We start from the raw sequence: 72,089 nt of genomic DNA, 5'->3' as shown, positions 1-72,089 counted from the left end.
GGGGAAGTCAAGGGTTTTGAAGATGTTTAAATTCTTAGAAAAATTAAACTTTGTTTTCTCTCTTCTAAAGCAAGCAAAGATCGTTTCACGACGAATCTTAGTTAACCAATTTTCAATGTCTTGGTTTCTCGGTTTCTCTTCAATTAATCAACCGCCAATGTCTTGGTCAATCGATTAATTAAAGAGGTTATGTGCAAAAACCGATTCAGTTCCTCATAAGATTCAAAAATAGTCCTCAGGTGGATTATATGTCACGTATCCAAGCTAGTCCTGTTCGATTGAATCTTATGAGAAAACACAATTTTCAAGAATTATCCTAATCCGAATGATGTATCATGTATTCAAAACTAGGGTAATAAAAAATCATGTATTGTGTCGCACACTTTGAAAACCATTATGTCTAGTCGATTTAGAAAGCCATGTGAAAGAGTTTTTAAGCATAATTTAGATATCAATTTTGTCAAATCAGTAAACAAATTCAAAACGAGATTATCATACCTGTCAACATTACTAATCATTTAGGGATGAAGAATAAAATACTCAATCATAAAACATATCAATACAATACTTTAAAATAGAAGAAAAATTTGATTAATAATTCATAGAAACATAAACAAAGTTCCTAAGCCTTTGACAGAGAGATTAGTGACTCATGGTGAATTGAAAATAAAGCAAAAGAGAAGAAGAAGAAGAGAGATACATGAGGGATTCAAAGATCTTCCCCCAGATGTCCTTCTCTATGAACAATCTCACTTATTTAAATCCTAGATTTACCTAATAATTCAAATTTAAAACTAAATCTTATCTTTTATTAAGAATAAGATAACTAATAATTATAATTCAAATCCTAATCAATTAAAACTAATTCAAATCAAATCCTATCTTATAGAATCTTCCACAATCTTAACAAAAAATTACATCTTTTAGCAAAAAATGAGCTTCAATTGGTGTGTAGGATGGGTCTTGGGTGTGTATTGGGATGCTGGACGTGTAATTGGACTATCTGGGCATGCCACATTGCTATTTAGGCATGCCACGCTGCTGTCTTGGGTGTTTGGGCATGCCATTTTCTTGTCTGAGTGTGGCACACCATGCATCCCGGCACTATTTTCCGAGCTAAAAAGATGAAGATCGTTCATAGCCTAAACGGAACATCCACTATAGACATTTTTATATTGTTTGAATCCTTGGATATTATCTTTCCAACGCCACTAGAACTATCTCATTTGGACCTCTCTAAGTTAAGTTATGGTCACTTGAGTGTGAAGAGGTCATGATTGACAGTATTGTAATTTGCTTCCAGGGGTTGATTTTCTTCAAGCGTGGCACACCCTGTTTGGTGCATGGCACGGTGGCCATTCTCCAACTAGGGTGTGGCATGCCCTTCTTATTGGTTCTAGGGTGTGGTACGCTTGCTTCAAGGCACTCCAGGGCATGGCACGCCCTCTCCCAAGCGTTGCACGCCTCTACATCTTCACTGCAGGGCGTGGCACACCCCAGCCATGGGATGGCACACATGGCTTGCTTCCTTTGGGGCATGGCACACCCCTCCTTGTCCTATCCAGGAAGTGGCATGTCCATGCCCTTTCTCTCTTGCATGGCTTGATCCTTACATGGTTGGCTCTTGAATCTTCATGCAATGCTTTTCTTTTTGAACATGCTTCCTTTGCTGCTTGATTTCACTTTTTTTAATCATACTTTCTTGAAAACACTTAGTGAATACCTTACTAGCAAAAAATACTAAAAAGTGATTAGATTAGAGGAAGAAAGTGTGATTAATCCTAAGAAAATAAGAAAATAATGCAAGAAAAACTACTAAAGATGCGGACGAATTAGTGCCACGCCCTACTGGCTTAATGAAGGTGCCGTATAATGCCACTGCTTGGCAATACATGCCCAAGCCCAAAGAACCAAGCCCAGTGCACGTCAGTGAGTCCACGTGCAACGCTAACAATGGTTTCAACAATACCCAACCTCAGAAATGTGATTCCTAATTGAAGATTAAAGAAGATTCTGCTATAATTTAAATTCAATTTGATTCTGTTTTTAGGATTTGAATTATTAGGAGCTACCTTAATTTTTCTGATTAAGATAAGATTTAGTTTTTTTAATTTGAATTAGGAGAATCCCTAGGTATAAATAAGTGAATGATATTCACAGAGAGGATATCAAGCTTCCTCGGCATAGTTTTGTTTTGTTGTCGTTTTTTTCATTCTCCATGAGTAATAGGAGAATTAATCTAAGTTTTATTTTAAAGGGTTAGGAGCTCTGTTTATGTTTCTATGGATTATTAATCTAAGTTTTCTTTTATTTTAAAGCATCGCATTGATCTATTTCTTGATTGAGTTATTCGTTCTTCATCTTTAATAGATTAGTAGCATCAAAAGGTGTGCTAATCCTGTCTTGAGTTTGTTTATTGCTTTGACAGAACTAATATTTGAATTATGCTTGAAAACTCTTTCACATGACTTTTTGAATCGACTAGACATAGTGGTTTTTAAAGTGTGTGACACATACATGACATATAATTCGGATTAGAACAATGATGCATCTACGTCTTTAGTAGTTTTTCCCTTAGAATTTCATTCAATAAGCAAATGATTCTTCTTTTATAAGCAATGATTTCATGGTTTAGTGAATAGTACTTTGAGTTGCTTTGAATTCTATAATTACAGGAAATTTTGAAAGAAAGTAATCAAGAACAAGCATGTAGAGGGACAAGCAAGAGAAGTAATAGGAACAAGGATGGAAGAGACCAAGCAAACGAGCCTTGGACAAACAAAAAAAGCAATAGGAACAAGCATGCATTCAATGCATCATTCTTTGTGTCTAACACAAGCCAAAAAGGGACTCCTAGGGATGGCAAACCAATCTTGCATCCAACTTGCCATACCATGTGTTGAACGCAAGGCTCATTGCACCTCTAGTGGCTTGCCTCACTCCATGCGTTGTACTCGTCACTCCATGTGTTGTACTTGCTACACCATGTGTTCAACGCATGGTTCAACTACACCTCCAGGGCTGCCCAACAAGCCATGCGTCTAACTTGCTAGGCCATGAATCCAACTTGCCCTTCCATGTGTCTAACGCACCATGCACAAAGGCCTCCATGATCTTTGGATCAGGCTTGTGTCCAACGTAAGCTCTCATGCATTTAACGCACATTCATGGGCCACTCCCGGGGATCCTAAATCTTTCACTAATCTCTCTAATCTCAAGTACTTAATTGGATTATTAAAGCTTAAGCACAAGCCCATGATATCTAGCATTGATTGTCAATTATGAAGAGAATCATCAAGAGCTTAACTTGAGAGGAAAAACTCCATGAGAAGAATTAATTAGTTTAGATTTGATTCTATTTTATTTTGAATTAGTTTTAAATTCTGAATTTAGGTTTAGGGTTAACATATTTAAAGGGTGAGAGACACACACATGAGGCTCTCTCCCTCCAACCGTTTTGAATTCATAGTTTTTCTTTCCTTTGCATCATGAGCAACTTATCTTCTCTGTTAAGGTTAGAAGCTCTGTTTATTCTAATGGACTAATGTTATATCTTTTCTACTTTTGATTAATGCTTTGATATTTTCTTAAGAAACAAGTTTTTGTTATTCATCACAAGGGTTTGAATATATTGGAAAATAGTTCTAATCTAAATTAAATTCTATTATTAACTTGGAGGAGTTGGTTATTAGAATTAAGCTAGAAAACTTTTTCTCATAATTCTTTAAGGTTTGAAACTAGGTTTAGTTCTTAAGAATTGTGTGGCTTTGAATCAGTGATCATACCTCACCTCTTATCATAATTAATTGATTAAGGAATTGACGGTTTATTAGATTAAGAGAAATTAAATCACCAAGAGATTGGGGTTTGATCAACTATAATTTTCCATGGATACATCTTTGCATGATCAAAGTAGATAGTGAAAATCATTCTTCCTAAAGTTTAAACATCTCCGAAACCTTAACACTTTTATTCATATTATTTTCTCAACCGTTTTGATATTACTTTCTTAACACTTTCATTTAATTCTCTGTTTTTGATACTGAATACTTCAAAACCCTAATTTTCAATTGTCTGACTAGATTAGTCAGTTAACCATTGCTTGTTTAGTTCATTAATCCTCGTGGGAATGAAAACCATTCACTATGGTATTACTTGAAATGATTCGGTGCACTTGTTAAGTTGTGGTTTTGAAAAATTCCACATTAAGTTTTTGGTGGCATTGTTGGAGATTAATTGAGATTAACAACAAACCAATTAATTAATTACCTAGATTAGACCATTTTTCTTTTTCGTTTATCACCTCACTGAGAATTTCCTTCATTTTGACGTAGGAAATCTCAATTTTTCTTGTTGTCTGTGTGTTTATGCAGGACAATAAGGACACAGAACCTTTCCACTTTAATCCAGAGATTGAGAGAACATTATTTCGAATAAAGAAGAAATCTAGAAATCAAAGAGAAGATGTTGAAGTAGTGGAAGAAGTAGAAGAGTCTGAGGAGCTAGGCACAATGGTAGACAATACAAATAACAATGTCAATGCTAAGAGAACTCTTGGGTCTTTTACCAAATCCACCTCTGGAAGTTGTGGAAGCAGCATAGTAACACCTATTGTGGAGGCCAATAACTTTGAATTGAAGCCTCAACTCATCTCTTTAGTGCAACAAAGTCAATTTAGTGAGAGCCATCAAGAAGATCCAAATTTGTACATCTCTACCTTTTTTCAGATTTGTGACACAGTCAAGACTAATGGAGTTTCTGCTGAAGCTTATCGATTGAGGCTATTCCCATTTTCTGTGAGGGACCAAGCCAAACAGTAGCTCCAGACACAGCTGCTGGAGAGTATATCAACATGGAATAATTTGGTCAATAAATTCCTAACTAAATTCTTTCCACAACAGAAGTTGACAAAGCTGAGACATGATATCCAAACATTCATGTAAAAAGATGGAGAATCTCTTTATGAAGCCTGGGAGAGATACAAAGAGATGCTGAGAAAATGCCCCTAAGATATGTTCTTTGACTGACACTACAAAAAAAAGGTCTATGGCTACGGTGAAAAATCGTGACCAAAGCTAGTGAAAAGGCTGACCATAGGTCTATGGTCACGGTTTTTGACCTATGGTCACGGTTTTTTCACCGTGGCCTATTCTGGCGTGGCCATAGACATATGGCCACGATTTTTTTATCTGTGGTCATGGTTTCTATGGTTACGGTTGTAGTGATCAAATTCTGCCACTTTAGGCCACATTTTTTTATCGTGACCAAAGGCTACTCTATGGTCATGCATAAAAACTGTGACCATAGCTTACTCTATGGTCACCCCTTTATTAAAACTGTGGCCATAACCTAATTTATGGTCATGGTTTTAGCGTGACCGTAGTTTATCTATGGTCACTCTTTTGTAAAACCGCAACCATAGCTTACTCTATAGTCACCCCTGTTTTATACCGTGACCATAGCCTAATCTATGGTCACGATTTTAGCGAGACCATATGTATCTATGGTCACCCTACTTTAAAACCGTGACCATAGCTTAGTCTATGGTCACCCTTTTAGTGAAAATCGTGACCATAGTTTTATCTTTGGTCACGATTTTAGCTCATCTATGGTCACCCCCTTTAAAACCGTGACCATAGCTTGTCTATGGTCACGCCCCTTTAAAACCGTGACCATAGTCTTATCTATGGTCACCCTTCTTTAAAATCGTTACCATAGCCTTATCTATGGTCACGGTTTTTAGCCTACTCTATTTTATGAGATTTATATTTTTTAAAGCATAATCACATCCTAAATTTATGATTAATCACAAAATAAGTCTAAAAATCGGAAATTAAAGAAATCTAGATCGTAAAATTTACATTATAAGTTAGATATATTTTTAGTCCAAACAACACAAATCAAAATACAGTGTAATTTATCCATTACATGTTGAGACCCACTGACGAATAGATTCTTGCTAGTAAAGAATTTTATAAAAATAATCGCATTGTAAGTATAGTTTCTAAACCAGCTGAGAATCCTTTCGTACAAAAGTTTTGGTTGTCACAAGTAACAAACCCCTAATAAAATTGATAACCGAAGTATTGAAATCTCGGGTCGTCTCTCAAGGAATTGCAGGGAGGTGTGTTTATTATTGTTATGGAAAAAGGTATATTTTTGGGTTTTTGAAATAAGGAACAAGTAATTTAAATGGAAAAAAAATAAATTAATAATTAGAAAAACTCTTGGCAAGATATAAGAACTGGAAATTCCATCCTAGTTATCCTTATCAGGTGTGATGAGAATTGTTTATTGCTCCCACTTAGTTAATCCTTACTAAATAAAGGAAAGTCAAGTGGACTAATCAATTTGATTCTTCAAGTCCTAGTCAACTCCTATGGAAAGACTAGCCTTAGAGGGATCCAAACCAATCAGCAATTTCCAATTTTCAATCAACAGCTGAGTTTGACAACTCAAGTGTCACCAATTACTCAACCAAAGCCAAAAGGGGAAAAATCTACTCGAATAAAAATGCCATTTCATCAATTAAAGCTAAGAATATCATAGATCTGAAATACCTCGAATTGTACTGAATCAAATTAAACATAGGAATCCATAAGCCAATTTTGAAACATAAATAATTAACAAGTAAAAGCATTAGAATAAATAAAAGTAGGAAAGAAACATAAATTAAAGGAAAATTGAACCTGAAATTGGAGAAGCAATCCTAAAACTAAAAGAAATCCTAAATCCTAAAAACCTAAGAGAGAGGAGAGAGCCTCTCTCTCTAGAGAACTACATCTAAAACCTAAATTTATGAATATGAAAGTTGTATGTGGATCGGTTCTCCCACTTTATAGCCTCTAATCTGTGTTTTCTGGGCCGAAAACTGGGTTTGCGCAGATTGCATTTTTTCCAGGTCACGCATCGGCGTGATCCATGCGTGCGCGTTGCCTGTCTTCGGGGAAGTGGTGCGCGGCAGAAGTTGACCAATTAAGAGATTCCATATAAGAGAATAGCGTTGCATGTATAGCTCTTAACCAGCTAAGATCTGCCTCACCAATTTAGAAAGGGTTGTCACAAATTTTAGAAATAAAAATACTGGGAGTATGAGTCCCAGGTCATCTCCCAACGAGTTACAGGAAAGTGTGCTAATTTATTAATCAGAGAATTCTCAGAAAGTTTGAGTTTTGATAATGAGTAATTAAAATAATTGTGAATTAAAGCAATAAAAATAAACTAAGAATAATTATTGATATTCCAAATAAAAGGCCTTGACTGGGGGAATAATTAAGTGGAAGTCCTATCCTTGTTGGAATCTTCTCAAGTGTAGTATAAAGAGGTTGTTGTTCTCACTTGGTTAACCCTTACTGAATAAAGAAAAGTATAGTGATTGAACTAACTCTTACCCGCAAATCCTAGTCCTCTCCATCAGGAAGGTCCAGCGTTAGCAGATACAGAATTAGCCAACAATGTCCAATTTAACTAGGCACTTGAGTATTTCAACTCAAGTGTCTCCTCTTAATCAACCCCCATGTCAAGTAGAGGATCTATTCCATTGACATGAAATTAATAATCATAAATATATAAGAAGACATAATTAAATAGAGAATTAAAATTAATTAAAAATAAAAATAACTCTATATATTAATAAACTCAAAATGTAACATACTTATTTGAATAGAGTCAATAATCAACTGAAAAGAGTAAAGAATAAGGAAACAAACTAAAGTAGTATCTTCACGGAGGTAATGGCACTTCAATATCCACAATCCAAAGCAAAAGCATAAACTACCAATGTAACACTAATCTAGATTCAGATCTAAAACTAAAGTAATCCTAATGTGATGAATCTGAATGTGTGTGGATGCCTTCTTTGAGTCTCTGCATGTTCCCTAGCTTTAGTCTTTGTTTCTGGGCCGAAAACTGGGTCAAAACGCGGCCCGAAATCGCTCCCAGCGTATTCTATTATTTTTGCAGATCGCACAGGTCACGCGTGCGCGTCGTCCACGCGTTCGCGTCATTCAGTGATTTTCCTTGTCACGCGTTTGCGTTATTCGTGCAGACTTCAATCCACGCGTTTGCGTCAGGCACGCATTCGCGTCGTTGCGATTTCTTCTTTTTGCGCGCTCGCGTGGGCCATGCGCTCGCGTCATTGTTCGCTGGTTATCTCCTTGGTTTCTTGTGTTCCTTCCATTTTTGCAAGCTTCCTCTCTACTCTCTAAGCCATTCCTACCCTATGAAGCCTGAAACACTTAACACACAGATCACGGCATCGAATGGGATGAAGGAGAGTTAAAATGTATAGTTAAAAGATCTCTAGGAAGCAAGTTTTCAACCATGGAACAATTTTGGAAAGGAATTGTAATATCATGCTAATCATATGAATAAGTAAGTAAAGACTTGATAAAACCATTCAATTAAACATAATATAAATCATAAAATAGTGGTTTATCAACCTCCCCACACTTAAACATTAGCATGTCCTCATGCTAAACTTAAGGAGATAAAATAAATGAGTAGGGAAATGTAAGAACTCATGAAATGCAATGCAACCTATATATATGAATGCAACTATATGATTCTTGTCTACTTGGTTAAAATAAATAAGCTCTTCAAGACAAACATAAATTTAATTTCACTAACTCGATTTATATAGTAAAAATAGGTAACATTGTAAGAAGACAGCTCATGAAAGCAGGGAACATAGAATTAAGTACTGAACCCTCACTGATAGTGTATGTGCATGGTGCACGAAATTGTGATCTCTAGCAACGGCGCCAAAAACTTGGTACGCACGTTTATAATCTCAAATTCTTTTTCACAACTCCGATACAACTAACCAACAAGTGCACTGGGTCGTCCAAGTAATAAACCTTACGTGAGTAAGGGTTGATCCCACAGATATTGTCGTCTTGAAGCAAGCTATGGTCATCTTGCAAATCTCAGTCAGGCAGATTCAAATGGTTATGGGATTTTGATAATTAAAATATAAATAACAGAAAATAAGATAGAGATACTTATGTAATTCTTTGGTAAGAATTTCAGATAAGCGTATGGAGATACTTTGTTCCTTCTGAATCTCTGTTTTCCTACTGCCTTCATCCAATCATTCATACTCCTTTCCATGGCAAGCTGTATGTTAGGCATCACCGTTGTCAATGGCTACTTCCCGTCCTCTTAGTGAAAATGGTCCAAATGCGCTGTCACCGCACGGCTAATCATCTGTCGGTTCTCGATTCTGTTGGAATACGATCCAGTGATCCTTTTGCGTCTGTCACTACGCTCAACACTCGCGAGTTTGAAGCTCCTCACAGTCATCCCTTCCCAGATCCTACTCGGAATACCACAGACAAGGTTTAGACTTTCCGAATCTCAAGAATGGCCGCCAATAATTCTAGCTTATACCACGAAGACTCCGATCTTTCGGAATGGAGGCTAAGAGATAAACGCTCAATCTAAGGTAGAACGGAAGTGGTTGTCAGGCACGCGTTCATAGGTTGAGAATAGTAATGAGTGTCACGGATCATCATATTCATCATGGTTGAAGTGCAAGTGAATATCTTAGAATAGGAATAAGCTTGAATTGAATAAGAAAATAGTAGTACTTTGCATTAATTCATGAGGAACAGCAGAGCTCCACACCTTAATCTATGGTGTGTAGAAACTCTACCGTTGAAAATACATAAGTGATGAAGGTCCAGGCATGGCCGAATGGCCAGCCCCCTAAACGTGATCTCTGAACATAAAATTATCCAAAGACTAACCAGAGATATGAAATAAATCACTAAAAGTAGTTTTTATACTAAACTAGTTGCTATGGGTTACATAAGATAAGTAAATGATGTAGAAATCCACTTCCGAGCCCACTTGGTGTGTGCTTGGGCTGAGCATTGGGCTTTCATGTGTAGAAACTCTTTTTGGAGTTAAACACCAGGTTGTAGCCTGTTTTTGGCATTTAACTCTGGTTTGCAACCTGTTTCTGCCGTTTAACTCCAGAATAGGGCAGGAAGTTGGCATTTGAACGCCAGTTTACATCGTCAAAACTCGGGCAAAGTATAGACTATTATATATTAATGAAAAGCCCTGGATGTATACTTTCCAACGCAATTGAGACCGCACCAATTGGGTTTTTGTAGCTCCAGAAAATCTATTTCGAGTGCAAGGAGGTCAGAATCCAACAGCATCTGCAGTCCATTTTCAGCCTCTGAATCAGATTTTTGCTCAAGTCCCTCAATTTCAGTCAGAAAATACCTGAAATCATAGAAAAAGACACAAACTCATAGTAAAGTCCAGAAATTTGATTTTTATTCAAAAGCTAATAAAAATATACTAAAAACTAACTAAATCATACTAAAAACTATGTAAAAACAATGCCAAAAAGCGTATAAATTATCCGCTCATCACAACACCAAACTTAAATTGTTGCTTGTCCCCAAGCAACTGAAAATCAAATAGGATAAAAAGAAGAGAATATACTATAAATTTCAAAGTATCACTGAAACTTAGCTCCAATTAAATGAGCGGGACTAGTAGCTTTTTGCCTCTGAACAGTTTTGGCATCTCACTCTATCCTTTGAAGTTCAGAATGATTGGCATCTATAGGAACTCAGAATTCAGATAGTGTCATTGATTCTCTTAGTTCAGTATGTTGATTCTTGAACACAGCTACTTTATGAGTCTTGGCCATGGCCTTAAGCACTTTGTTTTCCAGTATTACCACCGGATATATAAATGCCAGAGACACATAAATCGGTGAACCTTTTCAGATTGTGACTCAGCTTTGCTAGAGTCCCAAATTAGAGGTGTCCAGGGTTCTTAAGTACACTCTTTTTACTTTGAACCACGACTTTAACCGCTCAGTCTCAAGCTTTTCACTTGACACCTTCACGCCACAAGCACATGGTTAGGGACAGCTTGGTTTAGCCGCTTAGGCCAGGATTTTATTCCCTTGGGCCCTTCTATCCATTAATGCTCAAAGCCTTGGATTCTTTTTATTTTACCCTTGCCTTTTGGTTTAAAGGGTTACTGGCTTTTTCTGCTTGCTTTTTCTTTTTTTTTTTTCTTTTATTTTCGCCATTTTTTTCGCAAGCCTTGTTATTCACTGCTTTTTCTTGCTTCAAGAATCAATTTTATGATTTTTCAGATTATCAATAACATTTCTCCTTTTTCATCATTCTTTCAAGAGCCAACAAATTTAACATTCATAAACAACAAATTCAAAAGACATATGCACTGTTCAAGCATTCATTCAGAAAACAAAAAGTATTGTCACCACATCAAAATAATTAAACCAATTTCAAGGATGAATTCGAAATTCATGTACTTCTTGTTCTTTTGTAATTAAAGCATTTTTCATTTAAGAAAGGTGATGTATTCATAGGACATTCATAGCTTTAAGACATAGACACTTAAACACTAATGATCATGTAATAAAGACACAAACATAAATAAACATAAAGCATAGTAAACAAAAAAAAAAAAAAAACAGAAAAATAAAGAACAAGGAAATTAAAGAACGGGTCCACCTTAGTGATGTCGGCTAGTTCTTCCTCTTGAAGATCTTATGGAGTGCTTTAGCTCCTCAATGTCTCTTCCTTGCCTTTGTTTCTCCTCCCTCATGGCTCTTTGATCTTCTCTAATTTCATGGAGAATGATGGAGTGCTCTTGGTGCTCCACCCTTAGTTGTCTCATGTTGGAACTTAATTCTCCTAGGGAGGTGTTGATTTTCTCCCAATAGTTTTGTGGAGAAAAGTGCATCCCTTGAGGCATCTCAGGGATTTCATGATGAGGAATTTCCTCATGTTCTTGTTGAGGTCCATGAGTGGGCTCTTTAGTTTGCTCCATTCTCTTTTTAGTGATGGGCTTGTCCTCTTCAATGTGGATGTCTTCATCTATGACAATCCTAGCCGAATTGCAGAGGTGACAAATGAGGTGAGGGAAGGCTAACCTTGCCAAAGTGGAGGACTTGTCAGCCACCTTGTAGAGTTCTTGAGGTATAATCTCATGAACTTTCACTTCCTCCCATATCATGATACTATGGATCATGATAGCCCGATCCACAGTTACTTCGAATCGGTTGCTAGTAGAAATGATAGAGCGTTGGATGAACTCTAACCATCCTCTAGCTACAGGCTTAAGGTCATGCCTTTTCAATTGAACCGGCTTGCCTCTTGAGTCAATTTTCCATTGAGCTCCTTCCTCACATATGTCCATGAGGACTTGGTCCAACCTTTGATCAAAGTTGACCCTTCTAGTGTAGGGGCGTGCGTTTTCTTCCATCATTGGTAAGTTAAACGCCAACCTTACATTTTTCGGACTGAAATCTAAGTATTTCCCCCGAACCATTGTAAGCCAATTCTTTGGATTCGTGTTCATACTTTGATCATGGTTCCTAGTGATCCATGTGTTTGCATAGAACTTTTGAACCATTAAGATTCTGACTTTTTGAATAGGATTGGAGAGTACTTCCCATCCTCTTCTTCTAATCTCTTGTCGAATCTCCGGATAGGGATTACCTTTTTCTTGGCTACAACTTCATAAAAGTGGTCTTGATGGACCTTTGAGATGAATCTCTCCATCTCCCGTGACTCAGAGGTGGAAGCAATTGCCTTCTCTTTCCTCTTTCTTGAGGTTTCTCTGGCCTTAGGTGCCATTAATGGTTATGGAAAAACAAAAAGCAACGCTTTTACCACACAAAACTTAAAATGTTTGCTCGTCCTCGAGCAAAAGAAGAAGAAAAATAGTAGAAGAAGAAGAAAATGGAGGAGATGGAGGGGAAAGTGTATTCGGCCAAGTGGGAGAAGAAATGTTTGTAATGTGTGAAAATGAAGTAGTGGTGAGGGTTTATATAGGGGTGGGGGGAGGGTTAGGTTTCGTGTATTAGGGTTGGGTTTAGGAGGGAAATGGATTTTGAATTTAGAGGTAGGTAGGGTTTTGGGGGAGAGATATGAAAGTGATTGGTGAAGGGTATTTGGAAAAGAGTGTTATGAAAGGGTGTGAAGAGGAGAGAAGAAGAAGTGGGGTAGGTGGGAATCCTGTGGGGTTCACAGATCCTGAGGGGTCAAAGACTTATCATCCTTACTCTATTTAGGTGTGTAAAATGCCCTTAGAGTGCACTTCTGGCGTTAAACGCCAGGTTGCTGCTTGTTTCTGGCGTTTAACGCCAGCTTTTCTCCCATTTCTGGCATTAAACGCCAAGTAGATGCTCTGTTCTGGTGTTAAATGCCAGTTTGGTGCTTGTTTCTGGCGTTTAACGCCAGCTTGATGCTTCTTTCTGGCGTTAAACGCCAGTCTGATGCTTCTTATTGGCGTTTAAATGCCAGTAAGCTCTTCCTCCAGGGTGAGCTATTTTTTATGCTGTTTTTCAACACCAACAAGCGCTTCTTTAATGTCAATAGCTTGACAGTGAGCTCTCATAGAGCCTCACAGATAATCAGAGCAAGGTTGGGGCCTCTCAACACCAAACTTAGAGTTTGGTTGTGGCCTCCCAACACCAAACTTAGAGTTTGAATGTGGGGGTTTTGTTTGACTCTGTATTGAGAGAAGTTTTTCATGCTTCCTCTCCATGGTTACAGAAGGAGAACCTTGAGTCTTGAATACAAGGTAGTCCTCATTCAACTGAAGGACTAACTCTCCTCTGTCAACATCAATCACTACTTTTGATGTGGCTAGGAAGGGTCTGCCAAGGATGATGGATTTATCCTCATCCTTCCTAGTGTCTAGGATTATGAAATCAGCAGGGATGTAAAGGCCTTCAACCTTTACTAGCACGCCCTTTACTAGTCCATAAGCCTGTTTCATTGATTTATCTGCCATCTCTAGTGAGATTCTTGCAGCTTGTACCTCAAAGATTCCCAGTTTCTCCATTACAGAGAGTGGCTGAGGTTTATCCCTAACTCCAGGTCACACAGAGCCTTTTCAAAGGTCATGGTGCCTATGGTACAAGGTATGAAGAATTTTTTGGGATCCGGTTTCTTCTGAGGTAATGTCTGCCTCAGTAATGCACTCAGTTCATTGGTGAACAAGGGGGGTTCATCCTCCCAAGTCTCATTACCAAATAACTTGGCATTCAGCTTCATGATTGCTCCTAGATACTTAGCAACTTGATCTTCAGTGATGTCTTCATCCTCTTCAGAGGAAGAATATTCATCAGAGCTCATGAATGGCAGAAGGAAGTTCAGTGGAATCTCTATGGTCTCAGTATGAGCCTCAGATTCCTTTGGTTCCTCAAAGGAAAACTCCTTTCTATCCAGAGGATGTCCCATGGGGCTTTCCTCATTGAGACTCACGTCCTCCTCACTCTCTCCAGGTTTGGCCATGTTGGTCATGGTTATGACCTTGCACTCTCTCTTGGGGTTTTCTTCTGTATTGCTTGGGAGAGTATTGGGAGGAGTTTCAGTAAACTTCTTACTCAGCTGACCCACCTGTGCCTCCAAATTTCTAATGGAGGACCTTGTTTCATTCATGAAACTTAGTGTGGTCTTGGATAGATCAGAGACTATAGTTGCCAAGCCAGAATGGCTCTGTTCAGAATTCTCTGTCTGTTGCTGAGAAGATGATGGAACAGGCTTGCTATTGCTAAACCTATTTCTTCCACCATTATTATTATTAAAGCCTTGATTAGGCTTCTGTTGATCCTTCCATGAGAAATTTGGGTGATTTCTCCATGAAGGATTATAGGTGTCTCCAAAGGGTTCTCCCATGTAATTCACTTCTGCTATTGCAGGGTTTTCAGGATCATAAGCATCTTCCTCAGAAGTTGCCTCTTTGGTGCTGTTGGATGCATCTTGCAATCCATTCAGACTCTGAGAAATCATATTGACTTGCTGAGTCAATATTTTGTTCTGAGCCAATATGGCATTCAGAGTATCAATTTCAAGAACTCCCTTTTTCTGAGGCGTCCCATTGTTCACAGGATTCCTCTCAGAGGTGTACATGAACTGGTTATTTGCAACCATTTCAATGAGTTCCTGAGCTTCTGCAGGGTTTTCAGATGAAGAGACCCTCCTGCAGAATGGTCCAATGACATTTTTGACAACTCAGACAGACCATCATAGAATATACTTATGATGCTCCATTCTGGAAGCATGTCAGTAGGACACCTTTTGATCAGTTGCTTATATCTTTCCCAAGCTTCATAGAGGGACTCACCTTCCTTCTGTCTGAAGGTTTGGATTTCCACTCTAAGCTTGCTCATCTTTTGAGGTGGAAAGAATTTGGCCAGGAAAGCACTGACCAACTTATCCCAAGAGTTTAGGCTTTTCTTAGGTTGTGAATCTAACCATGTTCTAGCTCTGTCTCTTACAGCAAAAGGGAAAAGCACAAGCCTGTAGACCTCGGGATCAACTCCATTGGTCTTGACAATGTCACAGATTTGCAAGAATTCAGCTAAAAACTGATGAGGATCTTCCATTGGAAGTCCATGAAACTTGCAATTCTGCTGCATTAGAGAAACTAATTGAGGCTTAAGCTCAAAGTTGTTTACTCCAATTGCAGGAATTGATATGCTTCTTCCATAGAAGTTGGAAGAGGGTGCAATAAAGTCACCAAGCATCTTCCTTGCATCTCCACCATTGTTATTAGGTTCGGCCATGTCTCCTTGTTCGAAAATTTCTATCAGGTTCTCTCCAGAGAGTCGTGCCTTAGCTTCCCTTAGCTTCCTCTTCAGAGTCCTTTCAGGTTCAGGGTCAGCTTCAACAAGAATGTTCTTATCCTTGTTCCTACTTATATAAAAAAGAAGAGAATAGAAAAGAAAATATGGAATCCTCTATGTCACAGTATAAAGATTCCTTATGTAAGTAGAAGAAGAGAAGAATAAAAGAAGGAGCAGATAAGAATTTGAACACAGAGGAGAAGAGTGGGTTCGAATTTTTTTGAGTGGAGGAGGGGTGTTAGTAGATAAATAAATAAATAGAAAGAGATGAAAGGGGGAAGAATTCGAAATTTAATTTAAAATAAAAGGAAAATATTTTTTTGTTTTTATTTTAATTATTAGTTAGTATTCGAAAATTAAGAAGGAAAATAAAATTAAGTTGAAATTTAAAACAATTAGTTAATGAAAAGAAATTTTGAAAAAAAAGTTAGTGATTTTCGAAAATTAGTGAGAGGAAAGTAGTTAGATAGTTTTGAAAAAGATAAGAAATAGTAAAACAAACAAAAAGTCAAGTAGTTAATTGAAAAAGATTTGAAAATCAATTTTGAAAAGATAAGAAGTTAGAAAAGCTTTTGAAATTGATTTTGAAAAAGATATGATTGAAATGATTGAAATTTAATTTGAAAAGGATTTGAAAAGTAAATTAAAAAGATTTGATTTTTGAAATTAAAGTTTATTACTTGACTAATAAGAAATTAAAAGATATGATTTTGAAATTCAATGATTGAACCTTTCTTAATAGGCAAGTAACAACTTGAAAATTTTTGAATTAAAACATTAAATGTTAGTGAGATTTTCGAAAATATGAAGGAAGAATAAGAAAAAGATTTTGAAAATCAATTTAAAAAAGATTTCAAAAATATGAAAGAAAAAAATGAAAAAGATTTGATTTTTGAAAAAGATTTGAAAAAGATAGAATTTTTAAACTGAAAATTTGACTTGAAATTTTTAAAACTTTACAACTAAATCAATTCAAACTTTTGAAATTTATGAGAAGAATAAGGGAAAGATATTTTTTTGATTTTTAAATTTTTGAGAAGAGAGAGAAAAACACAAAAATGATGCAAAACATGGAAATTCAAGATCAAAACACATGATGCATGCAAAAACACTTCGAATGTCAAGATGAACACCAAGAACTTATTTTTGAAAATTTTTAAGAAAAGACACACATGCAAGACACCAAACTTAGAAATTTTCAATGTTTAGACACTAACAAATTAAAAATACATATGAAAAACAAGAAAAGACATAAAACATGAAAATGCAAAGATCAAACAAAAAAGATCATCAAGAACAACTTAAAGATCATGAAGAACATTATGCATGAGTTTTCGAAAATTTTTAAGAAATAAAAAATATGCAATTGACACCAAACTTAAAAATTGACACTAGACTCAAACAAGAAACACAAAATTATTTTTGGTTTTATGATTTTACAAATTTTTTTGGTATTTTTCGAAAATTAATTGGAAAAAGAAAAATAAGGATTTCAAAATTTCCAATGAGAATTTCAGGAATCATACAATGTTAGCCTAAAACTCCGGTCCAGGAATTAGACATAGCTTACTAGCCAGCTAGCTTTCAGTGAAAGCTCCGGTCCAAAACACTAGACATGGCCAATGGCCAGCGAAGCTTTAGCAGATCATTACATACAATAGCTAAACTGCTGAGAAAGACAAAGAAGCTCTTCTAAGGATAGCTGAAACCTCGGTCCAAAAGATTAGACATGGCTTAACAGCCAGCCAGGATTCAACATATCACATGAAACTCTAGAATTCATTCTTAAAAATTCTGAAGTCATAGAATAATTTATTTTTTTGAAAATTTTTTTGAAAATAAAAATAATAAAAACAAAAAAGCTTAAAATTAAAATAAAATTACCTAATCTGAGCAACAAGATGAACCGTCAGTTGTCCAAACTCGAACAATCCCTGGCAACGGCGCCAAAAAACTTTGTGCACGAAATTGTGATCTCTAGCAACGGCGCCAAAAACTTGGTACGGACGTTTATAATCTCAAATTCTTTTTCACAACTCCGATACAACTAACCAGCAAGTGCATTGGGTCGTCCAAGTAATAAACCTTACGTGAGTAAGGGTCGATCCCACGGAGATTGTCGGCTTGAAGCAAGCTATGGTCATCTTGCAAATCTCAGTCAGGCAGATTCAAATGGTTATGGGATTTTGATAATTAAAATATAAATAACAGAAAATAAGATAGAGATACTTAAGTAATTCATTGGTGAGAATTTCAGATAAGCGTATCGAGATGCTTTGTTCCTTCTGAATCTCTGCTTTCCTACTGCCTTCATCTAATCATTCATACTCCTTTCCATGGCAAGCTGTATGTTGGGTATCACCATTGTCAATGGCTACTTCCCGTCCTCTCAGTGAAAATGGTCCAAATGCACTGTCACCGCACGACTAATCATCTGTCGGTTCTCGATCATGTTGGAATAGGATCCAGTGATCCTTTTGCACTTGTCACTATGCCCAACACTCGCGAGTTTGAAGCTCGTCACAGTCATCCCTTCCCAGATCCTACTCGGAATACCACAGACAAGGTTTAGACTTTTCGGATCTCAAGAATGGCCGCCAATAATTCTAGCTTATACCACGAAGACTCTGATCTTTCGGAATGGAGGCTAAGAGATAAACGCTCAATCCAAGGCTAAGAGAATAGTGATGAGTGTCATGGATCATAATATTCATCATGGTTGAAGTGCAAGCGAATATCTTAGAATAGGAATAAGCTTGAATTGAATAAGAAAATAGTAGTACTTTGCATTAATTCATGAGGAACAGCAGAGCTCCACACCTTAATCTATGGTGTGTAGAAACTCTACCGTTGAAAATACATAAGTGATGAAGGTCCAGGCATGGCCAAATGGCTAGCCCCCTAAACGTGATCTCTGAACATAAAATTATCCAAAGACTAACTAGAGATATGAAATAAATCACTAAAAGTAGTTTTTATACTAAACTAGTAGCTATGGTTACATAAGATAAGTAAATAATGTAGAAATCCACTTTTGGGCCCACTTGGTGTGTGCTTGGGCTGAGCATTGAGCTTTCATGTGTAGAAACTCTTTTTGGAGTTAAACGCCAGGTTGTAGCCTGTTTCTGGCGTTTAACTCCAGAATAGGACAGGAAGTTGGCGTTTGAACGCCAGTTTGTGTCGTCAAAACTCAGGCAAAGTATGAACTATTATATATTACTAGAAAGTCTTGGATGTCTACTTTCGAACGCAATTGAGAGTGCGCCAATTGGGTTTCTGTAGCTCCAGAAAATCAATTTCGAGTGCAGGGAGGTTAGAATCCAACAGCATCTGCAGTCCTTTTTCAGCCTCCGAATCAGATTTTTGCTCAAGTCCCTCAATTTCAGCCAGAAAATACCTGAAATCACAGAAAAATATACAAACTCATAGTAAAGTCCAGAAATGTGATTTTTATTTAAAAACTAATAAAAATATACTAAAAACTAACTAAATCATACTAAAAACTATGTAAAAATAATGCCAAAAAGTGTATAAATTATCTGCTCATCAGTGCACTCTAGTCTCTCAAGTGTATAGGGTAATCACTCTATCCTTCTCTAATCATGCTTTCTAAATTTTGTTTTTCACCTAACCAATCAACAATATTTAATGTACTAATACAAACATCATGAGGTCTTTTTCAAGGTTGTAATGGGGCTAAGGTAAGGGTGAGGGTATACATATGGCTAAGTGAGCTATAAATTGAATCTTTGACTAACCTAAGCTCTTACCTAGCATACTTACACTCCATATAATTCTAATTCATGCCTAGCTACCCATAATTTTCACTTTCACATTACATACTCATGCGTTAACTTTTTCTTTTAATTTTCTTATCACATATGCATTGGAGCTTTTGAACTTAATTTAGAATTGGGATAGTTTTGTCCCCTTATTTAATTAAATAATTTTTTAAAAAAAAAATTAAAAATAAACATAGCTTATCAATGCACATGAATTTTTAATAATTTTGTAGTTTCACATGAGTAGGTACCCAAATTCCCATTATTTTATCATGACACATTTTCTTATTCCCACAAATTTTCCATACTCAATTAACACACAATTTCTATCTTAAGCTAACCAAAGATTCAATTGGGATATTTAATTGCTTTTCCACTTAAGGCTAGTAATGTGGTAAAATATAGAACGAATGGGATAAAAAGGCTCAAAATGGCTAACAAAGGTAATTTAAAGGGTAGGCTTATTTGGGATAAGTGAGCTAAAATCAAATAATGGCCTCAATCATATGCATGCATATAGATACATTAAACATTGGACATATAGGATGAAATAAAATAAAGATCACAATCATAGAGAAGTGAACACACAAGAATAAAATATTTATGGTTAAATAATGTAACCATGTAATTATGCTCAAAATCTCACAGGTTATGTGTTCTTAGCTTTTTAACTATGTTCCAATTACAACTTCAAACAAATTTAACACAAAAGATTTATTTTAAATTAGTGAAATTTTTCAAAAATAGGGTCTTAAAAAGAAACTTATTATTTTTCAATCAAGTAGAATATGCATGCAATTAACCTATTACTATACAATTTATCATATTCTACAAAAGAAAAATTAACTAAATATCCTATTTATTGGTGTTTAAGGAAAAAGAAATTACCTCCGGAAGTCAGGTACTTACCGACCTCCCCACACTTAAAGCTTTGCACCATCCTCGGTGCCATCTGTTAGGAATAGAGGGGGGCTGGTAGCAGTATCTCCACCATCGGGACCGTCATGGCTCCCTGTGCTGGTAAATGAGGTAGAGTTCGGGGTGTCTGGGTCTTCTCTAGGTGGTTGGTTACCAACAAGTAGCTCCTTGAGGTATGCAAATCTACGCTTGTTACGGTGCTCTCTTAGCTTTCCTTTCCGTTCAATTCATTCTAGCTTCTCAAGTATCTGATTGAGCAGTTGGTTTGTAGAAGGTGTTTGTGGTGTGGAAGAAGAAGGAATATCTTCTGCTGGTTCCGTGCTCCTGTTGATAGTTGCTGCTGGAGGTCTGATATACTTCCCGTTAGGGACGTATTGATCATCTCGTGGAATCATGGCCTTGGTGTCCCCAGCTCTATAGGAGACTCCGGCTGCTGAGACGAGATCTGAAACTAAGGCGGGGAAAGGTAAGTTACCCGTAATCTATACGTGTCCCATCGCATGCCAAATGTGTCTTGGTAAATTGAGGTGCTGGTCTGTAAGGATACACCAGAGTAAAACAGCCATGTCTGCAGTGAAGGAGGACTCATGGGTGCTCGAAAAGACGTAATGAGACATAATCTATGCCCATACTCGAGCTTCCAAGGTAAATGCTAAAGCCAATATGCCCTTAGGTCGGGAATGATGGTATCCATAGATCCATCTGCTGCCAGGTTGTGCGATAACTCTGAGAATGGCGTCCCAGTCAAATTGGTATGTCTGGCGCTTGAACGAGGCTTCTTGAAATGCGTCTAATCCTTCTGGAGCAGGGGGAAGATCTAAGACTTGTTGAATGACTTCTTCAGTTATGGGAACTTGCTTCTGACGGACATAGACAGACTGCATGGTTGGCATGTGAAGGTTGGAGTAGAATTCTACTACCCATGAAAGATTAACCTGCCGTGGCTATCTCCGTAGGAATTCCCAGTGTCTTCGCTCAATGCGGGGCTCAACAAAGTCAGCAATGTGGGTTGGGAGGATGAGAAGGTGCTCATTGTTATAGTTCCTTGCTGCCAGGATGGGGAACATCTGCTCACAGTAGCGGTTAGGAAACTGCGCAGTGTCCTTTGCTGGAAAAGCTTTTTTTTTCATCGACCTTGATGATCCTCTTGATTCGTTTTGTTGAGGGTTTCACCGCTGTTGAAGATGGTTCTGCCATTAAAGCTCTTTTTGTACCTCTCCTTGCTGGTGGTTTGGGAGTAGCTTTTTCTTTTCCTTTCTTGGTGGCCATCCTGAAAAAGGAAAGAGAAAGTAATATGTAAAGCTAAGGGTTCGAGCAAGGGAGCGAATATTAAGGGTGATAATTAATGCACGGTAAAGAAGGATGTCGTTAACACATGGTCTAGACTACATGTAAAAAGTTCATCAAAGGTAATATAGCAAGTGCATGTTATGGCAATTAAATGCAAGAGGTTTATTGGCATGCTGGCAAAGGCATGAGTAGAATAGATCAAGCATTCAATGTCCAAGTTAGATTACCAAGCCTTTCAAACTAATAACCTGTTTGTATTGACAATTATATTTAATTAATAAAATATAAAAGGGGTTTTATGAAAAACAGGCATTAGAATAGTAGAATAGAAAATTTTAAAATAATGCACAATGCCATACAGGCTTTTTCACAAACACTTGGCATGCATGGTGAATATTGTTATTGAAAGTAGGGATTTGAACATGCAAGTAACCCTTATGAAAAGTAATATATAATTTTCAAACAATTCCACAATAACTCACAAGCCAAAAATTATAAAAGAAAATAAACACCTAGTTAAATATCTAGCACAAATTAAAGGAATAAAAAGAAAAGAAAAGAAAATATAAATAATGAAAGTGAAAGAAAAAGAAGACATAAATAAAAATAAAAATAATAAAAGAAAAGTAAAAAGTAAAGAAAGAAAGAAAAGAACCTTGATAATGTATGTGAAAAATAAGGAAGAAGAAAGTAAAAAGTGAGAAAGAATAGAAAAGGAAGAAGAGAGATGAAGGAAGTAAGAAGGGATAAGAAAAATTAGGATTTGGGGAAGAAAAGATAAGATATTTTGGCTAATGTGGAAATTCTGTGCGCCGCATATTACGCGGACGCGTGAGTGACGCGGTCGCGTGGTGTGTGATTTTTGTCATGTGATGCGGACGCGTGGGTCACGCGGTCGCGTGACTTGATTTGTGCGAATGGCGCGAGACCAGCCATGCGTTTGCGCGACTCTCTGTTTAAAACCCATTTTGCCAAATTTAAGGGTGACGCGATCGCGTGAATGGCCATGTTTTGAGGACGACGCAGCCGCATGGGGTACGCGGTCGCGTGATGGGACTGGTGCTTCCAGCATCATTCTAGCCCAGCTCCATCATAACTTGCTGCCATACACCTCTTTTACGTCGATTTTTAGGGGCACGCGTTCACGTGGGTGACGCGGACGCGTGGGAAGGCTATTTCGCAAACGACGCGGCCGCGTGGGCATGTTTATGCTTAAGGCATGCCTCCAGCCACGCTTTCGCGTGACTTTCTGTTCAATTTTCTTTTCTTCATAACGCACATGTGACGCGGACGCGTCAGCGACGCTTACGCGTCGCGTGCATGTTTTTTTTTTTTTTTATAGATATGCAGAATGCTAATGCAAACTATATGCAGGGGTGATGAAAAGAGTCATTAAAATCATAAAAATAAAATAAAGTAAAAATAAAGCTAAGACAGAAACGGAACGATCATACCATGGTGGGTTGTCTCCCACCTAGCACTTTGCTTTTACGTCCTTAAGTTGGACGCTCTTCAGGCTCATTCTGCTACTATTGGTGGGTCTTCCAAGAGGAAAATCTCTAGTTCTTTATTATCCTTCATCTTCTCACCATGGTAAAGCTTCAGGCGATGTCCATTGACCTTCAGAAATTTGGAGCTAGTAGGATGACGCAGATGGAAAACTCCATATGGCTCTGCCTTTTCTACTCTGTAGGGGCCTTCCCATCTTGATCTCAGTTTACCTGGCATAAGCCTCAGTCTGGAGTTATAAAGAAGAACTAACTCCCCTGGTCTGAATTTTCTCCTTTTTATATACTTGTCATGGACAGCCTTCATTTTCTCCTTGTAACGTCTGGAGTTGTCATATGCTTCTAGGCGAAGATTCTCCAGTTCTGCTAGTTGTAGTTTTCTTTCAGCACCAGCTTTTTCAAGATTCATGTTGCACTCCCTCACAGCCCAAAAAGCCTTGTGTTCCACCTCTACTGGGAGGTGGCAAGCCTTTTCGTATACTAAGCGGAAGGGGCTCATCCCAATGGGTGTCTTGTACGCTATTCTATATGCCCAGAGTGCATCTTGTAGCCTGGCACTCCAGTCCTTCCTATGAGGTTTTACTACCTTTTCCAGAATACGCTTAATTTCTCTGTTAGAGACTTCTGCTTGCCCATTGGTCTGGGGATGATAAGCTGTTGCTACTTTGTGAATTATCACATACTTCTTGAGTAATCCTGTTAGTCTCCTGTTACAAAAATGGGTGCCTTGATCGCTCATGATTGCTCGTGGTGATCCAAAGCGACAGATAATATGGTTTCTAACAAAGGAAACAACAGTGTTAGCATCATTATTACGGGTAGGAATTGCTTTCACCCATTTAGAAACATAATCTACAGCTAACAGTATATAAAAGTAACCATTGGAATTTGGAAATGGACCCATGAAGTCAATGCCCCAAACATCAAAAATTTCACAGAAAAGCATAATCTGTTGAGGCATCTCATCCCTCTTGGATATATTACCAAACCTTTGGCATGGGGAACAAGATTTACAAAATTCTGCAGCGTCTTTAAAAAGAGTAAGCCACCAGAATCCACAGTCTAGAATTTTTCTAGCTTTTCTCTGAGGGCCAAAATGTCCTCCACTCTCAGATGAGTAGCAAGCCTCTAAAATGGACTGGAATTCTGATTGAGGCACACACCGTCTAATTACCTGATCAGCACCACACCTCCATAAATATGGATCATCCTATATAAAATATTTTGACTCGCTTTTCAGCTTGTCTCTTTGATGCTTAGTAAAATTTGCAGGAAAAGTGTGGCTAACTAGATAATTAGCTACAGGTGCATACCAAGGAACTACTTCAGATACTTCATGTAAGCTATCAAATGGGAAATTATCATTTATAGGAGTGGAGTCATCCTTAATGTGCTCAAGGCGACTCAGGTGATCTGCCACTAAATTCTGGTTACCACTCCTATCTTTAATTTTTAAATCAAATTCTTGCAGCAGCAGTATCCAACGTATTAGCCTTGGTTTGGATTCCTTTTTAGCTAATAAATATTTTAGAGCTGCATGATCTGAGTACACTACTACCTTAGTACCAAGTAAATAGGCTCGGAATTTATCCAGAGCAAAAACAATAGCTAAAAGCTCTTTTTCAGTAGTAGTGTAATTAGATTGAGCAGCATCTAAAGTCATAGATGCATAAGCGATTACAAAAGGATCCTTACCTTCGCGTTGAGCTAGCGCCGCTCCTACTACATGGTTGGAAGCATCACACATAATTTCGAATGGCTGGCTCCAGTTTGGTCCTCTCACAATTGGAGCTTGAGTCAGGGCGATCTTCAGCTTATCAAATGCTTGCATACTGCTCTCACTGAACTCGAACTCAATATCTTTTTGCAGCAATCTGGATAAAGGCAATGCTACCTTACTGAAGTCCTTAATGAATCTCCTGTAAAAACCTGTGTGGCCAAGGAATGAACGAACTTCCCACACGGAGGAGGGGTAAGGTAAACTAGAAATAACATCCACCTTTGCTAGATCTACAGAAATGCCAGTATTAGACACAACATGTCCTAGTACAATTCTTTGTTTTACTATAAAGTGACATTTTTCAAAATTTAATACAAGGTTAGTACTAACACACCTGTCTAACACTCTAGATAAATTATCTATGCAAAGGCTAAATGAATCACCATATACGCTAAAATCATCCATAAAAACCTCCATACAGTTCTCAATAAGATCTAAAAAGATACTCATCATGCATCTTTGGAAAGTAGCAGGTGCATTACACAAGCCAAAAGGCATTCTTTTATAAGCGTACGTTCCAAAGGGACATGTAAAAGTGGTCTTCTCCTGATCTTTAGGAGCTATATGAATTTGAAAGTATCCTGTATAGCCATCTAAAAAGAAATAATGAGATTTACCTGACAGGCGATCAAGCATCTGATCAATGAATGGCAAGGGGTAATGATCCTTGTGAGTGGCCTGGTTGAGACGCCTATACTCAATGCAAACTCTCCATGTATTTTGCACTCTAGTTGTCAGGAGCTCTCCATGCTCATTTCTTATTGTTGTGACTCCAGACTTCTTGGGTACCACTTGTACTGGACTTACCCATTCACTATCTGAGATGGGGTAAATGATATCTGCCTCAAGTAGTTTGGTTACTTCTTTCCTGACAACTTCTAAGATGGTGGGATTCAATCTTCTTTGAGGTTGACGGACAGGCTTTGCTCCTTCTTCTAATAATATTCTGTGTTCACAAACTTGAGGACTGATGCCTACTATATCCGCCAAGCTCCATCCAATTGCTTTCTTATGTTTTCTCAGCACATTAAGCAGTTACTCTTCTTGTTGAGAGGTGAGTTCCCTTGCAATGATAACTGGGAACTTCTGCTTATCCTCAAGGTAAGCATACTTGAGGTGTGGAGGAAGGGGCTTTAATTCTAATTTTTTCTCATAGCTAGGCTCTAGATCATCTGGGGTTGGTGATAATGGTGAAGTGTTCTCATTGTTTTCAAAAAGTGTCCCCACACTTGGACCTTGTTCCATGTACTTCTCTTCTAATTCCTCCTGGTGAACTTCAGCTACAGTTTCATCAATAATGTTGCACTGGAAGATAGAATGATCTTCCGGAGGATGCTTCATAGCTTCATTTAAACTGAAACTCACTGTTCTGCCATCTATCTCAAAGGAGTAAGTTCCTGAGAATGCATCCAGCTTGAACTTTGAAGTCTTCAGGAATGGTCTTCCAAGTAGGATTGATGATGGTCTTCCTGAGTCATTAGGGGGCATTTCCAGGATGTAGAAGTCAATGGGAAATGTGAGCCCCTTAATGCTCACTAATACATCTTCAACAATTCCAACTACTATAATAATGCTTTTATCTGCTAACACAAAATGAGCTACCGACCTTTTTAAGGGAGGGAGCCTTAAAGTATCATATATAGACAAAGGCATTATACTAACACACGCTCCTTAATCACACATACAGTCATAAAATATCACACCTCCAATGGTACAGTTAACCATACATGGACCTGGATCACTACATTTTTCAGGTATACCTCCCATTAAAGCATATATAGAACTAACTAAAGGAATAGTTTCTAATTCATTAATATTATCCTTATGTATGCATAAATCCTTTAGAAACTTTGCGTATTTAGGTACCTGCTGAATAACATCAAAAAGGGGAATAGTTACCTCAACCTTTTTGAATATTTCTACCATTTTGGGATCAAGTTCCATCTGCTTTCTGGGCTTCCTTGCAAGTTTTGAAAAGGGGATAGTATGGGCACGAATTGCAGCTTCTGCATTCCTTGGTGCTTCATTCTGTGGTTGAGCTTCCTCTTCTTCAACTATGTCTTGTACGTCCTCTTCTTCTTCAACATCTTCCACTTCCACCACATCCTCTGTTGGCACGTGTTCTGGTGGGCTTGGCTCCTCATGGTTCCTCTCCTGTAATGTGGTTCCGGACCTCAAAGTGATGGCATTGATGCCACCTTTGGGATTAGGCAGTGGTTGAGAAGGAATTCCACTGGAGTTTGAAGGTTGATGTGTGGAATTAAGTGATGAATCCATCCGAGAGACGAGAGCTTGTAAAGTGGCAGTCAAGCCATTCAGGCTAGAGTTCAGCTGCGCCTGCATGTCTTGTTGTCCTTGCGCAAGAGAACGGAGCATCTCATCATTTGATGAAGAATTAGAATAAGTGATTTGAGGAACTTGTTGTTGGTTGTGCTGGGTTCCTTGTGATTGTCTTAGGTGAGGTGCTCTGTAAGGTTGTTCTGATTCATCTGTCTGTTGTTGTTATTGTTATTCCACCTCTGATTTTTATTGTCGTCTCTGCCTCCTCTGTTATCGTTGTCCCTCCAGCCAGGGTTAGAATTGTCTTTCCAGCCTTGATTGGAGTTGTCCTGCCATCCATGGTTATAGTTGCTACCTTGGTTGTAGTTGCCACCTTGTTAATTGTATCCTTGATTCGGGTGGTTATAGAAGTTGTGAGTGGCTGCCACAGTGTTGTCTTCCTGTTGGAGCTACGGACATTTATCAGTATAATGACTATAATCAGCACAGATCCCGCATACTCTTTGTGGAACTAACTGTTGGCTTTGTTGTGGTGGGAGAGGCTGAGCTTGTTGTGCTTGTTGTTGATTCAACTGCATTTGTTTAAGTAGGTTGGTCATTTCACATATACTCTGTGTGAGAGCAGTAATTTCAATGCTAGAAGAAACATCGGCAACAGCCTTGGGATGGTTGCGCCTCTGTCTGTGATTCCTAGTGGACTCAGCTAAGTCACTAATCAGCTGCCATGCTTCATCTGCGATTTTGCACTTTTTCAAAGAACCATTACTAGCAGCTTCCAGTGTAGTCTTATCCTGGGGGTTCATGCCTTGAGTGAAGTAGCTGATCAATACTAGTCTATCAATCATATGATGGGGACATGCGTCCAGGAGATTGTTGAAGCACTCCCAATATTCGTAGAGAGTCTCGGATTCGCCTTGAATAATCATTGAAATCTCCTTTCTCAATCTATCAGTAACTTCAGCCGGAAAGTATTTTTCCAAAAATTCTCTTCTAAGCGTATCCCAGTTAGTAACAATCGCTTCAGGTTGAGTGTAGTACCACTCCCTCGCCTTTCCCTCAAGAGAAAACGGGAAAGCGGTTAACAGAATAGAAGTTTTCATCTGCACCATGACGCCTAACAGTAGAACAGGCTGTCTGGAAATCCCTAAGGTGCTTGATAGGCTCTTGAGCAAGTAAGCCATGAAACTTGGACATCAAGTTGATTAGTGCAGTCTTTAGTTCAAAATCTGCAGCCAGATTTGGATGACGCACTTAATATAATTGCAGAGTGAAGTTTGGGGCTCCTGCCTCCTGGAGAGTAATTCTCCTAGGTTTTGCCATATCACCTGCACGTGAATCAACTGAATCAGTAGTAAATGAGCTTGTCTCACTCTCAGATGGCAGTTCAGATTCGCCCTCAGATGAGACTGGTGAATCGATAACAATCACTTCACCACCCTCAGAGGCTAACCGACGTCGAGTTCGTCTAATATGTGAAAGAGTTCTTTCAATTTCAGGGTCAAATGGGACTAAACTCGAATCAGGCAATGAACGCGTTATTCAATGAGAAAGACATGAAGCTCATGGTAACAAAACAAAAAAATAAAATATGCAATTAAAAATAAAATATGTACACTAATTAATAATTTAGCACACTATTGCAACTCCCCGGCAACGGCGCCAAAAATTGGTGCGCGGTAGAAGTTGACCAATTAAGAGATTCCAAATAAGAGAATAGCGTTGCACGTATAGCTCTTAACCAGCTAAGATCTGACTCACCAATTTAGAAAGGGTTGTCACAAACAGGTTGTCTCCCAACGAGTTGCAGGAAAGAGTGCTAATTTATTAATCAGAGAATTCCAAGAAAGTTTGAGTTTTGCTAATGAGTAATTAAAATAATTGTGAATTAAATCAATAAAAATAAACTAAGAATAATTATTGATATTCCAAATAAAAGGCCTTGACTGGGGGAATAATTAAATGGAAGTCCTATCCTTGTTGGAATCTTCTCAAGTATAGTATAAAGAGGTTGTTGTTCTCACTTGGTTAACCCTTACTGAATAAAGGAAAGTATAGTGATTGAACTAACTCTTACCCGCAAATCCTAGTCCTCTCCCTCGGGAAGGTCCAGCGTTAGCAGATACAAAATTAGCCAACAATGTCCAATTTAACTAGGCACTTGAGCATTCCAACTCAAGTGTCTCCTCTTAATCAACCCCCATATCAAGTAGAGGATCTACTCCATTGACATGAAATTAATAATCGTAAAAATATAAGAAGACATAATTAAATAAAATTAAATAGAGAATTAAAATTAATTAAAAATAAAAATAACTCTATATATTAATAAACTCAAAATGTAACATACTTATTTGAATAGAGTCAATAATCAACTGAAAAGAGTAAAGAATAAGGAAACAAACTAAAGTAGTATCTTCACGGAGGTAATGGCACTTCAATATCCACAATCCAAAGCAAAAGCATAAACTACCAATATAACACTAATCTAGATTCAGATCTAAAACTAAAGTAATCCTAATGTGATGAATCTGAATGTGTGTGGATGCCTTCTTTGAGTCTCTGCATGTTCCCTAGCTTTAGTCTTTGCTTCTGGGCCGAAAATTGGGTCAAAACGCGGCCCGAAATCACTCCCAGCGTATTCTGTTATTTTTGCAGATCGCACAGGTCACGCGTGTGCGTCGTCCACGCGTTCGCGTCATTCAGCGATTTTCCTTGTCACGCGTTTGTGTCATTCGTGCAGACTTCAATCCACGCATTTGCGTCAGGCACGCGTTCACGTCGTTGCGATTTCTTCTTTTCATGCGCTGGCGTGGACCATGCGCTCGCGTCATTGTTCGCTGGTTATCTCCTTGGTTTCTTGTGTTCCTTCCATTTTTGCAAGCTTCCTCTCCACTCTCTAAGCCATTCCTTCCCTATGAAGCCTGAAACACTTAACACACGGATCACGGCATCAAATGGGATGAAGGAGAGTTAAAATGTATAGTTAAAAGATCTCTAGGAAGCAAGTTTTCAACCATGGAACAATTTTGGGAAAGAATTGTAATATCATGCTAATCATATGAATAAGTGGGTAAAGACTTGATAAAACCATTCAATTAAGCATAATATAAATCATAAAATAGTGGTTTATCAGGAAGCTATGACAAATTATATATCGTTGCGAAGCCCCAGATGTTAGCTTTCCAACTCAACTAGAACCGCATCATTTGGACCTCTATAGCTCAAGTAATGGTCAATTTAGTACCAGGAGGTCAGGCTGGACAGCTTTAGCAGTTCCTTCAGTTTCTTGTATTCCTTCTACTTTTACATGCTTCCTTTCCATCCTCTAAGCCATTCCTACCTTATAAACCCTGAAATCACTTAACACACATATCACAGAATTGAATGGTTATAAGAGAGGATTAAACATAGGAAATTTAAGGCCAAAGAAACATGTTTTCAATCATAGCACAAAATCAGGAAGGAAATTGTAAAACATGCGAATTGTATGAATAAGTGTGAAAGTAATGGGTAAAATCCACTAGATTAAGCATAGGATAAACCCTAAAAATGGGGTTTATTACCCACCCCATCTCATATTGCTATGAAAAATATTTTCTTCATATCATATCCTCCTGCTAGCAAAATAAATAAACATGTTAGAATAGAGAAATCAAGTTCAAACACCAAACAGCAAGGAGCATTTGCTACGGGTTTTAAGCCACATAAAAAGGAAACCTTAGCCAAAACCTATACATATACATGTAATAGAACTTGTTCACTTGTTCAGAGCCTATACAAAGAGTATTCTTCTATGTCTATACTTTGGTTTAGCCTCTTACATAAAATGGACTTCTAATTATCACGCACATAAATTAACGAGGATACTTTATAATGCAGTATCAGCAATTAACTAACATTAATTAATTAATATATAACATGAATCATATAAAGAGGAGACAAATTAAAACACCTGGGTCTATATTAATGAGTTTCTTATTTAAAGAAGATATGCCACTACAACATTTTGGGCCTATGGTCACGATTTTTTTGGTCACGGTAAAAAATCGTGACCATAGACCCTCTATGGTCACGATTTTCAAAAAAGGGTGGCTTAAAAAGGTCTATGGTCATGGTTTTGGGGGTGGCCTAAAGAGGTCTATGGTAACAGTTTTTAGGGGTGACCAAAAAGGATTTATAGTCACGGTTTTTCAAAAAAGGGTGACAAAAAAGGTCTATGGTCACGATTTTTGGGGGTGACCTAAATATGTCTATGGTCACGGTTTTGGAGGGTGACCTAAAAGGGTCTATGGCCATGGTTTTAGGGGGTGGCCAAAGGGGTATATGGCCATGGTTTTTAGGGGTGATCAAAAAGGGTCTATGGTCAGATTTTTCAAAAAAGGGTGACCTAAAAGGGTCTATGGTCACGATTTTCAGGGGTGACCTAAACATGTTATGGTCACGGTTTTGGAAGGTGACCTAAAAGGGTCTATGGTCACGGTTTTGGGGGGTGACCTAAAGGTATCTATGGTCATGGTTTTGGGGGTAGCCTAAAAAGGTCTATGATTACGGTTTTTTAAAAGGGTGGCCTAAAAGGGTCTATGGTCACGGTTTTGGGGAATGACCTAAAGGGGTCTATGGTCACGGTTTTGGGAGGTGACCTAAAAGGGTCTATGGTCACGATTTTTCGGAAGGGTGACTTAAAAGAGTCTATGGTCGCGGTTTTGGTGGTGACTTAAAAGGGTCTATGGTCACGGTTTTGGAGGGTGATCTAAAAGGGTCTGTGGTCACAATTTTTGGGGGTGACCTAAAGGGGTCTATGGTCACGGTTTTGAAGAGTGACCTAAAAGGGTCTATGGTCATGGTTTTTGGGGTGACCTATAGGTATCTATGGTCATGGTTTTGGGGAGTGACTTAAAAAGGTCTATGGTCACGGTTTTACGAAAGGGTAATCTAAAAGGATCTATGATCACAGTTTTGGTGGGTGACTTAAAAGTGAATATCTCATCTATTTAAAATTCAAAAAATTTAATAATTACAAACTAATGAGAATTTTATTTGATTTACTTTAAATATGATTTACTTTAAATATCAAAATTCTAAATCTAATTTTATAAATAAAAAATTAAGTTGAATACTATTAATTTTATATTAAAAATTATTTAAAACATAAAACTAAGTAATAGTTGACAAAAAAATATTATATTTTTAAAATAATTTAAATAAATTATGATTGATTTTCAATTATTATTCTACTTTTTAATTTTACTAAAATTTTTACAGTACTATAGTTTTAACCGTAACCCTAAGCCTAATTACTATTCAAGAATATTTTTGTAACTAAATTAAGTTTTGATAATTTGAATTTAAATTAATTAAAATTTAAAAATTTTAATAATTGAAAACTAATTTGAAATTTATATAATTTAATTTAAATATTAAAATTTTAAATTTAATTTTATAAATAAAAACTTAAATAAAATACTTTTAATTTTAAAATAAAAAATTATTTAAAATTTAAAACTAATTAATAAGTTGATAAATAAATATTATATTTTAAAATAATTTAAATAAATTATTGTTAATTTTTAATTACTATTCTACTTTTTAATTTTATTTAAATTCTTATACTATCCTAATCCAAACCCTAATTCTAATTTTCAAACCCTAACCCTAATTTTATTTAAATTACACTACCTTAATTAACCTAAAAATTCCCAAATTAAAACCCCAACCTAAACTTAGGCCTCCTCCCCAAATACAACCAACAACAGCAGATAGCAGAAAGCAAGGGGAGAAGGGGGATAGCTCGGCAACGAAGAAGAGGAGACTGCGCCGCGTTCTGTTGCTGCGTCGCCGCTGCTATCTATGTCGCACGTGAGAGAGCCGTCGAGCTCGAGGGTGAAAGACGCGCGTGAGAGAGGGAGGAGCCGCCACTACCATCCCGCCTCGCCACCTCTTCTCTACTCTCCTCTCTGGTGTCGTTTCTTCCATTTTCAATTCCTTCCAACTCCCAAAATCGATCCCCAATTACCCCTAAATCCCATTGTCTCTTTAGAAAAGATACAAGTGAACCCTAGCTAACCTATCCCTCCCAAAGTTCCATCCACGAAGAACTCTGCCCCCACTACCATTAGAAACAATTGCCGTTACACTCTCCACTCTCAACGTCAAGTCCTTCGCCTCAAAGACCCAGATCCAACCGTCATCCCTCTTCCTCACCAGCACAACCAATCATCGGTAACACTGACATCATCACCAACAAACGGCCACCGCCACCACCGAAGGTCTCCATCTGACGAAGGTTTATTGGAGTTCGTGGTGTCGCCGTGTCTTCGACTCTCCTCTGTCTTCGTCTCCTCTTCGATCTCTCCTCTGGAATCGTCTTCTCTTCGTGATTAAGGTAGGCAATTATAAAATATTGAAATACCATGATATAGTTAATTTTCAATTATAAATTTATTGTCATTGATATGCATGTACAGACTCTATAATCTCATAAATTCTCGCATGTCATAAAAAAATATGTTTTCTCGTGTTTTTTTTTTATTATTATTATTATTATTATTATTATTATTATTATTATTATTATTATTATTATTATTATTATTAATCAATTTCCAATGAAATGTAATGATGCATTGACAATTGTGGTTCTTTGTCATAGTTGCTGATGTAGTTGTTGTCAAATGATGGATAAATGCATTCATTCTATGAAAAAAAGGGCAAACTTGTAACCCACTAATATTCTGGGGACATTATACAATATAAGCTACACACACCTTGTATATATTTCTCTTAAATCATCAAGACACAAACTAAAAGTAGCATAGTGGCCCTTTTTGGTGTAAAGCATATGACCTTTTTTATATAGGGCTTCTTTAATAGATGCTGAAGGAGTTTGAAGCTTTGTTACACTGATTTTCTTGCTTGTTCAAATTGTTTTTAATGTTTTCTACTTTTGTGTGTGTGGAGTCCTATCCTGCTCTATGTACTGCATTTTTTTCTTTTGACTATGTAGATTTCTTCTTTTATAAAAGGGTATTTAATTGTGGTTATTTGTTACTTGCAGTTGCATTTTTCTTCTACTATATCGAATAAGATTACAAAGATTGTTTCCATTCATGTAGAATGAAGTCACTTAGTGTTTGTTCTCTCGCTAAGTGTATAGTTTGCCTATTGATACATAGATAGTTACCATGTTATCCCCTTTTACTTGTTTTCTTTGTTATTTCTCCTTGCTTTGTGGTTGCCAGGAGGTCCATGTGTTCTCTTCAACAAGCTCTTTTATTTTGAAAAACTAATTGCATTGCATTCATGTTATGTTATTCTTATATTCTCTGGTGTCACTCAATTTTTTCCTTTTAAGGTTGGCAACCTGGTATCCAGGAAGGAGCTGTTGACTGGGATGAAGATTGGGATAAGCTTGAAGATAAAGGTATATTTATTTGTTAATATATATAAAATTTTGAGGTATCTTTACATAAGGTTATGGAAAGGTCATTGTTGATCATTATTCTTTCTGAGGGATAAATTTTGAGTTATATAGTTCAGGTGACTGCAAATAGATTATGGTTTAACTGCTATTACTTTATTTCTCCATTACAGGTTCACCTAAGAGTGATAATGAGTCAAAAAAAACCCCAGACCACAGATGAACAAGAAGTTGACAATGAATCCGTTCATAATGAGTCAAATAAAACATGTTGTTTATTTTAATTTTTTGGGGGTTCTGAAAAGATAATTCGCTCTTTGCTTGATTCAGTTATATCTCCTTCAATCAACAATTTGTTATAGTGCTAGTAGCTATGCTTCCTTAGATAAAAAATTCACTTATACTTTTTCTTTTCTATTTTTTTCGTTATTCCCTATGTTTATCTGTGAACTTCTTGTGTCATGAAAATTGATTTGAGATATTTTGTTTTGTGTGATATCTGATTTGTTCATATCTCATGAAAGGCTCAAGTTTTAACAAACACTATATTCTGTAATCTCATTGTTCATGCTGTCATATATAACTTTTTTTCCCTTTGTTAGGTCTCAGAGATAAGAAGTGTGTGCCATGCAATCTGAAGGAACTGCAACCAATGACCGAGGATGCAGCACACATTTTGATGCCACATGTTTATTTGTAATAATCATAATCATCATCGTCATAATAAAGCTTTTTCAACTTAAAGTGTTTTGGAAATTGACATTTTCTGGTTAGGTTTCTGAGTGGAATTTCGTAAAAGAAGATAGCATTTTTAAACTGAAGAGGACACGGAAAGTAAAGACTTTCACCAAAGGCTTGGAATTCTTCAAGATAGTAGCTGACCTTGCTGAAAGTGAAGGTATCATTCTCTGTTCTCTTTTTCTAACCCTTTTCCTTTAATTAATCAATAATCATATTTCCTTTCAAAAAAATGAAAAATTTGTAACATCTTGGGATTATTACATTGTTTGTTTTTCTATTTTGGGCAATTCAAGGCAATTACTTTGTGCCCCAATGTTCCTGTGTATTGGGCGAACTGTGCTCTTTGCTATCTTAAGCGCCAGTAAGTATAGTATGATAACATATCTTCCTGATTTTTAATTTAATTTTATTTTTGACTTCTGTTTGGGTATTTACTCTTTAGAGATTTCGAGGTCTTTAGCTTCAATGGTTGTGTTGTATTTGTTAAGTATATTCGATTTTCTTCTGAGTAGAAAATTGGTTAAATTGAATATATTTTATTATTTATTCTATTTGCAAGTTTTCTATATTTTTAGGTGTTAAAGAAAATAATCCGAGCGATGTATAGGGAAGTAAGCAATTATTCGTTGGGAGTTAGGTCTGCACCTTAGAAATTGCATGGCCTGGTTGAATAGGCTTACGTTAGGGAATATAATCGCCAAATTTTATATAGTTGTTGAGGTTTAAATCAATTTGAACTTGTACTTAGCTAATAGGTGATTAGTTATCTGAAAAATGTTAAAACTGTGGACTCGTGGACATGTTACTGCGACATTAACAGTTGTGTTTGAGTTTTCCCTTGAACATGTATTAAATTCTTGGTCTTTTATTGTAAGCATAACTGAGTATAATTTAACACTATCTCTATCTTGATATATATTTTATTAACAAATATAAACGTTCTTATATAGTCTTAATTAATTAGTTTACAAAAATCAAACGTGCATTGAATCTGTTGTCAGCTTCAAGCTCAAACAAAGCGATCAACTGTTTCAGATTTTTCAGATCTTGTGTGTCTAATACTCTAATGTGTTTGTGTGTTTTTTTAATGTAATTTATCATGTTGTAACTAATTTCTAATCAATTGTTCAATTGTTCAATTTTTTTTTTGGGTTTCAGGTGAAAAACATTACAAGATGAGCGAACAAATTAGAGAAGAATTTTTTTTTGGTTTTCAAAGGACGAGAAGAATATGTACTATATTAGAGAATATTTTTGTTTTCACAATATAATATTTTGATGTCTTTTGTAATTTTTTAAGAGCTTTTACCTGGTATTACATGTAATGGATAAATTATACCATATTTTGATTTGTGTTGTTTGGCTAAAAACATATCTAGTTTATAATATAAATTTTATGATTTAGATTTATTGAATTTCTTCTTTTTAGACTTATTTTGTGATTATCATAATTTTGGGATCTGAATATGCTTTAAAAAAATAAATCTCAAAAGATAGAGTAAATTATGGTCACGATTTTAAAATAGGGTGACCATAGATAAGGCTATGGTTAGGATAAAAACCGTGACCATAGATAAGGTTATGGTCACGGTTTTAAGGAGGAGTGACCATAGAGGCTATGATCACGGTGAAAAACCGTGACCATAGATAAGGCTATGGTCACGGTTTTAAGGAGGGGTGACCATAGAGGCTACACCGTGACCATAGATAAGGCTATGATCACGGTTTTAGGTGGGTTGACCATAGAGGCCATGGTTACAGTTTTAGGGTGACCATAGAGGCTATGGTCACCGTAAAAACCATGTAAAAACCGTGACCATAGATAAGGCTATGATCACGGTTTTTACGCGTGACCATAGATTAACCTATGGTCACGGTAAAAAAAACTTGGCCTAAAGTGCCAGAATTTTAACATTACAACCATGACTATAGAAACCGTGAACATAGATAAAAAAAATCATGACCATAGATCTATGGCCACGACAGAATAGGCCACGGTGGAGAAACCGTGACCATAGGTAAAAAACTGTGACAATAAACCTATGGTCACCCTTTTCACTAGCTATGGTCACGGTTTTTCACCGTGACCATGGACCTTTTTTTTTGTAGTGTGCCAACATCAAAATTCCATAATTAACTACTACAGTAGTCTAGTACATACTACTTACAACAAGAACAATCAACCTTCTTCTAACAAACTAAATTATAATGTAGATTTGTTTAAGGCCAATAAATCAATAGTAAAACTAACATGAACAGCAATCAGCCACTATTAATTTAACTACTAATTTGAACAGTACTTAATTTCAACTTATAAAACAAAATAAAAATACATATATACAATTTATGGACCTTTTTCTAAGAAAAGTTCTAGCATCTGAAAATGCTTTCTTGTTTGATCATCCCCACTATATTTTGTTATGGTTTATTGAAGCAATGTTAAAGTCCATGTGACATACAGTATATAGTATGAAAAATTCTTATCTACTCTACAGCAAATCCATTTTTACTCCAAGTTGTGAACTACTATATGTCTATATATATATCATGGTTCTCACACATGCACGCGCGTGCGCACACACACACATATATTAAACTGACTTTTTATAAATCAAATATGTATAATAATAGTAATGGTGTTAAGATGATATATAACATTTTTTATTTTTATGATTGCGGAAGAGTATTTTAGAAAATAAAGTTTTATTTAGATTTCTCCTATATTCTCTTTATGTATGGTAAATACATAGTATATAGTAGATTATATATAGTATATAGTATATAAAAGAGAGTGTAAATATTTTTCTACATGTATTTTGTACACCTACTTATGTAGCAATTTTGCTGAAGTATGTGCTGCTAGTGCTAGTAATGGTTTCTTGAGAGGATATGCATCACTGCTACATTCGAGGAATGAAGATTGTTATGATTCTCTAGGCACTTCATACATTTTTCCTCCATAAATCTATATCTTCGGATGCTCTTAGTTACATGTTGGACAATAAGACCAAAACCTTAGCAAATATATGTTATGTTGGGTCCATGTTATGTTATTCACAACATAATGTAACATATATGATGGATAAAGGACAAGCAAGAATTTCATCTGCAACACAACTAGATGAACAAAGTCTAAAAATACTTACAAGATCAGACCTTCCTTTTGCACTTGTGAGTCTTCAATTGCCTGATAATGTATTAGATAATTTCTTTCAGTGTGGCACTCCTTCCTTCCTTCCAGTTCCAAATTTCTGGCACAGTGTACCTTCCACTGCAAGTGTATTCTTCTATTTCGATCAATGCATCTATGGCAGCCTTGTATACCACTTCACCGTGCTTATCTTTTAGCAATTTTAGCTTTTCATCATTTTCATCTATTATCTTCTGAAATTACCAAAATTTCTCAAAACAATTACCTTGTCTTCGATAGCATTCTTAACAATAATATGACACATGATTGAAAATATTGTATACCTATAAAACGCCATTGACCTCGGTTATTTTGAAAGGATGCCAAGCTGAATTCTTCAGATTGTCCTCCCATGATGAACATAGCATGGCGGATATCTCTTATCATGGTTCATTTGAGTACTTTTGGGAGCACGAATCTCCAAGTTGAGATCAACTACAGAACATGTCTTGTAAACTCTACAAGAAAATATGATAAATAATATGCATATAAGATAGTTAATTGTGGCAGTGTTCAAATTACCAACACTTCCTTCATCACTTTCTACATCACTCTAATTGTGTAACTCCCTTCTTAACTGTATGCGACAATCAAAAGTATATATTCAAGAAAGAAAGTATCAACATAGATAGTAATTTATATACAAGTTAAAGTATTCAATTGTACATTCAGATTAAAGTTCCATCTTTGAGTCATATTTCACATGTAATTGCAAGTTTAAGATCCCTAAGATTCTCAAATTTTTTTTATCACATTCTCTTCTTGCCATTATTAATAGAAAACATAGATTTTAATTTTAACTTTGAAGATATGGACGGACATGAACTTTAGCTTCTAGGAACCATCTCAGCCAGAAAATGCTATTAAATACTAGTAACTTTGAAGATACTATTGAATGCAAAACAAAAGACAGACAAAATGCTGAGAATCTAAATTTTCAAGCAAATGACGAGAGGGGCTGGAGCACGAACAGAGGTGGCGCCGTGCGTGATGGGGAGGAGGGTGCGTGGCTGGGAGAGAGGGAATGGGAATTTCGGCACCAAGGGTTATCTTCACCCTTTTCGCCTAAGTGAAAAACGACGAGTAAGGGAATGGAGATTTTGTTGGGGGGGGATGGGGGGTGGGAGGGATTATGGAATTTGGTGGAGGAAATGACGCCATTTGGGGAGGGGTTTAAAAAAAATTGAAAAACCGTACTCTATGGTCACTCCCCAAAACCGTGACCATTGGTACTCTATGGTTACTTTTTTTTTTGAAAAATCATGATCATATACCACTTTAAGTCATCTCCTAAAACCGTGACCATAGATACATTTAAGTAGCTCTCCAAAATCATGACCATAGACCCTTTTAGGTCACCCTTTTGTAAAATCGTGACCACAGACCCTTTTAGGCCACACCTCAAAACCATGACCAAAGACCACTTTACCGTGACCATAGACCTATTTAGGTCATCCCTAAAACCATGACCATAGACCCTTTTAGGTCACCCTTTTTGGAAAAACCGTGACCATAGACCATTTAAGGTCACCCCCCAAAACTGTGACCATAAACTTCTTTAGGTCACTCCAAAAAACTGTAATCATAGACCCCTTTAGGTCACTTTTTTTAAAAAACTGTGACCATAGACCCTTTTTGGTCACCCCAAAAAACCGTGACCATAGACCCCTTTAGATCACCCTCGTAAACCGTGATCATAGACCCTTTTAGGCCACCCTTTTTTTAAAAACTGTAACCATAGGTCTCTTTTTTAAAAAATTATAACCATGGCTTTTTTTTTGTCACGGTAAAAAACCGTGACCATATAGGGTCTATGGTCACGGGTTTTTACCGTGACCAAAAAAACCGTGGCCATAGACCCAAAATGTTATAGTGGTATAACTCCAAATATTTTATGATGGAATCATTCATGCTTCAAGGAATTTACTGGACTCCTCAGCTAGAGGATCCATGCACATGAAGACATCTGAAGAAGCCTTAGAAGTAATTGAGATATTGGCCGACAATCAATACTTGTATTCTTCCGAAAAAACATTGAAGAGAAGAGTGATAGAATTGGACACACTAGACATTATTTTGGCACATAATAAGGCTATGTCCCAACATATATCAGTGCTCTCACTAAACAACTAAGACACATGTAATTTTCAGTAGTGGGAACACAAGGCATCACCTGTGACATAAGTGGAGGAAACCATCAAAATGAAGTCTTTCAAAGTGAAGGTTGTGAGCTACTTAACCATGACCAAGTCTCTGTTGAACAAGTGAACTACATGGAAAATTTCTCTAGGCCATTACACAATGACCCATTTTCCAAAACTTACAACCTTGGATGAAGGAACCACACTAACTTTGGGTGGAAAAACCAAGGCTAAAAAAACAACAGCTTCAACAACTTTAATACTCTTTACCAACAACAAACACCTACCACACAACCATCCCAAAATCCTAAAAAATCCTCCCCTCTTGAGAATGCCTTGAGAAACTCTCTCAACACACATCCACATTTATCCAACAAACCTCAAGTGTTGTGCAAGAAACTAGAGCTAATTTCAAGAATCAAGAAGTCTCTATCAGAAACTTAGAAGTACAAGTGGGCCAACTTGCCAAGCAATCTGCTGAGAGACCCATAAATACTTTTTCTAGTGATATCATTTCAAACTCAAAAGAAGAATGCATAGCCATTAATTTGAGAAGTGAAAAGGTGGTGGGTAAAGAAGTCATATGCAATGACAAGCAATCTGAAGAAGCCATGGAGGAAGCCAACCATAAAAAAGAACACGCCACTACGCCTCCAATTCAAGCTCTAAAAGAGAAAGCAACAGAGAAGGCAAAAGTGCAAGAATACAAGCCCAGAATTCCATTCCTTCAAAGGCTACAAAAGGAGACCAAGGATAAGCAATTCTCTAAGTTCTTGGAGGTATTTAGAAAATTACAAATCAATATTTCTTTTGCTGAAGCCTTGGAAAAAATGCATCTTTGTGCCAAGTTTATGAAGGAGTTAATGGCAAAGAAAAGGAATTGGAAAGAAGATGAAACAATGGTCCTTACCAAGGAATGTAGTGCAATTATTCAAAAGAACTTGCCCAAAAAATTGAAAGATCTTGGGAGTTTCTTAATTCCTTGAATAATTGATAAAATCACTATTAAAAGAGCTCTTTGTGACTTGGGGGTAGCATTAATCTAATGCTACTCTAATTGATGAAAAAGATGCAAATTAAAGAAGTGAAGCCCACAAGAATCTCTCTCTAATTAGCTGACCGTCCATCAAATTCCTACATGAAGTAGTTGAAAATTTGTTATTACCTATCCTATTATGATTTTTTTTTCCTTTTATAATCAAAGGGACTGAAACTTAGAAACTAGACATAAATTGTTATATATAAAAAAAGATATCCTCTAATATCAATAGAAAATATAAGAGAAATCACACTACACTACAAAAAAAAATAATATATTGCCACGCTTTTAAAGCGTGCAAAAAAGTGGAAAAAAGCATAGCAATAGCTCCTCATCGTGCTTTTTAAGCTATCGGCACATTTTTGAAAGGGTCACATCTGTGAGTGTACCGGTTACTCTATCTCCATACTTTTGTCGATCTATTGGCATGCTTAAAAGTGTGGCCATATGTATAACCTTGTAGCTATGCTTTTAAAGCGTGCCAAAAAGTGGACAAACAACTACGCTTTTAGAAATGTGCCCATTGGTTTGGTTTTGGTTACGCTTCAAAAGCATGCCGATAGGGACATACAACCATGCTTTCTTAAACGAACCTAGATATGAACCTATTGCCACGCTTTAATCAAATTAAAAATTATCCTGGTATGTGCTTTGACATGTACTCTAATGCGCTCCAAAAACAATAAAAAATATCGACAAAAATATGTGAATATTATTTAAAAAAATTAATCAATTAAAAAATTAGTATTACATTAGCAGAATTCAAGCCAAATTAGCCTTAGCAATCTCTTATAGCCAAAATAGTTATAAAATGCATCGGATAAAAATATCAATTAAGATACAGTTGATTAACAATAATATCGCTATATAAATACAATTCATAATAATTAGGAGTCCTTAAAGAAATTTTATCTTCCTGATGAAGCAAATATTGGCTATTCATATGCTATGATAGCAGATTTAATAAATATTGTAGAAAAGGAGACAATGTCTTTGATTTCTTAATCTTTCAGATTGTACTTCTTTTTCATCTGCCACACAAAAACATATGAAACATACATAGGCATTAGAATTAAAATTAAGAAAGCATGTGACACTAAATACATGAGAAATTAAAAGATTAAGCTTTTTCAATTGATTCAAGACTATGCTTTTGTGGTGTACAGAACTACGCTTCTAGGCTTGATTGATGATTCAATTACTATTTTAGCTCTTCTAAATATTCACGTTGTCCTTGGAATATGTCTTTGAATTTGACATTCTTGCCCACGCTACAACTAAGTTGCTCTAAAAAAATTACCTTTCTTCAAATCATGCTCTTTGTCAAATGCTTATCATCAAGTTAAAACCATAACTCTAAAGCAAAAGTGAACGCTCAAATGGTATAAAATTTATTTTGGCCCTCCTAGTAGATAGATAGTAAATGATTTTATTTCATTAAAATTTTGTCTACTGTATAAACTTGAAAGGACATGACCCTACCCTTCCTTTAGTGTCAATATTACCGTGTGCACCGTATCAAGTTCCATGTCTTCTGTATACCTGCAAGTGGACAATGAAATTCGTCTAGCCTTATTTAGAGAGGGCCCACAATTAGCAAAAGTCCAATTAAATGCTATGCAACATGATTACTACTTTTAGTTTGTTGTTTTTCTATTACTTCAAAAATAAATAATAAAAAAGAGACTATACTCTTACTTTATTTAGACTTCCCAGCTGAACAACACCAAGTGGGATTATAGTTACAATAATAGTTTGCAAAGAAAAGTAGGGAAAAGAGTTCTTAATGCCAAGATTTTTCAATTTTCATATTTACATGTTCATAGTTTTCCAAATATACTGTCAAAATTTCATTGTCAACAATCCTTCATGTTAATTATCTGAGACAATTTTAAAAGTTAAAAAGTAAAAAGATTATAAATAGCAATTAACTTACTCTAATTCTGGCAAAAAGTTGAGACTGCCACCCATCAGTAAACTAAAAATTGAACTAACAAAAGGAAAGGAATGAAATGAAATAATGTAATAGTACTTAACATTGAACAATTAGAGACCTTGAAATCTTCCAAGGTAGAGAAATTAGTGTTGGTGACAACATTGAGAACAAGAATACTCACCTTAAAAGATAAACCAAAACCTGTGATTTCATTATCAGCATAGATCTACCTATGCTTTCTAGTAACAGCAGCTACCTATCCAACAGTGTTGTAAAAAAAAGTTCTTAGGATGTAATATTCAATCTACTAAACTAAAACTCTAAATATGAATAACAAACAAGACTCCTTATATATACTACAACACTACAAGAACCTGAATAGATCACAATATACTCAGAGAATTAAACTTGAATAGATCAACAAAAAATAGAATAATAATGATAACACAAGAAAACAACAAAGCAACCATGGAAAGAACTACCTTTGACCTGGCTATAAACCTCTAAGCATACACTCATACCATACTCAAAAAATAGTATGAGATCAAAGAAACAATCAACATAACAATACTTGATACACACTCATACTGTACACATGCCTGCATTAAGAAACAATATGAGATCAAAGAAATAATCAACATAAAAATACTTGATATTCAACATAACAATACTTGATACACACTCATACCTAACAAAATAGAATATCAAATCTAATATAACCCAAAAATAGAATATCTCCCTTTTCACATTTGCATAAGAATGAACCATTAGACAAAATAAAACCTAAAAATTGGAAACTTTGAACATTTAAATCAAACCATCAATACGAGTCAACAAACATTAAACAGAATCAAAATTCTAACCGTGTAAGAATCCAATTTTTGGTAAACTAACTTTTTTTAGCTATTTTGTAACTTATTTCTAAAAATCTTGAACCGCGGCCCAAAAATTATTAGTGAGGCAGGCCCAATGGTAATAAAAAATAAAAATAAATTAGAAAATGGTAATTAATAGGTCAAAATTGACTTTATGAGGGTTTCTCTAAGTCAAATTTGACTTAAAAAAAGTAAACACTTACTTGCCACTAGTTTATTTTTCTCATTAGGGACTTTTTGAGTTGGAAATTCACTTTTAGTGATAGTTTTGCGTGTGCTGAAAAAAAATTAGCAACCAAAAAACTCAGAATCAGTGGTAAAAATAATTTCTACCTTGGTAATTATATTCCAAGATTAATATTAGCCATCTATTCATGATTTATCTCTTTAAGAATAAATCTTAGTCATTAATTATTTTACCACACGGTAAAAGTTACCCTAAATCGAATTTCTTACTAGTATTATGCAAACGACTCCTAAAGACCCTGAATCCACTTACTTGCCATCCAAGTAACTCGTCCCTCCCTCTCAGCCTCTGAGCCAAGATTATCTCAGCCTCTCACCCCTCTCTGTTATGTTTTTTAACCCCTTGTAACTAATTGCGGTTAATTGTGGATAAGCTTGACACGCAAATGCTGACCAAACTTCTTAGTTTTCAATCCCCTTCTTCATTAATAAGTATCCCTTGACAACACAAATTTTCAGCCCTTTTACTATCATAAATTCCTATAAGACTCTAAATTTTTATTTTAAGGAACCTTGCTCACAAATTTTACAAATACTTATGCATTTTTACCAGCTTTTTGACCAAATTCTTGAGAGAAAAAGAGAAAAATACTGCACCTTCCCCCACTACATTTTAGCCTTAATTCCAGTAGCTCTTCTATTTTTTTCATGTATTTTTCAAGAATCCAAGCCATACAAACACAATTCCTTGCCCATTTTAACTGATTCTCACGTTTTTACCAAAAATTCAACAATGTGAGTTGTTGTTCCTTCTCTATTCTTTTCTATTTTTTCAGCAATTATCATGATTAATTCTTGCCCTCTTATGTGTCTAGAAAATCTCTCTTGAAGGCCATATAGAGCACACCTAAGGATCTATACAAATTCAAGCTCAAAGTGATCAAATTCTAACACTTTTTGCGACGCTTTTGGCCAAACAAAAACTGCACCATAGCCAAACGTGTTCCAGCCTTTGTAAGAAAAGTTTTTGGTGTTTGAGAGGTCTAGTAACTAAATTAAATTAGAGGTAAGGGTTAGGATTAGTTAGAATATGTTTGTGCTTGTTTTCAGTATTCATGTGAGCCACTTGTGGTAAATTTGTTCTTGTTTTGCAAATCTGAAAATTCTGTGAGTTATCTCTATTTTGGCTTGCTAAATATGTGTGATATGAAATATATTTGCCTCTAGATTTTGTATGGTAACAGCAAAAAATATGGAAGCACTTGGGGTTTAAGTTTCAAGCCTTAAATGTCACTAAAAGCTGAGAAAAATGTAAAAACTACACCTCTAAAAATTTCAACCACTAAGAGCACAAAAGTAGGGTAAAAAAGAGTTAAAAAGGAGTTATAAAAATAGTTTTAATCCTATAGAACAAGTAGGTAAGAATAAAACGGGTGTAATGGTCATTTTCAGATAAAAAAAGGGTTAAAAATGTGATTTAAAGAAAAGAACAGTTAAATTCTAAAATTAGTGTCATTAGGGATAAAATAATAACTATATAAACTATTCGGGTCAAAATTATATTTAAAATAAATTTTTATGCCTAAATAAAAATTTTAGTAAAAGTTACAAGTAAAATGGTAAAAAGCGGTAATTAGAGCAAGTAAATAATTAACAAAGGGTAAATTGATCTTTTAGGTCCCTAGTAATAAAAATTGAAATTTAATAAAAATATTAGGATAAATTTAGTCATAGAAAACTATGAGGATTAATCCGCTAAAATTTTGACGCTAAACAATGTTAAATGGTAAAACTAGAGTGCTTAGGGAAAAAATAAAATTTTTAGGCATAAAGCACAAAATTAAAAATGATTAATTAACTTAATGAAAGGTAAAAAGATATGTTAGGAAGAATATAAGGGTAAAATGGTAGAGTAATAATATTAGTGGTGAAAGCGTCACTAAAAGTCTAACGAAAACGGTAAAAAGAGAAGTTATGTGCAAAAGGACAAACTTGAAATTATATAAAGACACTAGGGTCAAAATGATAAAATATGACAAGGCTGAAACATTTTAAGAACAGAGACCAGGCACAAGTTTTTATAAAAGAATGGCAAAGAAGTCCTTTAAAGAAAAAGTTTATTTAAAAAGTGCCACGAAAAAAGAAAATTGTAAACCCCAAGGTGCTAAGAGATTATTTGGGGAGGAGGAGCATCTACTTCGATGGAACAGAACCATCCTAAGAGATTATCTAGAGAGAAGGAGCATCTGCTCCGACGGAACCAGAATCATCTAAAGAAATTATCTAGGGAGGAGGAGTTTCTGCTCCGATAGAACCAGAACCATGTTAAGATGTAGGGATGCCTACTTTATGTTGAAACATGTTTCTCCAACTGTTAGCATACTATGGCGTCAAGATCTACAATGATTGCAAATTGCCATTAGGCACATATGCAGAATGTATGCAGTTGGAAAAACCATATTCGGGCTTAGTCCCAGGTAACGTGGGATTGTGGGTAGCCAACCAACACATGAGTTCATAGCTTGCATAGGATTAGGCATGCATCATACTTGGTTGCTGCATTTCTCTATGATTATGATTTATCTATATTTCTTGTATTTTGTGCTTGTTTACTATTCTACTACATACTTGTGCTTGTACTTGTTTGCATGACTTACCAACACAACTACGCGAATTCTTATACTTAGGCTGTGGAACCCTTTAGGTTTTTCGTGTAGTACCCTATTGGGAACCTTAGGTTCTCACCCCTTACTTTCCGTCGTTCTGCAGATGGGAACTAGCGTGATCTTCTTTGAGTTCTCCATTTTTGGACAAGCAAGCAGCAACATCATGGGTGTGTCTACTCTCTCCTTTCTTCAGCACAGTATTTCCTCAGCTACCAAGATATCCATGAGCAGCAGCAGTAATAGTAGTAGTAGTAGTAGTCTTTGCCCTTGCTCTATGTAGACTTTTAAAGGACTTGGTACTTTTGTAAATATCTATATAGATAAGTTAGAACGGGTTCCAAAATAGGGTAGCTCTTGTGAGTCGGGGCCTGTTAGTATAAATAATGGAATCTGTGGATATTTTTATGAATAAGCAACGACGTAACTTGACGCAAACTATGATGTACTAAATGAGCCTATGGGCATATATATATGATATTATTATATTTTATGTGTTTTCTATGCTTCATGTAGATATTATCTATTTAACTATTACCTATTTCGTTATATCTATTTAACACGCAATCTCGACTAACGCTACAAGCTCATATGTATATATTTAATATAAGGTCTAGAGTCTCTAAGGAAAGCCGTGAAGTAGCACCTAGTGGCTAGCATTGGTCATGACGTGCTAGAAGTTGGGTCGTTACACCATAAATGCTTAAAGTATGAAAAAAATTAACCAGCTAATAGTTGATGTTGAAAAACTAGCAGAACAGAACAAGCAAAGCAGTAGTAGTTCAACACCACATAGCAACAAATTAAGCACTACCATAGTTACAGCAGGATAGAACCAAATATCAAGAAGTTTAGGGGAAAAAAAGCCTTAAACCAAATATCAGAATAGAACAAACAATAGAAGTTTAAAAAATCAGAAAAAATGAAGAACCAAGAAAATCAAAACAAAAAAATCAAATTCAAAACCAAATAATCAGATCAACTGAACATGGCAATAGTTGGCGCTAATGGGTAGTAAGGAGGAGGGTTGAGAGAGGGAAACGGAGGTGCAATGAGTGAGGGAAATGGAGACGGCGGCGCAACGACTTCAGAGAGGGAGACGGCAACACGACGGGTGCTGAGCCATGAAGGAGGAGTGACGATTGAGGAGAGAGAGTGAGCGCCAAGGGAGGCCTTGCCAGAGAGAGTCACCCCTGAGGGAAGGATAGGGGTTTACAGGAGAGAATGTTATTGGGAGAGAGAGTGAGAGCGCCGCGAAGAACAACCACTACTCCTGTGTGAAAAGGATGGAGGAAAAGGAGAAGAGCGTTGTGGTTGGGACTCACAACGGCACCATGAGAGCGACGACGAACCCACCACCATTATTCTCGTCCTGCATGTCTGCATGAGAAGGATAGAGGAGGAGTGCTCGAATGAAGAAAATGAGGGAGAGCATACTGCTGCTACATGAATTAGGGTTAGGGGAATAAAGGTTTTGTTCTACTTTCAGTCACAAAATTGTTTTGGAGAAAAAGTGGTAGAAAATTTAATTCTTTTTACTAAGAACCTTGTAGCTACGCTTTTTAAGGGTTCCAAAAGAGTTAGAGAAAATGGGCACTCTTTAAACACATGATGGTAACAAAAACATTTCGCAATGCTTCAAAAGTGTGCATGTCTCTTTCTATGGCCACGCTTTTGAACTGTGGCAAGAAAAAGCGTGGCCAAATTACTAATCAATTGCCACCTTCATAAAAGTGTGGCCATTGATCCCTTTAAAGCGTGGCCAAATTACTAATCAATTGCCACCTTCATAAAAGTGTGTCTATTGACCCTTTTGGCCACGCTTCAAGAAAAAGCATGGCGACAAGGGTTTTTTCTTGTAGTGCTAAAAAGTGAATCATAAGCACTAAGTAAAGAATATAAATGCATCTAAGTTTAGCTAACACATCTTGCATAGCTATTTCCTTACCTAAACACGTGATAAAGTGTCACATTGCACTCTTTTGCTAGCAAAATTTATATCACTACTATAAGAGGGAAAGTTGCATGAGAGTCATGAAAACAGCTGTGGCAAAGCTCTAGAGCTATTCTAGAGTTTGTTTTCCTTGGATGTTGCTATATTCTCGTAAAAAAGCAATGAAAAACCCAAAGAATAACCGATGAAAATGCCATATGGTGATCTCAAAGGAAGCCACTGCAAGTTACCGATCCTAAGCCAATAATAAATCCATCTATATTGATCTTTATCCAAGGATCCAGTAGGCCAGGATATGCCATCTATGTGAATAATAGAGAATTCAATCATGTGAACCTTACTCTTATTCAAACATTCAATCAATAAGAACTGATATTCCTTTGCCAGGCTCAAGCTTCGACGGAGGCATGAATTTGGAATATAGTCCAAACTTTCAAAACTCCAGATGTTATGCTGGTACCAAATGTTGCAACAAGTTATAGCAAAGAATAGAGCTACGAAACTCCGTTGAAGTTACGAGTAGCTTCCTTCATATTGTAACTGATCCATTCTAGTAGTTGTAAATCCCAAAATAATTGAAGGAAGTTGCTAATGCTAGTGCTAATCTAATGTTATTTGCTACTAGACAATCTCGAAAGATATGGATTATAGAGCACTAATTTCTCTTTATCCACACATATCCCAGAGGATGAATTCATAGATATGTGTCTTCTCACCTGTTTCGATTAGTTAAAAAAGCATTATTGCTGGCTAGCCATAGAAAATACCTCATCTTTTTTAATATGTTCCTAGTTTAAAACTTTATAGATTCTCAATTGATCATAACTAAGACAAGCCACATGCGTAGATTTTCAACTAAATAATCTAAAGAGTTGTGGGAGCCAAGCAATGTAATCTGCAGATTCATATTCAAGAGTTCTCAAGGACCGAATAAGATTCAAGTTATATGAGGGAGAATTTGGCTTAGGAACTGCCAGTTTTCAATCTCCAGTGATAGTGAAAATATCATTTACTATTAAACTTAACAAATCGTTTGCAATATCAATGTCCACAAAATCTATTAGGTAGCATTTGATAACAGAGACTAGGACTGAGACTGGGGGATTAGGACTCAGTATTGTGTTTAGTGGCTAAAAACTAGAACTAAAATTTTAGTCGCGAGACATAAAATTTTAGTCCCTTCAGTACCTCCAAAAAATGGAGATATAAGGTAGCGTTTGGTAGAGAGACAGAGACTGAAAGACAGATACTGAGAGACAGAGACAGAGAGACAGAAATTAAAATAAGTCTCAATATTGTGTTTGGTGTAAAATATCGTTCAAAATATAATGCAGATACTAAAATAAATAAAATGACCAAATTATCCCTACTAATTAAAAGAAAAAAACAAAAATAAAACCCTCATCCAATCCTCTAGACAACCATTTCCCCTTCCTCCTTGAGCAATCCTCAATGTCTCCCGTCAGTTCACCCAATTTCACCGCGTCACTCTCCTGCTTGGCATCGAGTTTGCCGCTGATGGGGAAGCCTTGCCACCGTTTCTCCATTGCTTCGCATATGGTTCTCTCCATCTGTCTCTCTCTCACGTTCGATCTCTCTCTCTCTTGCTCTCTCTCACTTTCTTCTGTTGGTTGCAGGGGATACTAGATAAGAGCAAATTGGTTGCTATTGATGCTGGAAATAGGAGATATCCTCCGAATAAGGTATGTAAGCTGATGATTACGATGATTTTGACACCAAATTTCTGATGATTCGATGATGACACTGATATGAGATAGTTAGCATCGTTGTTAACTTTGAATAAAGTCATGATTTGAAAAGTTGTTTCCACAGTGAGTGATTTTGAGTTTGTGGTGTTTGAAATTTAAAAGGAGAAAATTGTTACATGGTGATTGAGTTTTAGAGCACATAACCTAGTCATGTGTTTGCTGTTTTTCATTGTATTTCAAGAACCAAAATTGCTTGCAGTTGATATGCTTATTGGTTGCAATTATTTTAGTCTGCCAAATGTTTGCAATTATGTCACTGAGAGCTAAAAAAGAAGATAATTTTGTTTCATTACAATTTTGTTAGCTGAAGTCGAATTTAATCAACTCAATTTTGAACCTGACAAAATGTTATACTCATGGTTTGCTCTTTAACGTAATACATGATTCGAGTAACCACTGCAGGTTGGGTTTGTGGTTAAGTTGTGATTTTTGTTCTCATTTCTTGGTTTGCTATTTTGATGCTTGCTCTTGCATTAGTGTATATGGTGTGCCAGGTTTCAGTTGCTTGCTGTTAAACCATGTTTCATGTGTTTTCATCTTTTTATGGCCCTTATTTTGTGAATGCACATTATAATTCTTTTTTCATATGTTAAACCAGGTTTCAATTACTTATTTTGCTATGTATTTTGCGCATTATAATTAAGTGTTAATTTTAACGTAACATACAAAGCACAATATGGCATTTGAATATTAAAACTAAAAAAATAAAGTAGCTTAGTTATGCATACACTACTTTAACCTTTCAATTGTTAATTATGCGGTCCTTCTTTGGTTTCTTTGTTATGATAGGGCTGAAGCTATAAAAAAGTCCATTGTGAGATCTCTATTTACTAAATATCTAAGCTCTTTATGCACACTATATTTCTTTTACTTGTGTTCTATTTAACCATTATGCTTTTGTATTCTCTTTTGCTAAAATCCTACAATCAAACTTCAAGCTGTTTTGGATTAGAATTGAAGTTAAATTTATTTCATCTACAGATCTGCTACATACGCTATCATCTATTTCGAGACATTCAAACTTCATTGAGCACACCAGTGAGAAATCCAAGCAAGCTAATGATATACAAGTGAGAAACCTAGTGGATACATAACTTATGCATCACAAAATCTTTTGAAGGCAAAAGGAACTACAGATTAAGTTATAGTGTTGGGTTTTAAATTGTAGTAGGAGTATTTGTGTGTAATTTGTTTGTATTTGTAAACATGTTGTAAAAGCATGTATATAAATGAATTAGATTGACTGGTTTGTTGACGTTGAATTCTTGAAATTAGATTGGCTGTTTTGGAAAATTCTTGTATTCTTTACCTAATTCCAAACAAAACAACTGCAAAATTTGATCCAACTAAAATGGTATATTACCATAATTTCATACAAAGCATTAATATAGTTGGGAATAACAACTTGCTAATAACATAGATGGTAGGAGACTATGAATTTAGCATATTGAACTTATCAATATAAATTCATGAAGCATTAGTTTGAAAATTCAGTATCTAATATTAACTTGAAAATTTATGAAGCAATAATTTGAAAAGTCAGAATCTAATAATAACTTGTGAATTAGGACATTTCACCTAATAAGTTATTGAATTCATAAAAATAAATCATCCTAAATTCATAAAAATAACTAAATCATCCTAACTAGTTATTGAATTCATAAAAATAACTAAATCATCCTAACTATGTTCAACAAGAATCGTTAACTACAACCACTTATTCTAATTGAGAATGGATCACACATAACAACTCTTCTGAGAATCCTTCAAACCCCCTGAAAACCTTCTCCATCTATGCATTATTAGAAAACTTTACCACAACTTGCACCACATCATCGTTATCGAATCCAAGCTGTTCAAGCTTCTCACCGACCATGAACTTCTCATTCACCCCAGATATAGCATCAGCAAGAACTTGGGCATTCCTTCCTTGTTCAGCAGTAAAAAATTGCACTTGTTCAACCATCCTCTCTAGAATATCATTTTGCTTCCGCTTCTTTCCTGAATGCCTTCCGCTAGCTGCGCCAGCATCAAAGTGTGAACCTACTCCTTGTCCTTCATGAAAACTTACATTTGCTGACTGATAAACCACTATTTTATGATTTATCTTGTGCTCAAATTGAGGGGTTTTATCAATTCTTTACTCACTTATTCATATAATTTGCATGGTTTTATATTTTTCTTCCTGATTTTGTGCTATGATTGAAAACATGTTTCTTTGACCTTAAATTTACTAATTTTAATTATCCTTTAATACCATTCGATGTCGTGATATGTGTGTTAAGTATCTTCAGGCTTCATAGGGCAGGAATGGCTTAGAGGACATAAAGGAAACACACAAAAATGGAAGGAACGCACAAAAATGGCGTTTTGAAGAAAATGGCAGCGACGCGCACGCATGGACGACGCGGACGCGTGCTTGGTGTAGAGCACAAATGTCGGTGGCAAGGAAAATCTCCAAACGATGCGCACGCGTGACACACGCGCACGTGTGATGGACACCACGTGTAGAAAATTGCAGAAAACCCCCTTAGCAATTTCTGGGCTGTTTCTGACCCAATTTTTGACCTAGAAAACACATATTAGAGGCTATATAGTGGGGGAATCCATTCATTCGAACACAACATTCATAATTCACAGTTTTAGGTTTTAGATATAGTTTCTAGAGAGAGGCTCTCTCCTCTCTCTTAGGATTTAGGATTTAGGATTTCTCTTAATTTTAGTATTACTTCTTCGTTCCAGGTTCAATGTTCCTTTAATTTATGTTTCTCTTCTACTTTTATTTACTTTAATGCTTTTACTTGTTAATTACTTATGTTGCCAATTTGGCTTATGAACCTTCCCATGTTAGATTTGAATTTATGTTTAAATGTAATTTGAGGTATTTCATATTTATGATTGTTTTCTTCTATTTATGATATAAATAATTTGGATTTTTTCCTTTTGACTTTGGTTGAGTAATTGGTGACACTTGAGTTGTCAAACTCAGCTGTTGATTGAAAATTAGAAATTGCTGATTGATTTGGATCCCTGATGATCGAGATTCCTGCGCGATCTAGAATTTTCTAAAAATAAATCCTCGTTGCAAGTATAGCTTCTAAACCGGTAAAGAATCCCTTTCGTACAAACGTTTGGTTGTCACAAGTAACAAACCCAATAAAATTTATAAACCGAAGTATTCAAACCTCGGGTCGTCTTCTCAAGGAATTGCAGGGAAGTATGATTTATTATTGGTTATGAAAAACAGTATTTTTGGGTTTTTGAAAAGGTTTGAGCAAGCAAAATAAATTGCAGGAATTAATAAATTAATAACTACTAAAACTTTTGGCAAGGTATGAAAATTTGGAAGTCCTATCCTAGTTATCCTTATCGATGGTGATGAGAATTGAGTTTTAATCCCACTTAGTTAACCTTTACTAAAGCAAAGGAAAGTCAAGTGGACTAATTAGTTTGATCCTCAAGTCCTAGTCAATTCCTAAGAAAGGACTAGAGTTATTGGAATCCAATTCAATTAGCAAAAATAATAATTATCAATCACGATGAGTTTGATAACTCAAGAGTCTCCAATTAATCAATTAAAGCCAAGAATATAAAAAGCTAAATAAGAATCATAAATATGAAATACCTCAGTTGCATTAATAAAAGAAAATCAATCTAAACATAAAGAGTTCATAAGCCAAATTGGTAACATAAGTCAGATACGAATAAAAGCATTAGAATAAATAAAAATATAAAAGGAATATTGAACCTGATAAAAAATTGAAATCCTAAATCCTTTAAGAGGAATTCTAATCCTAAAACCTAAGAGAGAGGAGAGAGCCTCTCTCTCTAGAAAACTACATCTAAAACCTAAAACTATGTATGAATGTATGTTGTATGATGAATGGATGCATTCCCCCACTTTATAGCCTCTAATCTGTGTTTTTCGAGTCAAAAACAGCCCAGAAATTGCCCCCAGCGATTTCTGGTACGTACAGGTCGCGGCAAAGTGACGCGGAGGTGTCGTCCACGCGTTTGCGCGGATTGCACTTTTACCAGGTCATGCGTCTGCGTGATCCACGCATTTGCGTTGCCTGGATTTGAGGTAGTTATGGCAAATTATATATCGTTGCGAAGCCCCGGACGTTATCTTTCCAACGCAACTAAAACCGCATTATTTAGACCTCTGTAGCTCAAGTTATGGTTATTTTAGTGTGAGAGGGTCTGGCTGGACAGCTTAGCAATTTCTTCAACTTCTTGTATTCCTTCCACTTTTGCATGCTTACTCTCTATCCTCCAAGCCATTCCTACCCTATAATCCCTGAAATCACTTAACACACATATCAAGGCATCGAATGGTAATAAGAGAAGATTAAACATATCAAAATTAAGACCAAAGAAGCATATTTTCAATCATAGCACAAAGTCAGGAAGGAAAACGTAAACTCATGCAAATCATATGAATAAGTGTATGAAAGATTGATAAAATCCACTCAATTGAGTACAAGATAAACCATAAAATAGTGGTTTATAAACCTCCCCCCACTTAAACATTAGCATGTCCTCATGCTAAGCTCAAGAGAAGCTATAAGGGAGTGAAGAGGAATGGTAGAATGTATGAAATGCAACCTATTTATATGAATGCAAATACATGCTAAGATGTTTCTATCTACTTGGTTAAAAGTAAATAAGTTCTTCAAGACAAACATAAATCAGATTTTACTAATTCAAATTATACAATAAAATAAAAGTAAACCTGTAAGAAGACAGCCCATGAAAGCAGGGAACATAGAATCAAGCATTGAACCCTTACTGGTAGTGTATATCACTCTAACTCTCAAGTGTCTAGGGTCAATCACTCTACTCTTCCCTAGTCATGCTTTCTCAACCTTGTTCTTCATCTAACCAATCAACACATATTTAGTATACCAATGCAAAAATCATGAGGTCTTTTCAGGGTTGTAATGGGGCTAAGGTAAAGGTAAGGATATATATATATATATATATATATATATATATATATATATAAGGCTAAGTGAGCTAACAAAGTGAATCCTTGATTAGTCTAAGATCTCACCTAACATATACATACTTTATATAATTTAAAATGCTTTACCTAGCTACCCAAACTTTTCCCACTTTTGTATTACATGCTCATGTATCAAACTTATTTTTGAATTTGTCCCATGTGCATTGATTTTTTTTTATTTTGCATTTGGGGTAATATTATTTTTTTTTGTATCCCCTTATTTAATTACTTAATATTTTTTTTTCAATGCACATGGTAATTTAATTATTTTGATTTCACATGAGCATGCTTCCCAAATTTTCAAATAACTTATTCAAATCTATCATCCCATGTTCCTATAAAATTCTCCATACTTAAATTATACACAATATCTATCTTAAGCTAACCAAGGATTCAACTTGGGATTTTTATTTTGTTTTTCTGCTTAAGGCTAGTAATGTGGTTATGGAATAGAGGGGGGTTAAAAAGCTCAAAGTGGCTAACAAGGGTGACATAAAAGGGTAGGCTTATTTGGGATAAGTGAGTGAAAACAAGTAATGGCCTCAATCATATGCAAGCATGTAAATACACTAAATAATGGACATATAGAGTGGAACAAAGTAAAGATTGCAATTATAGAGAAGAAAACACACAAGAATAAAATATTTATGGTTAACTAATGTAACCATGTAATTAATCTCAAAATCTCACAGGTTGTAGGTTCTTTGGCTCAAAAATCATGTTCCAAATACAACTTCAAATAAATTTAACACATAGAAAATTTTAAATTTTTTTATTTAAATTAGTGAAATTTTTATTCAAAAATAGGGTCCTAGAAAGAAACTTATTATTTTTCAACCAAGTAGTATTTAAATGCAAACAATCAACTACACATGCAATCTATTATGCAATGCAACAATGAACTAATGAAGAAAATAAGACATTAGTGTTGAGAAGAGAATAACTAACCCATGGAGATCGGTATCGACCTTCCCACACTTAAAGGTTGCACCGTCCTCGGTGCATGCTAAGATGTACAAGTGGACGGGCTGCTCCAACTGATGCCTTTCTCTATAGATTGTGCAGATTGACTTGCCTGTCTCCCCATATAGAAGTTCTTCCATTTCCCTTCCTCGGTGGCCATCCTGAAAGAAGAGGAAAAGGGAGAAAAGTAACCTAGAAATAAAGATAAGAAAAATAAATAAAATATGGGTTGGTAATGCCAAATAATAAAGGTCTCAATTACATGGTAGCTACAACATGCAGTGAGAAAATAGTAGAAGCATACGGCATATCAACAGTGCAAGAATTGCAACAATGGGGAAGAGGGTGTGGGTAATGCAAAATAGTGTAAGTGCATATCAATGCAAAAGGAATATCAGTATTATAAAAATTAGTATTGACTTATGAATAATAATACCCAATTAGAATAAAACAAGTCATGAAGCACCAGAATAATTCAAAAAGATGTAATAATTGAATGAGAAAATTTTAACACCAATGAAAAAATAATAATTTTAGAAAAGAAAATAAAAATATACCCAAAATTAAAATGCAATGGATGAAAGTATGCAAATAAATTAAATAAAATAGAATGAAAGTGAAGAGGGATGAGAAGTTAAAAAGATGAAGTAAGAAAGAAAGAAGAAAGAAGAAAAGATAGAAAAAAAATTAGGATTAGAAAAGAAAAGATAAGATAATTGGCGCTGATCAGGATAAGTTGTGCGACGCGGGCGACGCGGATGCGTGGGTGACGCGGTCGCGTGGTGTGCGATAAGTTCAGGTCACGCGGACGCGTGGGTCATGCGATCGTGTGGCCTGATTTGTGTGATTGGTGCGAGTGCAGCCTCACGTTCGCGCAACTCTCTGTTCGAAACTCTTTTCGCCAAATTTTTGGGTGACGCGGTCGCGTGGATGGCCATTTTGGAAAACGACGCGGCCGTGTGGGGAACGCATTCGCGTGGGAGGGCTTGGGCTTCCAGCACAAGTCCAGCCCCATTCCAGCCCAACATACTGCCATACATCCCTTCACGTCGATTTTACAGAGCCACGCATTTGTGTGGGTGACGCGGACGCGTGGGGAAGCTATTTTTCAAATGACGCGGCCGCGTCGGTGATGCGGTCGCGTGGGCATATTTGTGCCTAAGGCATGCCTCCAGCGACGCTCTCGCGTGACTCTCTGTTCACTTTTCTTTTCTTCCTAATGCACTTGTGACGCGGACGCGTCAGCAACGCTTACGCGTCGCGTGCAAAAAAAAATTTTTTTTATGCAAAATGCATAATGCAGTATGCAGATGTTATGAATTATTCCAGGTTCAATGAAATAAAATAAAACTCAAAAACAAACAAAACTAAATAAAATTATAATTGGAAAAGGAGCGATCATACCATGGTGGGTTGTCTCCTACCTAGCACTTTTAGTTAAAGTCCTTAAGTTGGACATTTGGTGAGCTCCTTGTAATGGCGGCTTGTGCTTGAACTCATCCTGAAACTTCCACCAATGCTTGGATTTCCATAAAGCTCTATCTATTCAAAGTAAAGTTTCCAAGCTTTGATGGGGTTTTTCAGAAGCTTTGAGCTCCCAAATTTGATCCTCATGTATTCCGGGATCCCAAATCTTGTTTCTACACCCGTCTTCAAATTGATCATCATGAATCCATCCGGGTGGTAAGCAATATGAATTCTCTACGGAGTACCAAACTCTTCTTTTAGATCTAACCAAATTATCACCAGTCGGGTCCTAATATCTAACTCTTGAAATATCAACCTTGATGAGCCTGGATTTGCAACTTCAACCACTAAACAGTCTCCTCTTACGCTTCATGCCACAAAGCTTCCTGAGTTGGCCGTCCGTTTCAAGAATACCGTACTCAAGTGGGATATAAAAACGAGCAGAGATAAGTTTTACCCACTCAAGTGAAGGAGTAGACGACAACATAGGTGGAGAAGTCTCCGTTTTTGACAAAGCATACTCAACTCCCGTCCATCCTTTTCGAAGGACTTCTACTTCCACATCAATTGCAGACTCAATCAGAGAAGAGTCTTCATACTTAAGGGGTTCGTTTGCGGATGTAGATTTATCACCAGGAGGACTTGATGCGTGATTCTCATCACCAAGGGATCTTACTTCTTGATCTATCCCATCCAAGTCTTCATAAGGAATACGCCATGAAGGTTGTGCACTGGCCTTCTTGACATCAATTTCAATCTTATTGGAAGGATACTCTACAATCCTAGATTCTCATGGAGGTTCAGCATCTCCTAAATTTTCAACCACTTCTTCCTCTGCAACTATTATGGCTTCCTCCACTTGTTTCAATACAAAGCCATGTTCCTCATTATCCACTGAAGTTTCTAGTGTCTCCTTCATGCTACGCTCTTCTTTTGATTCTCCGTATGTAGCCATGGGAGTACTTTGAGTGCTCAGATGTTGGAAAGCTAATTTATTTACTACCTCGGTTAAGGCAGTCGCGAGTTCCAGTACATCCCTTTGCATCTTTGCTTGCCCTTGAAGAAGAACATGAAGGGTGTCATCCATTGGAGATTGGGGTGGATATGAGGGTTCATTGGTTGGGAGAGAGGGCTCATAATACGGAGGTGGTTCTTTTTGATAAGGATATGGAGATGGTGAATATTGAGGTGGTGGTTCTGGGGAGTAATTGGGTTGGAATTGGGATGGATCTATGTATGGATCATATGGCTCATAGGGTGGTTGGTATGGTAGATAAGGGTTAGAATCATGTGATGGTGTTCGGTAGTAGGGGGCTTGTGAGTATGGTGGTCCAAAGGTATGTTAAGGAGGCGGTTCGTAATCATGTGGTGGGCCTTGTTGGTAACTACAAGGGGATCCACCATATCCATCATCTTGATACGCTCCTTGGAATGGCTCTCGACCATAGTAATTTGGTGGACGTTGGTTGTCACGAAAAGATCCACCATAACTATTGTCTTGGCATGCATTGTGGGACGGTCTTTGTTTGTGGTACTGTGGAAGGTGTTGTTACCGAAAGGGTTGATCAGATCCTCGTAGCTCCTTCCATCTCTGATCATTTTGACTTTGATGCACGTTCCTGTTATAATTTCCATTCCTTGCGACAACATTGGAACCAAACTCAAAGCGATAGGGGTGAGAACTCATAGTAGCTAATAAAAATTAAAAACAAAAATAAAAGCAAATAAACAAGCAAAAGAAAATATTTACAATAACCAATAATAAGGCACACGTTTGCAATTCCCCGGCAACGGTGCCATTTTGACGATCGGGATTCCTGCGCGATCTAGAATTTTCTAAAAATAAATCCTCGTTGCAAGTATAGCTTCTAAACCAGCAAAGAATCCATTTCGTACAAACGTTTGGTTGTCACAAGTAACAAACCCAATAAAATTTATAAACCGAAGTATTCAAACCTCGGGTCGTCTTCTCAAGGAATTGCAGGGAAGTATGATTTATTATTGGTTATAAAAAACAGTATTTTTGGGTTTTTGAAAAGGTTTGAGCAAGCAAAATAAATTGCAGGAATTAATAAATTAATAACTACTAAAACTTTTGGCAAGGTATGAAAATTTGGAAGTCCTATCCTAGTTATCCTTATCGATGGTGATGAGAATTGAGTTTTAATCCCACTTAGTTAACCTTTACTAAAGCAAAGGAAAGTCAATTGGACTAATTAGTTTGATCCTTAAGTCCTAGTCAATTCCTAAGAAAGGACTAGAGTTATTAGAATTCAATTCAATTAGCAAAAATAACAATTATCAATCACGATGAGTTTGATAACTCAAGAGTCTCCAATTAATCAATTAAAGCCAAGAATATAAAAGCTAAATAAGAATCATAAATCTGAAATACCTCAGTTGCATTAATAAAAGAAAATCAATCTAAACATAAAGAGTTCATAAGCCAAATTGGTAACATAAGTCATATACGAATAAAAGCATTGGAATAAATAAAAATATAAAAGGAATATTGAACCTGAGAAACATTTGAAATCCTAAATCCTTTAAGAGGAATCCTAATCCTAAAACCTAAGAGAGAGGAGAGAGCCTCTCTCTCTAGAAAACTACATCTAAAACCTAAAACTATGCATGAATATATGTTGTATGATGAATGGATGCATTCCCCACTTTATAGCCTCTAATATGTGTTTTCTGGGCCAAAAATTGGGTCAAAAATAGCCCAGAAATTGCTCCCAGTGATTTCTAGTACGTATAGGACGCAGCAAAGTGACGCGGAGGCGTCGTCCACGCGTTTGTGCGGATTGCACTTTGCCAGGTCACGCGTCCGCGTAATTCACGCGTTCGTGTCACCTGGCTTTGGGGCAGATATGAAAAATTATATATCGTTGCGAAGCCCCGGACGTTAGCTTTCCAACACAACTCGAACCGCATCATTTGGATCTCTGTAGCTCAAGTTATGGTCGTTTTAGTGCGAGAGGGTCAGGCTGGACAGCTTAGCAATTTCTTCAACTTCTTGTATTCCTTCCATTTTGCATGCTTCCTCTCTATCCTCCAAGCCATTCCTGCCCTATAATCCCTGAAATCACTTAACACACATATCAAGGCATCAAATGGTAATAAGAGAAGATTAAACATATCAAAATTAAGACCAAAGAAGCATGTTTTCAATCATAGCACAAAGTCAAGAAGGAAAACATAAACTCATGCAAATCATATGAATAAGTGTATGAAAGATTGATAAAATCCACTCAATTGAGCACAAGATAAACCATAAAATAGTAGTTTATCAATCCTCTAAAGCTAGTCTTTCCATAGGAGTTGACTAGGACTTGAGGAATCAAATTGATTAGTCCACTTGACTTTTCTTTATTTAGTAAGGGTTAACTAGCAAGAACCTGATTGTCAAAATGATGCCGTTGCCGGGAAATTGCAATTGTGTGCCTTATTATTGGTTATTGTAAATATTTTATTTTGCTTGTTTATTTGTTTTTATTTTTGTTTTTAATTTTTATTAGTTACTATGAGTTCTCACCCCCGTCGCTTTGAGTTTAGTTCTAATGTTGTTGAAAGGAATGGAAGCTATAACAGGAACATGCATCAAGGTCAAAACAATCGAAGATGGGAGGAGCCACAAGGATTTGATCAACCCTCTTGGCAACAACCCCCTCCAATGCGCTATAACCAACAACCATCCTACAATGCATGCCAAGACAATAGTTATGGTGGACCTTTTCGTGACAACCAACCTCCACCAAATTACTATGGTCAAGAGCCATTCCGAGGTACGTACCAAGATGATAGATATGGTGGACCCCCTTGTAGTTACCAACAAACCCCATCATATGCCAATGAACCACTTCCTCAACATAGCTTTGAACCACCATACTCACAAGCCAACCACAACCATTCACCTCCACATGACCCTAAACCTTATCCACCCCAATTCCAATCCAATTACTCCCAAGAACCACCACTGCCATATGCACCATGTCCATATCCATCGACCCAAGAATCACAGGCTCGCCTCAAGAAAATAGTTGATCAATTTCATGCAACCCTTCATCAACTGGAGCAAGGAATAAATCAATTAGCTTCTCGACGTTCAGACACTCAAGCAACCCCTATGGCTTCATGTGGAGAATCTAATGAAGAACGTAGCATGAAGGAGACACTAGAAACTCCGGTGGATAGTGAGCAGCATGACTTTGTATTGGAACAATTGGAGGAATCCGTAATCGTTAAAGAGGAAGAAGTGGTCGAAGACTTAGGAGATGCAGAATGTCCATGGGAAAGCCCATTCATAGAACCCCCTTCTAAGGAGTTTAAATTTGATGTTGAGGAGGGTGTACAACCTCCAAGGCATATCATGGTTGAAGACTTTGAAGGGGATGATCAAGAGATGGATTCAATCATTGATGAATTCTTATCTACATTTGAATCCTCTCCCATTGGACTTGACATGGAGATTAAAGAAGAAGAAGAACAACCTCCATTGCACTTGGTGAACAATGAAGAAGAGATCGAATTGGAAGAAAGCTACCAAGAGGAAGAGGTTAAAATTGAAGAAGCTTACAAGGAGGTGGAAGTTGTCAAGGAAGAGCTCAAGGGAATGGAGCTGGAAATCACTTTGCCATGGTTGTTGGAGACCTCTCCCCCAAAGCCATCACCATCCATTCCTTCAGTCAAGTGGGTAAATCTCTTATCTCTAAGCTTAATTAGCCCACTTGAATATGCTTTGCTTGAGACGGATGGGCAACTTAGAGCTCTTTGTTGCTATAAGAGTAAGAGGGAGATGGTTAGTAGTAAGAGTTATCATGCAAGGTTCAATATGGTTGCATGCTCCAAATTGAAGTACAAGGGTTGGTATAATTCTCAATTGAATGGGTCTAGGAAGTTGTTTGGATGCCTCAGTGAGAATTCGGACTGCTTACCACCCGGTTGGAAAAATGATGATCAACAAGAAGACGGGTGCAAAAGCAAGGTTTGGAACCCCGGAATTCATTCTGGCAATCAACACTCTTGGGGCCTTGTCACTTGCTTTAACTTGCTTGAAGGCTTTATGCAACTAGTGTGGGATCCCAGAGGCCATTGGAATTACAAACATTGGTGGGGATTCCTGGATGAGTTCAAGCACAAGTCACCATAACAGGGAGCTCACCAAACATCCAACTTAAGGACTTAAACCAAAAGTGCTAGGTGGGAGACAACCCACCATGGTATATTCTTTCCTTTTTGTTCTTAGTTTTATTTTCATTCGTGTTCATTCATAATTTCTGCATAGTCATATGCATTCTGCATTTTGCATTCTGCATATTGCATAAAAAGAATTCGCACGCGACGCGCAAATGTTGCTGACGCGTCCGCGTCATAGCTGCATTCGAAACAAGGAAGAAAAGAAGCAGAGAGTCACGCGGGAGCGTGGAGGCGTGCCTTAGGCACAAGCATGCCCACATGAACGCGTGCCCTACATGTCTGCGTCATTTGAAAAATCAGCACCCATGCGCACGCGTGACCCTGCAAAATCGACGTAAAGAGGTATATGGCAGAGAGTTATGATGGAGTGGGGCTGGAATGGTGCTAGAAGCACAAGCCCTATCACGCGAACGCGTACCCCACGCGTCCGCGTCATTTTTCAAAAAGAGGCCATCCACGCGTGCGCGTCACCCACACGCACACGTCACCCGAATTTTTGGCATTATGCAAACAAAACAGAATGTTGCACGTGCGCGAGGCTGCACCCACGCCAATAGCATAAATCACTTCACGCGAATGTATGACCCACACGTCCGCGTCATCTGAAAATAACGCGAATCACGCGAACACGCGTCCGCGTCGCATGCGCCGCATAGCCTATCCAAATCAGTGCCAGATATCTTATCTTTTCTTCCCCAAATCCTAATTTTTCTTCTCCCTTCTTATTTCTTTCGTCTTCCTTTATCCTTCTTTACTTTTTCTCACTTTCTACTTTCTTCCTTCTTCCTTTATCATCATCATCAAGGTTCTTTTCTTTCCTTCTTCCCTTCTTACCTTTCCATCATTATTTTTATTTATGTTTTCTTCTTCTTTTTCTTTTTCCTTTCATTATATATGTTTTCTTTTTCTTTTTTTTCTTTTTACATTATTTTAATTGGTGTTAAAAATTTAATTGGGTGATTATTTTCTTCTATAATTTCTTGTGGATTGTTTAGAAGTTGTTTGACAATTATTAATTATTTTAGGGTTATTTGCATGTTCAAATTCAATACTTTCCATAACATATTTACCATGCATGCTAAGTGTTTGCGAAAAAAGCCCGTATGGCATTGTGCATATTTAATTATTTTATTCTTCTACTCTAATACCTGTTTTTCACAAAACCCCTTTTTATATATAATTCATTAAAAATAATTGTCAATACAAACAGGTTGTTAGTTTGAAAGAGTTGGTAATCAAATTAGGCATTTAATGCTTGATCTATGCTACTCATGCCTTTGCCAGCATGCCAATAAACATCTTGCATCTACTTACCATCACATGCAGTTGCTATATTTACATTGATGAACTTCTCACATGTAGTCGCGACCATGTGTTAATGACATCCTTCTTTACCGTGCATTGATTATCACTTGTACCATCCCCTTCCTTGCTCTAAACCTTAGCTTTAAAAGTTACTTTCTTTTTCCCTTTTCAGGATGGCCACCAAGAAGGGTAAAGAGAAAGCTACTCCCAAACCACTAGCAAGGAAAGGAACAAAAAGAGCACTAGCTGTGAAGCAACCCGTCCACTTGCACATCTTAGCATGCACCGAGGATAGTGCAATCTTTAAGTGTGGGGAGGTCGATACCGATCTCCATGGGTTAGTTATTTTCTTCCCAACACCAATGTCTTATTTTCTTTATTAGTTCATTGTTGCATTTACATGTTTGATTGCATATTTTCTTGATTTTGTGCATATTTCACCACTGCTTGGTTAAAATAATGAGTTTCTTTTCAAGACTTTATAGTATTTCACTAATTTAAATTAAAATTTTTTGTGTTAAAATTGTTTGAAGATTGTAAATTGGAACATAGTTTAAAGCTAGAACACACAACCTGTGAGATTTGAGCTTAATTACATGGTTACACTATTTAACCATAATATTTTAATTCTTGTGTGTTTACTTCTCTATAATTGTGATCTTTATTTTGTTCCATTCTATATGTCCACTATTTAGTGTATTTACATGCTTGCATATGATTGAGGCCATTACTTGTTTTTGCTCACTTATCCCAAACAGCCTACCCTTTTATGTCACCCTTGTTAGCCACCTTGAGCCTTTTTATCCCCCTTGTTCTATATTTTATCACATCACTAGCCTTAAGCAGAAAAACAAATTAAATACCCCAATTGAATCTTTGGTTAGCTTAAGATAGTGTGTTAACTAAGTGTGGGGAAACTGTGGGTACTTGGGTTAATGAAAGTGTACAGTATTTAAATGATAAAATATTGGGAATTTGGGCACCTACTCATGTGAAACCAGAAAAAATCAAATATCCGTGTGCATTGATATGTTATGGTTTGCTTTTATATAAAAAAAGAAAAAAAAGAAAAAAATAAAAATATATATTTCCAGCATAAATAAGTAATTAAATAAGGGGACAAAATTACCCCAATGTTAAGTTAATAAAAAATCAATGCATATGTGATAAAATTAAAGAAAAGTTGATACATGAGTATGTAATGCAAAAGTGGAAATTTTGGGTAGCTAGGCATGATTTTAGAAGTACATAGAGTGTGTGCATAGGTGAAGAGCTTAGGTTAATTAAAGATTCATATTATAGCTCACTTGGCCATACATATATCCTCACCCTTACCTTAGCCCCATTACAACCCTAAAAAGACCCCATCATGTTTGCATTGGTACATTAAATTTTTGTTGATTGGTTAGATGAAGAACAAAGTTTAGAAAGCATGATTAGAGAAGAATAGAGTGATTAACCCCATACATTTGAGTGATTAGAGTGCATATACACCATCAGTGAGGGTTCAATGCTTGATTCTATGTTCCTTGCTTTCATGAGCTGTCTTCTTACAAGTTTACTTGTCTTTATTCTGTGATTTAAATTAGTGGAGTCTGATTTATTTTTGTCTTGAAGAACTTGTTTATTTTTAACCAAGTAGGTAGAAGTATTTTTGCATTTAGTTGCATTCATATAGATAGGTTGCATTTCATAAGTTTTACCATTCCCCTTCACTCTCTTATAGCTTCTCTTGAGCTTAGCATGATGACATGCTAATGTTTAAGTGTGGGGAGGTTGATAAACCACTATTTTATGATTTATCTTGTGCTCAAATTGAGTGGTTTTTATCAATTCTTTACTCACTTATTCATATAATTTGCATGGTTTTACATTTTCCCTCCTGATTTTGTACTATGATTGAAAACATGTTTCTTTGACCTTAAATTTACTAATTTTAATTATCCTTTATTACCATTCGATGCCGTGATCTGTGTGTTAAGTATTTTCAGGCTTCCTAGGGCAGGAATGGCTTAGAGGACAGAAAGGAAACACACAAAAATGGAAGGAACGCACAAAAAATGGTGTTTTGAAGAAAATGGCAGCGACGCGCACGCATGGACGACGCGGACGAGTACCTGGCGTAGAGCACAAACGACGCGTACGCGTGACTAACGCGTACGCGTGGCAAGAAAAATCTCCAAACGACGCGCACGCGTGACGGATGCCACGTACAGAAAATTGCAGAAAACGCTCTCAGCAATTTCTGGGCTGTTTCTGACCCAATTTTCAGCCCAGAAAACACAGATTAGAGGCTATAAAGTGGGAGAATCCATTAATTCAAACACAACATTCATAATTCACACTTTTAGGTTTTAGATGTAGTTTCTACAGAGAGAGGCTCTCTCCTCTCTCTTAGGATTTAGGATTTAGGATTTCTCTTAATTTTAGGATTGCTTCTTCATTCTAGGTTCAATGTTCCTTTAATTTATGTTTCTCTTCTACTTTTATTTACTCTAATGCTTTTACTTGTTAATTACTTATGTTGCCAACTTGGCTTATGAACCTTCCCATATTAGATTTGAATTTATGTTTAAATGCAATTTGAGGTATTTCAGATTTATGATTGTTTTCTTCTATTTATGATATAAATAATTTGGATTTTTCCCTTTTGACTTTGGTTGAGTAATTGGTGACACTTGAGTTGTCAAACACAGTTGTTGATTGAAAATTGGAAATTACTGATTGATTTGGATCCCTCTAAAGCTAGTCTTTCCATAGGAGTTGACTAGGACTTGAGGAATCAAATTGATTAGTCCACTTGACTTTCCTTTATTTAGTAAGGGTTAACTAAGTGGGAGCAATAACAATTCTCATCACACCTGATAAGGATAACTAGGATGGGATTTCCAGTTCTCATACCTTGCCAAGAGTTTTTCTAGTTATTAATTTATTTTCCTGCTATTTAATTTCCCTGTTCAATCTTTCAAAAACCCATAAATATACTTTTTCCATAACCAATAATAAATCATACTTCCCTGCAATTCCTTGAGAGACGACCCGAGGTTTCAATACTTCGGTTATCAATTTTATTGGGTTTGCTTAAGTGACAAACAAGTTTTTGTATGAAAGGATTATTGCTTGGTTTAGAAACTATACTTGCAACGAGAATTTATTGTGAATTCTAAACCATCAATCTTTCGTTCATCACTGACATTCCAAAATCGTCCAAACTTGGACAATGATCGTCCTCCTCCTCTTGAACTTGCTCCTGTGCGTCAAAACTACTGACTGCACCTGCACTCGTGGCTCGATCCTTTCCGAATATACCCTATAATCGGTGGAACAAAGGGAATGGCTTACCAGGAGTATAAAATTTGGTTGGGTGTGCCTGTGATGAAACTTACAGAAGTTAGTATACATATTCTAAAGTCACAACTAAAATAATTTCAAGTAAGTTTGTTAACGACCTTCATCCACGCATCAAGAACATCTCTACTGTCAACATCTACGCACTGTTTATCAGAATTCAACCCAAATCCACTACAATCCAGCATCTCAGAGGCATATTGATACTTCTCCTTCAGTCGCTTATGCTTATTCTTGCAATGCCTGGCGGTTACCGTACAAGTTGGGAATGCTTCTGATAAACTCATATTTTATGATATATTTTGTGCTCAATTTAGGTGATTTATTCAATCCTTCACTCACTAATTCATGTAAATTGCATGGTTTTACTTTTCCTTCCTTATTATGTGATATATGTGAAAAACATGTTTCCTATGCTTAAAAAATTATCAATTTTAATAACCCTTTATTACCATTCGATACCGTGATTTGTGTGTTAAGTAGTTTTAGATCTCTTAAGGTAGGAATGACTTAAAGGATGGAAAGGAAACATACAAAAATGGAAGGAAAGCACAAAATGGAGTTTTTGAAGAAACTGGCAGCGGCGCGAACGCATGGACGATGCGGCCGCATGCCCAGTGCGAAAAGGCAGCGATGCGAACGCGTGACTGACGCGGACGCGCGCCTTGAGCAGAATGTAGATGACGCGTACGCGTGACCGAAGCGAACGCGTGATAAGTAAAATTCTAAATGACGCGACCGCGTGACCCACGCGGACGCGTGACAGACACCACGCACCAGAAACTGCAGAAAACGCTTCCAGCAATTTCTGAAACCCTTTTTGGCCCAGATCCAAGTCCAGAAAGCACAGATTAGAGGTTATAAAGTGGGGGAATGCATCCATTCATGGAGAGGGCCTTCAATAATTCACTTTTCATAGTTTAGATGTAGTTTTTAGAGAGAGAGGTTCTCTCCTCTCTCTTAGGTTTTAGGATTAGGATTCCTCTTAAAGGATTTAAGATTTCAACTCTTCATCAGGTTTAATATTTCGTTTTACTTTATATTTCTCTTTTACTTTTAGATACTTTAATGCTCTCATTTAATTACTTATGTTGCCAAATTGGCTTATGAACTCTTTATATTTTTGGATTAATTTCCTTTTATTAAATGCAATTGAGGTATTCCAGATTTATGATTCTTATTTAGCTTTTTTTATATTCTTGGATCTAATTGATTAACTGGAGGCTCTTTAGTTATTAAACTTATCGTGATTGTTGATTAATTCCTCTAATTGACTGGAATTCCACTAACTCTAGTCTTTCCTTAGGAGTTGGCTAGGATTTGGGAATCTAACTAATTAGTTGACTTTCCTTTGCTTTAGGTTAACTAAGTGGGGTTAAACTCAATTCTCATAAGAATAACTAGGATAGGACTTCCGAATTTTCATACTTTGCCAAGAGTTTATTTTATAGTCATTTATCTATTTTACTTGTCATTTAAATTACTGGCTCCTTACCTTCAAAACCCCCAATTTACAAGACTCATAACCATTAATAAGAACACCTCCCTGCAGTTCCTTGAGAAGACGACCCGAGGTTTAAATACTTCGATTATCAATTTTAAAAAAAGGGGTTTGTTACTTGTGACAACCAAAACATTTGTATGAAAGGATTTTCTGTTGGTTTAGAAGCTATACTTACAACGCAATCATATTCTTATATTTCTTTACCGATAGAAAAATGCTTCGTCAAAATGGCGCCGTTGCCGGAGAATTGCAAATGTGTGCCTTATTATTGGTTATTGTAAATATTTTTTTTTCTTTTAATTGTTTATTTGTTTTTGTTTTCTTTTATTTCTATTAGCTACTATGAATTCTCACCCCTCTCGCTTTGAGTTTGGTTCTAAATTTGTTGAAAGGAGTGGAAGCTATAACAGGAATATGCATCAAGGTCTAGGCAGTCAAAGATGGATGGAGCCAAGAGGATCTGATCAACCCTTTAGGCAACAACACCCTCCAAGATATCATGGGCAAGGACCACTCTACAATGCATACCAAGCTGATAGATATGGTGGACCCCCTTGTAATTACCAACAAGCTCTACCCTGTGCTTATAGACCATCCTCTCAACGTAGCTTTGAACCACCACACTCACAAGTTCCTTTTCACCATTCACCACCGTATGACCCTTATCCACCACAATTCCAATCCAATTACTCCCAAGAACCACTACATTCTTATTTTGAACCCTCTTCCCCAACCAATGAGCCCTCATACCCACCCCAACCTCCAATGAATGACAAACTTTGTGTTCTCCTTCAAGGGCAAGCGAATATGCAAAGGGGCGTATTGGAACTCACTACTGCCTTAACCGAGGTAGTAAATTTAATAGCTTCCCGACATCTGAGCACTCAAAGTACTCCCATGGCTACATGTAGCGAATCTAAAGAAGAGCGTAGCATGGAGGAGACACTAGAAACTTCAGTGGACAATAAGGAGCATGGCTTTGTATTGGAACAATTGGAAGAAGCCATGATAGTTGTAGAGGAAGAAGTGGTTGAAGATTTAGGAGATGCTGAACCTCCATGGGAATCGAGAACTGTAAAGGATTCCGCTGAGAAGTTCGAAATTGATGCCAAGGAGGATAGTGCACAACCTCCAAAGTATATACCTTTTGAAAAATTGGACGGAACAGACCAAGAAATTGATTCCACAAGCAGTGATGATCATGAATCAAGCTCTCCTAGTTATGAACTTGCATCCGCAACTGAACTCCTTGAGCCTGAAGAACCTTATCCAAGTGAATATGAAGATGACGTCGAGGTAGATTTCTCTCAACCTCCAACGTATGACTTGAGTGACGATGAAGACATAGAAGACTTTGATCAGGACGCAGTTGCAGTTGAAGAATTTTGCAAAGAAGTGGAGGAATTCACAGAAGAATACCAGGGAGTAGAGCTTATAGAACCACTGGAAACACCTATCCCAAGGCCATTACCACCTAATACAAGCTTCAAGTGGGTACAATCCTTAACCTTTATCTTTACTTTTCCACTTGAATATGGCTTGCTTGAAACAGATGGCCAGCTTAAAGCTCTCTCCGGCTCTAAAAATAAGAGAGAAATGGCTCGTACTTAGAATTGGTGTGCAAGATTCAGTAAGGTTCCGCGCTTCAATTCGAAGTGCAAGGATTGGTACCAAGTTCAATTGAATGGGTCTCAGAAGACGTTTGGTCATCTTGGTGAGAATACAATTTCTAAACCGTCCAGATGGAAAAATATAGGTCAAGACAAAAGCGAATTTAAAAGTAAAGTTTGGGATCCTGGAATCTATTCTGACATTCGTCACTCCGGGAACCTGAGAATCTGTTTGAAGCTGCTCAAAAGCTTTACATGCCTAGTTTGGAACCCCGGAGGCTGTTGGCATTCCAAACATTGGTGGAGATTTCTGGATGAATTTAAGCATAAGCCACCATAACAGGAAGCTCATCCAATGTCCAACTTAAGGACTTTAACTAAAAGTGCTAGGTGGGAGACAACCCACCATGGTATGATCGTTCCTGTTTCAATTTTATTTCGTTTTGTTTGTTTTTATTTTATATTATTTTCATTGAACCTGAATATTATTCATTAGCATTGCATACTGCATAATTACATAATTGCATATAAAAAAAATGTGCACGACGCGACCGCGTTGCTAACGCGTTCGCGTTAGTTGCGAAA

At 36.6% G+C, this 72,089-nt stretch overlaps 2 long non-coding RNA genes and 1 other non-coding gene across 6 annotated transcripts; 2 read left to right on the top strand and 1 right to left on the bottom strand.

The window, feature by feature from the left end:
• Positions 1-15,067: 15,067 nt before the first annotated feature.
• Positions 15,068-15,175, top strand: LOC112739591 (small nucleolar RNA R71). Its single transcript, XR_003170521.1, has one exon. It is a non-coding gene; the product is annotated as a small nucleolar RNA R71 (small nucleolar RNA).
• Positions 15,176-29,488: 14,313 nt separating this feature from the next.
• LOC112732574 (uncharacterized) lies at positions 29,489-39,703 on the bottom strand. 2 transcript variants are annotated; one of them, XR_003168058.3, is made up of 5 exons: positions 39,512-39,703; positions 38,825-38,998; positions 38,497-38,734; positions 30,440-30,554; positions 29,489-30,116 (listed from the first exon to the last, which is right to left on the bottom strand). It is a non-coding gene; the product is annotated as an uncharacterized lncRNA (long non-coding RNA). The 2 variants fall into 2 exon arrangements; XR_011869856.1 differs by having other exon boundaries at positions 29,502-30,116; positions 30,440-30,545.
• LOC140177979 (uncharacterized) lies at positions 32,884-36,760 on the top strand. Of its 3 annotated transcripts, none has more exons than XR_011869853.1 (6): positions 32,884-33,577; positions 34,544-34,612; positions 34,783-35,305; positions 35,384-35,507; positions 35,644-35,711; positions 36,509-36,760. It is a non-coding gene; the product is annotated as an uncharacterized lncRNA (long non-coding RNA). The 3 variants fall into 3 exon arrangements; XR_011869854.1 differs by having other exon boundaries at positions 32,900-33,577; positions 35,212-35,305; XR_011869855.1 differs by lacking the exon at positions 35,644-35,711.
• Positions 39,704-72,089: the final 32,386 nt, after the last annotated feature.

Source organism: Arachis hypogaea, chromosome 13 (genome assembly GCF_003086295.3).
Source record: "Arachis hypogaea cultivar Tifrunner chromosome 13, arahy.Tifrunner.gnm2.J5K5, whole genome shotgun sequence".
NCBI lineage: Eukaryota > Viridiplantae > Streptophyta > Magnoliopsida > Fabales > Fabaceae > Arachis > Arachis hypogaea.
Note: the sequence above shows the minus strand (reverse complement) of the source record. Positions and strands in the feature narration are given on the sequence as shown.